Genomic DNA, 72,089 nt, shown 5'->3' on the forward strand with positions numbered 1-72,089 from the left:
CTCAATGGGCTGAAGGGTCTTTTCTGCACTGTATGGTTTGATGATGTCCACTGGCTCTCCTTTGTTTAACTTAGTTGTTACCTCCTCAGAGGGTGGCACAGAGGCTCAGTAGTTAGTATTGCTGCTTCACAGTGCAAAGGGGCCAGGTTTGATTCCACCCTCAGGCTACTGTCTATGTGGAGTTTGCACGTTCTCCCCACATCTAAGCGGGTTTCCTCTGAGTGCTCCAGTTTCCTCCCACAGTCGAAAGATATGCAGGTTAGGTGGATTGGCCATGGGGAATGGAGAGTTACAGGGAAAGGTAGGGGGTGGGTCTGGATAGGATGCTCTTTGGCAGGCCAGTGTGGAATTTATGGGCGGAATGGCCTACTTCCATATAGTAGGAAGTCTATGTTGAGAAAGAATTCTAACAGGTTTGTCAGCAATGAATTCCCTTGACACAATTGTGCTGACTCAGCCCCATTTCCAACTACTCCCAAATCTTACCCTTAATAATGGGTTCTAAAATTTTACCACTGAGTTCAGGCCCTCCCTCCCTCCTCTCTGCCTCCTTATCTTCTTTACATTTCCCATTTTCCAATTCTCTGGGACCCTCCCTGAATCCAATGATTTATGAAAGATGCCAATACCTCTAAAATCTCCTCAGTTTCCCCCTTCAAAACTCATGTACTGCAAGAACTCATGTACTGCAAGCCTACCTAGGCAGACTCTTCCAATTCAAGACTTCCATCACCAAGGATGACAAGGGCTGTGGATAAACAAGGACATATCTACCTATAAATTTCCCTTATGCCACACACTAGCATGATCTGGGACTGTCTGGCTGTTGCAGGGTTACAACCCTGGAATCCCCCCAGCAATTCCCGGCAATGGTGGAGTTTGGTATCTTTCCAAGTCTTGATCAGGACCCAATCACCCGGCTGTATACGGTGTGCTGCAAATTTGAGCGGCAGTGTCTGTACCAACAAGCCTTTATTTCTAAGAATAGATAATGAAGAGCCAAGTGCTACAATATAATTTTTCAAAAACTTGTCATTAAACTCAGCTGTAGGCACCTCTCCTTTCCCTCCTAGGAATGGTAGTCCAAACATCATTTCATAAGGAGAAAGGCCGATATCACGCCTTGGGGCAGTCCGAATGCGTAATAGTACAACAGGTAAACATTTGGTCCACGGTAATCGAGTCTCTAGGACTAGTTTAGATAATTGCTTCTTTATGGTCTGATTCATTCGTTTCACCCGCCCAGAGGTGGGTGGATGCCAAGGAGTGTGGAACTCCCAAGAGATCTCTAATCTGTAAGAAATGGGGAAGAGTGTTATTTTTGCAGATATAGAAATGCAAGAGTGTGTATGTGCAGAAAAGGGGTACAGGGAAAAATATCAGCCAGGTAAGCATTAGGGAAACGTATCTTTATCTTTAATGAATAATTGTGGATAATTAAATTCTAACTTTAGTGCAGAATTATTAAAGCAAAATAATTCTTTTAAATAATAGTCTGAGCAAAATAGCTGAGACAGCTGAAACGCATAAACCAAGCATGAAAAGATATATTGTTAAAAAGTATTTTCAAGAATGGAATGTACCTATGAACAATGGAAGATGTTACAAGCAAAGTAAAAGAACATCAAGATACAAGTTTAGCCTTATGTCAGCACTTACAAGAGGGAAAGGTTGCCAACTTGGAGAAAAGGGGGCAGTAAGGGCAGAGCGCAGCTGGGTAGTGGTAGAATACAATAAGAAAGATTGGGTAATGTAAGAGTCGGGAGAGGTGACCTCACGCAGCTCAAAATTATAACTGTGTACTAGTTTGAATGTTCATTGCTCAATTGCTTCTGTATTTGATGCCCTTTCTTGCAAGATCGTAGAATAAGTTGTCTTGTTTCCAGTTTTGGTGGTCTCGTATAAATTTTATTAAATTTATTTCAAACACACACCAGCATGACCTGGGACTGTCTGGCTGTTGCAGGGTGACAACCCTGGAATCCCCCCAGCAATTCCCGGCCATGGCAAAGCCTGAAAGATCAGCCGAAGGTCTCACAAACCCTGCTGCCTTCGCCCTGTCACCGTTTGCTTCATCAGCCTTTGATTCCTGGATTAGATGACTTAAACCTTCTCCGATGTTTCATACTTCAGTACGCATGGAACACACTTGTCTAAACTAAGGACTCTGACTAACCAGAAGATTCACCAAGTTAAACAGAATCATTCTATGCATCCGGTGGAAAGCAATCAGCATCAATTGTTACGTAATAAATGGACGCAAATTAAACCATGAACAGTTTTTATCGCGTGATTTCATTTCAACAGCTGGGCGAGGCAGCGGCATTTCGCTGATCTCTGGAATATCTGGTCCTCGGACCATAAACATTAACTTTCTTCCTCCGCACGGATGCCGCTTGACATGTTGGGCTTTTCCAGCAACTTCTGGTTTTGCGTCTAGAACACTTCCTTCCCGTTTTGAAAAACTGAGGTGAAAGTTTATGGTTTTGTTTTACTATTGTATCTCTCAGCATGACTCAGTTCAGGGCAAATTGCGTCGAGAAACCTCTCCGCCGGGCTTTCCGTAAACTTGGAGTCCTCGTGAGTAAATATTCCTGGTGCTTCCTCACGTTTCCTCTGATACTTTCTGCTGTTCTGGGTTCGGGCTTTTCTTCTTTACGGAGACTTGAAAGCAATGACATAGAAGAGCAATTTACGCCCATATATGGACCAGCAAAATCTGAGAGAGAGTTCATTAAAAAACATTTTCCAACCACTGATTCTGAATTCTTCTCTGGTCAGAGACTTTACACAGAGGGGGTGTTTGCTTCTTTCATTGCTGTATCGAAAGATGACAATATCTTGACAGCTGCTGCATTTCAAGAGATTCTGTCACTTGATGCCGACGTAAAGCAGCTCAGCATCAACAATAAAGAAGGTGTCACGTACAGCTATTCTTCTCTTTGTACACGGATGGCAAACTCGTGCTTTGGAAATGAAATTTTAAATATTATAAATCACAGCCTAGCAACCAACACGAGGATTTCTTACCCTATGATGAATAAGACTTTTATTGGTTTGGCTGTTGGAGGTGTTGACCAGGATCAAAATTATATTAATAAAGCCAAAGCTATTAAACTAAGTTATCATTTACAAGAAGATAATGATGACATGAAAACCCTCAGTTTGCTGTGGCTGAAGAATTTCGTTCAGGTTTTTCCGAACAAACTGAAAGATCAGGAGAGTATTATGGTGAGTTTTTCATAAGCCTCTAATTCTGAAGCTAGTCAGTTTTCAGTCAATTATCTCAGATTATCTTCATCTGTGGTGGACTGCAGCCATGATCTAGTGTCTTACCAGTTTCTATCATATCAATTGTTATGTCAACTGCAACAAAAGTAACATATTTATTTAATGTAGAGTCAGCTGTCTTGGGAGCATCACATAAATATTGTCAAGCAAAAGTGACATGATGAAGATGATGAGTAATTGGGGGGCTGATCAGGAACTCAATCAAAGGTAAATTTTGAGGAGTGTAATGAAAGGGGGAGAGGCGATGAGGTTTAGGAAGGGAAATCTAGAGCTTTGAGCCTAGACAGTTGAAAACGCCACCAACAATGCAGGAGCAATTTAATTCAGGGATGCTGAAGAAGCCAGAATTAGATGTGGGCAAATATTTGAGAGAATTGTAGAGGATGAGGTTGCAGAGCTGGAAGCAATATATCATGGAGGGATTTAAAATTATGAAAATTCTAAAACTGAAGGCGTCTTCTGGTTCACTCCATTCATTGTTCAGAGGCATAGGCAGGCCCATTCAGCAGACCTTCAAAGGATCTCTAAAGGCATCTCCAGAGGCAAGGTTTTAGCTATTGGATTTTCAAAACTGATTTCCCTGATTGGAGAGCTTCCTGTGAATGTGGATTCATCGAGGAGAAAGTGAGGACTGCAGATGCTGGAGATCAGAGCTGAAAGTAGTCTGAGACGGTCCAGGTGAATTTGAGGTCGACACCTTCCACCCCGACCTCAAATTCACCTGGACCGTCTCAGACACCTCCCTCCCCTTCCTAGACCTTTCCATTTCTATCTCGGGCGACTGAATCAACACTGACATTTACTATAAACCGACCGACTCCCACAACTACCTAGACTACACCTCCTCCCACCCTGCCCCCTGTAAAAACGCCATCCCATATTCCCAATTCCTTCATCTCCGCCGCATCTGCTCCCAGGAGGACCAGTTCCAAAACTGTACAACCCAGACGGCCTCCTTCTTCAAAGACTGCAATTTCCCCCCAGACGTAGTCAACGATGCCCACCACCGCATCTCCTCCACTTCCTGCTCTTCCGCCCTTGAGCCCCGCTCCTCCAACCGCCACTAGGACAGAACCCCACTGGTCCTCGCCTACCACCCCACCAAACTCCACATACAGCATATCATCTGCCGTCATTTCTGCCACCTCCAAACTGACCCCACCACCAGGGATATATTTCCCTCCCCTCCCCTATCAGCGTTCCGAAAAGACCACTCCCTCCGTGACTCCCTCGTCAGGTCCACACCCCCCCACCAACCCAACCTCCACTCCCGGCACCTTCCCCTGCAACCGCAAGAAATGCAAAACTTGCGCCCACACCTCCCCCCTTACTTCCCTCCAAGTCCCCAAGGGATACTTCCATATCCACCACAAATTCACCTGCACCTCCCCACACATCATTTATTGCATCCGCTGCGCCCGATATGGCCTCCTCTATATTGGGGAGACAGGCCACCTACTTGCGGAACGTTTCAGAGAACACCTCTGGGACTCCTGGACCAACCAACCCAACCACCCCGTGGCTCAACACTTCAACTCCCCCTCCCATTCCACCAAGGACATGCAGGTCCTTGGACTCCTCCATCGCCAGACCATAGCAACACGACGGTTGGAGGAAGAGCGCCTCAACTTCCGCCTAGGAACCCTCCAACCACAAGGGATGAACTCAGATTTCTCCAGTTTCCTCATTTCCCCTCCCCCCACCTTGTCTCAGTCAGATCCCTCGAACTCAGCACGCCTTCCTAACCTGCAATCTTCTTCCGGACCTCTCCGCCCCCACCCCACTCCAGCCTATCACCCTCACCTTGACCTCCTTCCACCTATCGCATTTCCAACGCTCCTTCCCCAAGTCCCTCCTCCCTACCTTTTATCTTAGCCTGCTGGACACACGTTCCTCATTCCTGAAGAAGGGCTTATGCCTGAAACGTCGATTCTCCTGTTCCTTGGATGCTGCCTGACCTGCTGCGCTTTTCCAGTAACACAATGTGGATTCATCTCCAACTTTAGTACTATTGTCCCCATTGAAACCATTACTGTGTCTGACCCCAATATGGTGGTCATCTCAAATACAAACAAAAATAGAAAGTGTTGACACTCAGCAGGTTTGGCAGTATATGTGGAGAGAGTAACGCATTTAGTCCAGTATGACCTTTTAGAACTGACAATGCTGGTCATGTCCACTCTCTTAACTTCAAGGGATGTGAGTGAACATTTATAGCAAACAATGGCTTAGCCATTCATCATTATCAGATCTGCCTGGACCAGTACTATGTCTTCATCTGTAAAAATTGTTTATAATTGCAGAATCTGTATAAAATGCAAAATTAATCTCCAGTTTATTATTTCCACTCCTTGCCACCTTCTTAACCCATTTTCCCATGCTGCCTCCATCCTAAAAGCAGCTCATTACCTTCTTAATCATTGAATTGCAGCTGCCTCTATCATTTCTATTCAACTGCCTCTATCACTTCTCTACCATTTTTTGCCTAGCCCACTATTTTAAACATTCCCCCACCCTCATCACTAAATTTGTACGTCTAGTTTCTCTGCCAACTGTCCCTTACCTTGTCCATGAGACCCTCACCATATTCCTACCAAACCTGTGATCCCCATGCTGATTAATATTGCCACCTGCTCCTTCTTACAAATACTGTCTCCCTCCTCTTCAGCTCTGACATCGCTATCTTCCTCAAAAGGAAATCCCTTGGCCTCTCTGTCCTTGGTAGCTACCCTTCATTTCCAACATCCTTTTTCTCTCCAATACTATAGAAGGAAAGTGGCCCTTATTAAATATACAAATTTCACTCTGTCGGTGGTCATAGTAAACTCTCCCTCCTTGCTGCCTTAATCTTGTCTTTAGCCTTTCATAGAGTTAACCAATCAAGCAACCTCTAACACATTTCTCCTGTCATCCAGCTGGAAGGATTATTCTTGGCTGAATCCAATGAGTGCTGGATACATTTAAATAAAAAAACCTTTAAAGGCAGTGGTGGTGCAGTAGTAATGGCCCTAGCTCTAAGTCAGGAGGCCACAGGCTCAAGCCACATCTGCTACAGTGCTCTATACCAGCATCTGAACAGGTTGGTTAGAAGACATATTCCAATAAAGAATCTTGAGGAGTCTTATGGCAGACTAGTGTCCCAACATTTATGTCAGAATGCCTGTTTATTCTGCAGTTTAACCTGCTGCAGCACTGTCCTGAGGCAATTGAACAATATTTTGAGCAGGTTGATTAAAACTGGCTACGTATAAAGAGTCTTGAGGACTCTTATAGTAGAAGTGTAATTTCCCTACCATTGAGCCAGGAGGCTTGGGGTCAAGTCTGACCAATTCCAGAGGTGTGTCATAACACATCTGAACAGGTTGATGAAAAATATCAACCAAAAAGTATCTGAGGGTCTTCTGTGACACAATGTTAGCACCCCTACGTTTGAGCCAGGAGTTCTGGGATCATGTCTGACCTGCCAAAGAAATGTGGAATAAGGTGGTGTTTTATAACACATTCAAGCAGGTTGATTTAAAATATCTACCTCATTCCTGGTGTTCCTGTGATTCCATGGTAGTGTTCTTATCTAAGTAAGGAGACCTGGTTTCAGGTTTGATCTATTCCAGCAGTAGAGTCATATGGCATGAAAACAGACCCTTCTGTCCATTCTGATTGTTCTTGACATTCTGATTATCATTTTTTTAAACTTCCTTCAGCTGAACTATTTCCCCACTCCAATTACTTGAAAACACTCTGCAGCCCTAGTTTTGCAATTCTCCAGAACACTTTGGTGGTAGGTTTTGACAGGAATTGCTAGGTTCTTTCTTCACAATGTTTCTGAACAAGTTGATTTAAAAATAAAGGTTGACTTCGTGGGCATGTAGTTGTCTTTGAGTGGTTATTTGGGATTCCTGATGCAAACTTGGAGTGATATGGGCCAGGTGCTCGTAGTTGGGACTAGATTGGGTTGGGATATCTGGTCAGCATGGATGAGTTGGACCGAAGGGTCTGTTTCTGTGCTGTATATCTCTATGACTATGACTCTGACTGGTCTCAGCATTGTTCAAATGAAGCTCTGTCTTTCCTCTGTACTGGTGCCAGTTCCCCATGAATTGGAACCCATTTCTCCCACATCCTATCTTTGAGCCACACATTAACTTCGCTAATCCAAAAAATGTTAGGTTAGGTAAATTGGCCATACTAAATTGCTCATAGTATTCGGGGATGTGTAGGTTATGTGCATGGGTATATGTAGAGTAATAGGATAGGGGAATGGGTCTGGGTGGGTACTCTTCAGATGGTCAGTGTGGACTTGTTGGGCCTAATGACCTGTTTCCACGTTGTAGGGATTCTAGAGATTCTATTTATCCGATGCCAATAATCCTGAGATTGTTACCTTTGGGCTTCTTTACAGTTTAGTCCCCAAGTAATCCAGTACTTTCTTCCTAGTCCTACTTATGTCATTGGTGTCTATATCAAACACAACAAATTGATCCTTCCTCTTCCATTCTAAGTTCCTCCCAGCCTAAAGGGAGGTCCTGAGTGTAGCTGCAGGTAGGCAATGCAGCCTTTGGGCCACACTGTCTGTGCAGCAGAGAAAGGTATCTATTCCCCAAACTATGCCATGCATTATTATCTCTAAATTTCTCTTTACTTCCCCAACTTGAATGGCACTCTGAACCACAGTGCTGAGGTTAATTTACTCATTCTCCCTCCTGCCTGTGCCTTTGGCCACACAAGGATCTATCAAAGAAAGGCTCCTCCAAAGCTAAATTATGGATCCATATAGCCACCTCATCCACAGTGACACCCTACTGTCCCTAACTATGCAGCAAATCTGATGTAATTAATCTAAGTGGTATGACTGCCTCCTGCAACAGTGACTAGGTTTTTTTTTCTCCCACTCCCTGATATGTCACAGTGTCTGCAGCTCCAACTTCAGCTCATTAGCCCTGAGTCGATGTCCTGGAGCAGCCGATATTTGTGCAGATGTGGTCACCATGGATTGCTCCAGCATCTAGGTAAAAACAATGACTGCAGATGCTGGAAACCAGATTCTGGATCAGTGGTGCTGGAAGAGCACAGCAGTTCAGGCAGCATCCGAGGGCAGGCAGTCCTCGGATGCTGCCTGAACTGCTGTGCTCTTCCAGCACCACTGATCCAGATCCTGCTCCAGCATCTACCAGCTCCCACATACCACAGCTGCTCAGGATGTTGCTTTCTAAAATAACATTAGTATTTCTGACAATTACTAACTTTTACTCCTGAATTACAGGTTTCCTATTTCACATCAATATCAAGACAAGAAGAGTTTGAAGGGACTTCTAAGAAAATTATTCCTTTGTTCTCTGTCACGTATTTCCTTTCAATATTCTTTTCTATTGTATCATGTATGAGGTAAAATTTATTTTTTTTCGCAATTATTTAAGACATGCTTTCGTAGAGTACATTATAGAAAAATCTGTTGTGTTATATAATATTATCAAATTTACTTTCAGGTTGGACTGTGTGAGGAATAAGTTCTGGGTTGCTGCTTTGGGAGTTATATCGGCTGGATTAGCTGTACTGTCAGGATTTGGACTGCTATTATACTGTGGGATTAAATTTGCTATCAATACTGCCAATGCACCTTTTCTGATTCTAGGTTGGTAATATTTAATTTACAAATGCAAATATCAAATTTCAAATGATTTTACATAGGACCATAGGAACATAGGAGTAGGCCATTCAGCCCCTTGAGCCTGTACCATCATTCTGTGGCCTAATTTCATAGACATCTTTTTCTTCCATATGCCTTAATACCTTTACTAATCAAAATATTATCTATCTCAGATTTAAAACTTAACAAATGCCATTTGTGAAATAGAGTTCCAAAAATCTACCACTCTTTGCATATAGAAGTGATTCCTGACATCTCTCCCGAATGGTCTGACTCCAATTCTCAGACTGTGTTCCTCCTCCTAGAATCTTCAGCCAGTAGAAATAGTTCATCTTTATCTACCTTGTCTTTTCTAACATATTGAAGAGTTCAGTCAGATCACCATTTAATTTTCTAAATTCTAGAAGAAACAGGCCTAATTTGTGATGTCTTCTCATAAATTAACCCTGACATACAAGAATAAAACTTACATTGTATCTTCTTGAAGGCCAGTATATCCTTCCTGATGTGTGGTGCCCAGATCTCACTGTACTCCATATGGGGTCTAACCATGGTTTTGCATAATTGCAACATAACATCTGCATCCTTGTACTCCAGTCCAATGTAGGGTAGAAGCGGTGAAATATTTCAGTGAGGAATGTGAGATTGGTCAGCAGAGATAGAGAGATTTAAGAGAGAGGTAGGGAAGATGGAATACACAATGGTGCATGTCATGAGGTCAGCCAGGTGGATCTCATAGAATGAGTATATCTGTCAGCCAAGGCACCCTGATTGGACCAGATTAGCAGCCCCAATCAGGGAGGCCTGGCTGACAGATATGAACCCAGTAATGTCAGAGGTTCGGTTCACTCTGAGGTACCTGAACCAGTATCAAGTACAGTGCACAGTAAACAAATGGTGACAAGATACTGGCCTCTGTGGAGTTACTTCACTGCATAAAGGCGAAGATGTCTAAGGGGTAGGGATTGTAACAGTGTACATTTTATGGATAAATTAAGGAAGGAAATGCCTAACATCTGTGTGAAATTGTTGGAGTCTACAATCAAGGATGGGGTACCTGAACACCTTAACTTTTCAGGTAATCAGGGAAAGCCAGTATGGATTTATGACAAGTAGGTCATTGAAAATTCATTGAACGTTTGGTAGTGGTGAGTAACGTAGTGAGCAAAGAAATGTCTGTGAAAATGTTTTAAAGCAATTCCAGAAGGCATTTGATAAAGTCCCACATAAGAAACTGTTAACTAAGGTAGAAATCCATGGAATTGAGGGCAAATTACTAAGATAGTTGGGAAATTGGTTGAGTGACAGCTGACAAAAAGGGATAATGGGTAAGTACTCAAATTGGCAGGATGTGACCAGTGGATACATACAAAGGTCTGTGTTAGGGCCTTGATTATTCATCAACATTAATTGTTTGTCAGTTTATTTTGTTTATTTATTTAATTCATGGGACACAGACATTGATGGCAGAGCCAGTATTTATTGCCAATCCCTAATTTATCCAGAGAGCAGTTAAGAATCAACGACATTGTTGGGGTATGAAGTCACATGTAGTCCAGACCAGGTAACGATGGCAGTTTCCTTCCCTAAAGGACATGAGTGAATCAGAAGGGCTTTTCTGACAACTGGCAACACTTTCATGGTCATTATTCCACACTCTTAATTCCAGAGCGTGGCAACTCTGTACGACACTTTTCTCTGTATGTTGTAACACAATACATATGATAATAAATAAATCAAATCAAATATTCTTCAGTCTTCAAGGACCTTGCCTGTGGCTAAAGAGGATACAAAGATCTTCTCAAGGCACCAGCAATGTCCTCCCTTGCCTCCCCTTATAACCTGGGAAAGATTCCATCAAGCCCTGGGAACTTATTTACCTTAATGTTTTTAAGACATCAAAAACCATTGTCTTCATAATATCAGCATACCTTTCTCTAAACTTATTATCATCCATTGATTTTAAAATGTTCACCTTTTGTTCATATTGTCATCTGACTATGGAGTTATCTTTAAAAGCCAAGAATGACAATATAGCATATGACCCAATAAAGGTCTCAATCTCCATTTTACTGTGACTAAATGTAGCTAAGGGAAATATGCAACCGCTTTGAGCATGATTGTTCAGGACTAGTCCAGACATCGCACTGGCTGTGATGGTAATGATCCATCGTCAATAATAACAAATTCCACAGTTTCATCCTCTTACAGAAGAAATTCATCCTCATTTCTGTTTTAACATTATGACTACTTATTCTGAGATTATATCCAGTGGTCCCACACTCTCCTACTGGTGTATGTACTCTCTGCAATTTGCATTTTTTTTTGAAGAAGAAGAAGTAACATGTTTGGGTCAAAAGGCCAGTCTGGGTAGGTTTTCAGTGGAGTTAAGAAAAATGAGGGGGCAACTTAAAATTCTGAATGTCTTGACAACGTGGACATGGAAAGGACCTTTCCTCCTGAGGGTCAGTTCTGGCACTAAAAGTACAGTTCTGAAATTAGGGATTGTCCATTGAGGATAGATATGAGGAGAATTTCATTTCTCTCAGAATATCACACAACTTTGTAACTCTTTGCCTCAGAAAGCAATTGAGGCTTGGTCATTACTTTATTTTTACTGTAGAGGTGGATAGATTATTTTTAGGCAAAGGTTACTTGTGGCAGATGGGAAAATGCAATTTGAAACACAATCAGATCAGTCATGATCTCATTGAATGGTAGACTAAGTTCAAGGGACTGAATGGCCTACTTCTACACCTATTTTGCATGTTTGTATACTCACACATTGGCACATTGGGATATTTCTGTATCCAGATTGAAATATAAATATCATGGAGGGACAGGTAATGTTTAGGAAGCAGGGAGGCGACAGAAGAAACTTGGACAGGCTTGGGAGGGTGGGCAAAGAAGTGACAAATGGAATACAATGTAGGGAAATTTGAGATTGTGCACTTGAAGAATAGAGGTGCAGACAATTTTCTAAATGGAGAAAGGCTTTGGAAATCTGAAGCACAAATGGACATGGGAGTTCCAATTCAGGATTTTTTTAAGTTATGGAGATATACAACATGGAGACAGATGGTTTGGCCTGACTCGTCCATTGTGACGTAATTTCCTAAATTGAACTAGTTCCATTTGCCCATATTTGGCCCATATCCTTATGAAGCTTTCCTATCCATGTACCTGTCCAAATGTCTTTTAAATGTTGTAAATGTACACGCTTCTACCACTTCCTCTGGATGATCTTTCCATATATGCGCCACCCTCCATGTGAAAAAGTTGCCCCTTTTAAATCTTCACCTTAAACCTATGCCATTTAGTTTTAGACTCCCTTACCATGGCAAAACAACCTTGGCTATTTTTAAGCCTCTATAAGGTCACCCCTCAGCCTCCAATGCTCCAGGGAAAAAAAAGGCCCAGCCTATCCAGCCTCTCCATATAACTCAAGACTTTCAATCTCGGTAATATCCTTGTAAATTTTTTCTGAACCCTTTCCAGTTTAATTACATCCTTCCTATTGAAGGGTGACCAGAAATATACACTGTACTCCAAATTTAAACTTATCAATGATGTGTACAGTTGTAACATGATGTCCCAACTCCTGTACACAATATTCTGATCAACGAAAGCAAGTGTGCCAAATGCCGCCTTCTCCACCCTATCTACCCATGACACCACTTTCAAGGACAATAGACAATAGGTGCAGGAGTAGGCCATTCTGTCCTTCGAGCCTGCACCACCATTCATTATGATCATGGCTGATCATCCTCAATCAGTATCCTGTTCCTGCCTTATCTCCATAACCCTTGATTCCACTATCCTTGAGAGCTCTATCCAACTCTTTCTTAAACGAATCCAGAGACTGGGCCTCCACTTCCCTCTGGGGCAGAGCATCCACACACCCATCCCTCTCTGGGTGAAGATGTTCCTCCTCAACTCTGTCCTAAATGGCCTACCCCTTATTTTTAAGCTGTGTCCTCTGGTTCGGGACTCACCCATCAGCGGAAACATGTTTCCTGCCTCCAGAGTGTCCAATCCTTTAATAATCTTATACGTCTCAATCAGATCCTCTGTCTTCTAAACTTAAGGGTATACAAGCCCAGTCGCTCCAATCTTTCAACATAAGATAGACCTGCCATTCCAGGAATTGGCCTCGTGAACCTACGCTGCACTCCCTCAATAGCCAGAATGTCTTTCCTCAAATTTGGAGACCAGAACTACACACAGTATTCCAGGTGCGGTCTCACCAGGGCCCTGTACAGCTGCAGAAGAACCTCTTTGCTTCTATACTCAATCCCTCTTGTTATGAAGGCCAGCATGCTATTAGCTTTCTTCACTACCTGCTGTACCTGCATGCTTGCCTTCATTGACTGGTATACAAGAACACCCAGATCTCTTTGTACTGCCCCTTTACCTAACCTGACTCCATTTAGGTAGTAATCTGCCTTCCTGTTCTTGCCACCTCATGTGCCTGCACCTCTAGGTCTCTCTGTTTGACAATACTCCCCAGGGCTTTACCATTAACTGAGTAAGTCTCCTTCGAATCCTTCCACTTCTTCCAGACCAAAGGGGTAGTCATGGGCACCCATATGGATCCCAGCTATGCCTGTCTCTTTGTTGGCTACGTAGAACAGTCCATCTTCCGTAGTTACACCGGCACCACCCCCCTTCGCTACATTGATGACTGCATTGGTGCCACCTCATGCTCCCACGAGGAAGTTGAGCAGTTCATTAACTTCACCAACACATTCCACCCCAACCTTAAATTCACCTGGACCATCTCTAACACCTCCCTCCCCTTCCTGGACCTCTCCATCTCCATTAATGACAACCGACTTGACATTGACATTTTTTACAAACCCACCGACTCCCACAGCTACCTGGATTACAACTCTTCCCACCCTACCTCCTGCAAAAATGCCATCTCGTATTGCCAATTCCTCTGTCTCTACCGTATCTGCTCCCAGGAGGACCAGTTCCACCACAGAACAAACCAGATGGCCTCCTTCTTTAGAGACCGCAATTTCCCTTCTCATGTGGTTGAAGTTGCCCTCCAACGCATCTCGTCCACATCCCGCACCTCTGCCCTCAGACCCACCCCTCCAACCGTAACAAGGACAGAACCCCCCGGTCCTCACCTTCCACCCTACCAACCTTCGCATTAACCATATCATCCGCCGACATTTCCGCCACCTCCAAACGGACCCCACCACTAGAGATATATTTCCCTCCACACCCCTTTCCGCTTTCCGCAAAGACCGTTCCCTCCATGATTACCTGGTCAGGTCCACGCCCCCCAACAAACCACCCTCCCGTCCTTGTACCCTCCCCTGCCACCGCAGGAATTGCAAAACCTGTGTCCACACCTTTCCCCCCCCCCCCCCCCCCCCCCCCCCCCCACCTCACCACCATCCAAGGCCCCAAAGGAGCCTTCCACATCCATCAAAGTTTCACCTGCACGTCCACCAACTTCATTTATTGTATGCGTTGCTCCCGATGCGGTCTCCTCTAGCAGAGAGCTTTAGGGAACATCTCCAGGACACCCGCCGCCACCGCCCTGTGGCCCAACATTTCAACTCCCCCCTTCCACACTGCCGAGGACATGGAGGTCCTGGGCCTCCTTCACCGCTGCTCCCTCACCACCCGACGCCTGGAGGAAGAACGCTTCATCTTCTGCCTCAGAACACTTCAACCCTAGGGTATCAATGTGGACTTCACCAGTTTCCTCATTCCCCTCCCCCCACCTTACCCCATTTCCAACCTTCCAGCTCAGCACTTTCCCCATGACCTGTTCTACCGGCAAATCTCCCTTCCCACCTATCTGCTCCACCCTTCCCTCTGACCTATCACCTCCATCCCCACCTCCATTCACTTATTGTACTCTTTGCTACCTTCTCCCCAGCCCACCCCCCCACCCCCATTTATCTCTCCCCCCGGAGGCTTCCTGCCTCTATTCCTGATGAAGGGCTTTTGCCCGAAACATTGATTTTCCTGCTCCTTGGATACTGCCTGACCTGCTGTGTTTTTCCAGCACCACTCTGATCTAAACTCTGGTTTCCAACACCTGCAGTCCTCACTTTTGCCTAAGTCCTGCCCTAGTTTGTCTTACCAGAATGCAACATCCTGCATTTAAGCTCCATCTGCCATTCCTCAGCCAACTGGTCTAGTTGATAACAATTTCATTGTATTCTTAGATAACCTTCTTTGCTGTGCACTATACCACTAATTTTGTTTTCATCTGATAGCTTACAAACCATGGGCTGAGTGTGGTGTTGGAAAAGCACAGCAGGTCAGGCAGCATCTGAGGAGCAGAAGAATTGACATTTCGGGTATAAGCCCTTCATCAGGAAGTCCTCACTTTCTCCTAACTTACAAACCATGTCTCCTTTTATTCTCATATAAATAGTTTCTATAAATGACAAAAAACAGTAGACCAAGCACAGATCCTTGCAGCCTACCACTGGTCACCCGCCTCCATCATCTCTTTAAAAAACTCAATTAAGTTTGGCAGACATGATCTGTCATGCATAAAGTCATGCTGACTATCCTGAATCAGTCCTTGCTTTTCCAAATGCATGTAGTTCCTGTCTCTCAGAAACCCCATTCAACCACTGACACAAAGCAGAAATTGCTGGAAAAAGTCAGCAGGTTTGGTAGCATTTGTGGAGAGAAATCAGAGTTACTGTTTTAGGTCCAATGACCCTTCTTCACAACTAAGTGTAACCAGATAAAGGCTGGTTTTGTGTAGAAGATGGATTGGGGAGGGGGGGGGGGGGTGGAATAGAGAGTACTCGATAGGTGGAGATAGAGCCCAACGAGGGAGACGGATAGTTGGACAGACAGAGGTGGATAATAATCAGCCTAGAAGAATAGGGAGCTGCTAACAGGATATGGTCATGGCTAATCATGTGATAACAAGGCCTGGTGGTTGGGGTAAGGCCATGAGAGAAGGTGCCTCAAGCCCTAAAATGGTTGAGTCTAGAAGGCTATAGAGTACCCAAGTGGAAAATGAGATGCTGTTCTTGCAACTTGCACTGAGCCTTGCTGGAGCACTGCAGTATGTCTGAGACAGAGATATTGGCCAGGGAACAGTAGGTTTTTGTTGAAGTGGGCAATTGGAAACCCAGGATTTTTTTTTACAGACAGCATGTAGGTACTCTGGGAAGCAGTCACCCAGTCTACGCTACACTTCGTTTTCAGAACAGAGATGAGGAAGGATTTCTTCAGTCAGAGGGTGGTGAACCTATGGAACTCTTTGCTGCAGAAAGCAGGCATAGATAGATCCTTGATTGTTAAAGGGATCAAGAGTCTTGGGGAAGAAGGCAGGAGAATGGGATTGAGAAATATATCAGCCATGAATGGATGGTGGAGCAGAATTGATGGGCCAAATGGCCTAAATCTGTTCCTATATCTTTATGTATCTATTTTCTTCAGCTGGGTTTTTTAGACCCCATGCCTTTCCCACATGATGCACACATGTAAAAGAATGCTTGTGGTTGCTGTGGATCTGTTTTTTATTGTAGTGAAATATCTTTCAATAATTGCTTAGCCATCCTGCAAACGGCCAACTCTTTTTCTCTTCTGATTTCCACTTTGAAAAGTACTTTCCTTCCAAAGGCCTCTATCTAACTCTAGTATCTTTTTTCAAACTTATCCTTTGTTTAAACTAGAAGTAAAAAAATGCCACGCATACATTTCAACCAAATACTAAGAAGAGAAGATAATGTTTCCAATGCTTTACTAGTTTCTAGAATATGAATTCATTTTTAAAAGAAAAGCATTTTCAAATTTGTCTTTACTATTGTCATGGTCAAAGTGTTTAAATAGATCATGTGATTCTCAGAGGTCAAGGGAAAGGTGGTCCAGCAACAATCAAAAAGCTTGGCACCATCCAGATACAACAGGCCAGTTGATGGTTACCCCAAGCGCCACTTTCAACATTCACTCCCTTCACCACCAATACTTAGCGAACACTGCTGTCACTATCTACAAAATGCACTGCCGTAACTCACCAAGGTACTTCTGACAGCACCTTCCAAAACCACAACCTCCTCCATCCAGAAGGACAAGGGCAGCAGGTGGGATCATTGTCATCTATAAGCTTCCCTCAAGTCATGCAACATCCTGATTTGAAATTATCACTGTTCCTTCACTGTCACTGGGTCAAAATCCTGGAACTCACTTCCTTACACCATTTTGTCTGTCTTTCAGAATTTACAAAGCGGCGTAGTGAAACCCTGTGAGATGATCTTTTTGAGAGCCAGCACATATTTGACGGGCCAAATGGTTGTCTTTTATTCTGTAGCTATTCCATTATTCAATGTTGCAGTTCTGTCTGCCTGGTTTAAACATAGAAGTCTGTCATGATCTTTTAGAAGGATAAAAGTCTGGCCATTGATACCAGTTGTTGAAGTTCTCAAGTCTGGAATGAAGTATGTTGTACTATGTCCCTGCTCTATATTTATGATGCCATCAGGCAGGCTTGCAGAAGCCAAAGTTAAGCAGATGTTTCTCTGATTTGAACTGTAAAGATAATGTCACTATAGACCCAGGGGATTCAATCATTAGAGAGAAACAACTGGTGGTAAGTGTCACCATGCTTCAGGTGAAGGGTGAGGTTGAGAAGGCAGGATCTTTATGATAATGTCAGCAGATACAGGAATTGACCCTTTACAGTTGGTTTCACTGACCATCTGTCCAGCCAACTGAGCCAACCAATTATACCTAACTCGTATATGGGGCAAACTATAATTGTAATGCAATACTTGTAAATTAACAATTCCAAAATGTTAATTTACAAGTATTGAGGGTGAGGGCTTATTGGTACTATAGACTATTGATCGAGAGTCCCAGATAGTGTTCCACGGATTAGTGTTTCATTTGGTGCTATTGAAAATTTGAAAAAAATCTGGAAGTAAGAGTCTAACAATGATCTAATGATGAAGCCCATTGTAAGTTGTTGGAAAAACCATCTGGTTCACAAATATTTTCTGGGGAAAGAAGCTGCCACCCTTTTCTGTTCTAACCCTATATGTAACTACAGACCCACAGCGGTGGTGGGGTGGGGGGGGGGGGTGACTCTCCGCTGCTTTCTGAGCAGTTAGGGATAGACAAAATGGTGGTCGAGCCAGCAACACTCATATTCTGTGAATGATTAAAAAACAATTACAAAATGTTAATTTACAAGTTCAGCAGGTAATAGGGAAGGCAAATGGAAAATTTACCTTCATTTCAAAGGGAATGAAGTATAAAAGTAGTTCTAAAACTAGAAAATGATGCCCATATCCCATGAAAGTTTGATAAATAAGCATTGATTTCTCATCAGACACCATTCAGATGAGAATGTTAAATTTTAATCACTTATGTTTGCAATTATTTATTGATTGATTTCTGCTGCACTTCTCTCATTTCTCTAGGTATTGGTATAGATGATATGTTTGTCATGCTCGCCAGTTGGCAAACGACCGACGTCACCGATAAGATTGAAGATCGCCTTGCTGATACATATGCTGAAGCAGCCATCTCTATTACAATCACCACTCTGACTGATGTTTTGGCCTTTTATATTGGCATTATGACACCTTTTCGATCTGTGCAGTCATTCTGTGTTTACACAGGCACAACAGTTCTGTTTTGCTTCATTTATAACATTACATTTTTTGGAGCTGTTCTTGCATTGAACGGGAGAAGAGAAGCCAGCAACAGGCATTGGCTGACATTCAGAAAAGTCAAAAGTGATCAGGAACCAGAAGACTCTAAATGCTATTCAATGTGTTGTGTGGGTGGAGCTTATAATAGTGAGACTGGTGCCGAACTAGAGCATCCAGTTTATTTCTTCTTTAAGAAATATTATGGTCCATGGCTCACAAACATTTGGACCAAGGCACTTGTGGTTGTCCTATACATTGGTTACTTGGCTGTCAGTATTTATGGTTGTATAAATATCAAAGAGGGAATTGATCTCAGAAATCTGGCCTTTGATGGTTCTTATGTGATTAAATTCTATGATGATCAAAGTGCTTTTTTCTCAAAATATGGACCACGTGTTATGGTTGCTGTCACTGAACCCGTGGATTATTGGAATCCCACTGTTCAGGATGACATTGAAACCTGCATGGGCAGATTGGAAAACAACTCGTATTTAGATCCTGAATTGTCAGAATCCTGGCTTCGTGTGTACATTGCCATAACTAAACAGATGTTAATAGACATTCAGGAAAAAAATGCATTCTTGGGAAATGTATCTACATTGTTTCACATTGTTCCTGCATATGAACATGACATTAGGTTTTCAGAAAGTAAGCAAAGAATTGATGCTTCTCGCTTTTTCATTCAGACCATTAATGTCAATACTCCAGTCGCTGAGAAAAACATGCTGATTGAATTAAGAAAGCTGGCACAGGAATGTCAAATCCCTTTGCTGGTGTATCATCCTGCATTTATCTATTTTGATCAATATCTTGTTATTGTATCCAACACAATACAGAATGTAGTTGTTGCTGCTGTTGCAATGCTGATCATTGCGCTATTGTTAATACCTAATCCAATCTGCTCTATATGGGTAACATTTTCTACTGCATCAGTTTTAGTGGCTGTGGCTGGTTTTATGACATTTTGGGGTGTCAATTTAGATTCGATATCGATGATTAATCTGGTCATTTGTATTGGTTTTTCTGTGGACTTTTCAGCTCACATTTCATATGCATTTGTGTCTAGTGACAGAGAAACTGCAAATGAACGAAGTATTGATGCATTATACAGCCTTGGATATCCCATCATCCAAGGGGCCCTTTCGACCATAATGGGTATAGTTGTACTGGCTGCTGCAGCAAGTTACATATTTAGGACATTTTTTAAAATCATGTTTCTTGTCATAACGTTTGGGGCTGTTCATGGCCTTATACTTCTGCCTGTGTTCCTGACATTTAGTGCAAGCCGCTGGAAGTCAAACAGTGCAAAATCAGATAAGGCAATGAACCTGTCAAAAATCCATGTCCACTCTGATGAGGCATTGGAACAAAAGATGAGAAGTGATTCAAATGCAGTTTTATAAAGGGATCCAGGAGGTCAGAATTAGTTATCACTGATTGATTGAAGTATTTTAGGAGGTCAAGGTCTTGATTATCCCAGTTTCTCCAATCCGAACATTCCCAACATCCATATCCATATCAAAACATGGAAACAAAAGAGTTATGCAACTAATTAAATTGTTTACATCTGTTTTACTTTTATAGTGTCCCAGGTTGTTTTTTTTTTTTAAGTACAATTGTACCAAAAAATAAAACACCTTATACTCACAAGTGATGTATACAGTTATTTGTTATCTACCTGTACATATTTCAAAGTTTTTAAATGTTATATTCTATAATTATAAGATATAGGAGCAGAATTAGGCCAGTCAGCCCATTGAGTCTGCTCCACCATTCAATCATAGCTGATATGTTTCTGAACCACATTCTCCTGCCCTCTCCTTGTAACCCTTGGTCACCTTATGAATCAAAAGCCTATCTATCTCTGTCTTTCTCTTCTCACCTTAAAAATATGCCCGTAATTTTGAACAACCCCATCCTATGGAAAAGACCTTTGCTATTCATCTTGTTAACATCCAGCATTATTTTATAAATCTCTATAAGGTCATCCCTCAACCTCTGCACCAGTGAAAAAAGTCCCAGCCTATCCAGCCTCTCCCTACAACATAAACCCTCCAGTCCCAGCTACATCCTGGTTAATCTTTTCTGAACCCTCTCCAATTTAATAATATTTTTCCTATAGCAGAGCAACCAGAACTGGACAAGGTGCTCCCAACTCTCTTATACTCAAAGGTCTGAGCAATGAAGGCAAATGTACTTAACAACTTCTTAGCCATTTAGAATCATAGTCATAAGAGATGTACAACACTGAAACATACCCTTCAGTCCCACTTGTCCAGGCCGACCAGATATCCTAACCTAATCTAGTCCCATTTACTAGCACTTGGCCCATATCCCTCTAAACCCTTCCCAATCATATATCAATCCAGATGCATTTTAAATTTTGTAATGATGCAACTTTAAAAGAACTATGTACCTGAACCCTTATTTTTCTGCTCAACACTACACACAGAATCCTGCTATTGCCTGTACAAGTTAATTGCTTATTTTACCAAAATGCAATATGTTACATTTATACATATTAAAATCCATCTGCCTCTCCTCAGAACATTGAGCCATTTGATGAAGAGCCCTTTATAGTCTTAAATAACCTCCTTCAGTGTCCACTATACCACCAATTTTGGTGTCACCGTAAACTTACTAATCACATCTTCTAAATTATCATCCAAGTGGTTTATATAAATGACAAACAACAGTGGATCCAGCACCGGTCCCTGAAGAGTACTGTTGGTCACAGGGCTCCAGTCTGAAAAATAACCCATCACCACTACCCTCTGTCTCCTACCATCAAGCAAATTCGTATCCAGTTGACGAGCATTCCCTGGATACCATGCGAACTAACTTTACTAATCAGTCTACCTTGTCAAGGGCTTTAATAAAGTCCATGTTAATGACATCTAACAGTCTGCCCTCAATCGTTTTGGTTACATTCACAAATAATTCTATCAAGTTTGTGAGACATGATTTCTCATGCACAAAGCCATGCTGACTATCCCTAATCAGTTCCTACCTCTCAAAGTGCATGTAAAACCTATCTCTCAGAATCCCCTCCAACAACTTACCTATCGCCTTTCTCAGACTCACTGGCCTATAGTTCCCAGGCTTCTCTTTTCAGCCTTTCTTAAATAAAAGCACAATTAGTCACACTCCAGTCTTCTGGCACTTCACCTATGGCTACAGATGATACTAACAGCTTTGCCATTTCTTCCCAAACTTCACAAAATCCTGGGGTACATCTGATCAGCTCCTAGAGATTTATCCACCTATGTTTTTTCAAGACCTCCAATACCTGCTTTTCTGTAATGTGGACTGTTTTCAAGAAATCAGTATTTATTTCCCCAAGTTCACTAACTTCCATATCTTTCACCACAATAAAAACTGATATTTGTTCAGTATCTCTCCCATCTCCTGTGGTTCCACACATGGATGATCTCATTGATCTTTAAGGGGCTCAATTCTCTCCCTCATTGCTCTTTTGCTGTGGGATTGTGTTCAAATAACAACCGAAAGTGATGAGTGGTGAAAACAGCCTCTTTATTGAGCAACCGCAGTAGCACAGTTTGGGGCAGCAATGTAATCCCAAAGTACAGTTCTTACAGTAGCCTCTTTACATACCATACTGACATACCTTAAAATTCTAGCACTACAGTGTTGCACAGTTTTATGTATTGAATGCAAAAGTTTGTGTGACATCTGTCCTGGGGAACCAGGCGATTGTTTAAACATTTGCTAAGTGCTGGGTGCTACTGCTGATGGGATTAAAGTCTAGTTGCCTGTATAATTAAGAGATTCGTCTTTCATCTTATAAGTTAGTGTATGTTAGTAAATGCAGTAGTTACAGACCTACATGATTTAAATAAGTTACAAATTACATATGCACCCAAATAAAAGTATAGAGGATATTTATGGGTGGTGCAGTGGCTCAGTGGTTAACACTGCTGCCTCACAACACCGGGGACCTGGGTTCAATTCTAGCCTCAGGAAATTGTCTGTGTGGAATTTGCATGTTCTACCTGTGTCTGCATGGGTTTTCTCCCACAGTCCAAAGATGTGCAGGTTAGGTGAATTGGCCAAGCTAAATTGTCCATAGTGTCCAGGGATGTGCAGGTTAGGTTAGGTGCATCCTGATGAAAAGCTCCTGCCCGAAATGTCAATTTTCCTGCTCCTCGGATGCTGCCTGACCAGCTGTGCTTTTCCAGCACCACTCCAATCTTGACTCTAATCTCCAGCATCTGCAGTCCTCACTTTCATCCAGGATGATATGCTCTAGTTTTTTTCCCTTTGTTATCCTTGACTTCCCTGTTAAGCCATGGATGATTTTTTAATCTATTTACAATCCCTCTTCCTCTCAAAGGATTCTGGGTAATCCAAGATGGAGGATGGGAAAAATTTCTGGCTGTAGGAGCTGCTCCTTTTTTTTTTTTGAGGTATTTTAGGTGTTGGAGGTGATTTCCTCGAATTCCAGGAGCAGCAATTACTGTTTTATATGCTGTTGCATTGTTTTGGAACTTTGGAAAAAAAAAGTCAAAACAACAACAGACAAAGGAAGCACATGGTGAGGACAGTGTGGGACAGAGACAGAGACAGACACTGCACAGCTCCGCCTTTGCTGTTTGAATTTGTGTATTGCTGGACATTGGCGTGCATCTGGGAAAATTAACAAACCGTGAAATTCACAACTAATCTTGGAGGAGCTGTTGGGTGAAGTTCACAGCACAGAATCAGATAAGTTATTTGTTGTTTTAAGTCTGTCCAAGAGAAAGGCTGCAGTAGTGAGTATAGTGGATTCTTTCTTGATTAAATGTTTTTGGAGATAAGTCTCTTGATTAAACTTAAAATATAAGCCATTGCTATTAATTTAACCTGGGGCAGTGTTTGTAGAGGAATAAGACAGTATTATTTTCTGGGTCTGTAGATTGTGAAGGAGCAAAAATGGCCTTTGCAGTGATATGTACTTCTTGTCAGATGTGGGAGTTTAAAGAGAATTTAAGGGTTACAGCAGATTATATCTGCCAATAAATGCTGTTGGATGCGAATCATATCAGATTGAGTGGATCTGTTGGAGAGACAGATCGAAGGGATGAGGAATTTGCAACAGTATGTGATGGATGGCAGTTATAGGAAGGGGGGAAAAGTCTCAGATACAGTCACATAGATGGGTTAACTCCAGGAAGGGTAAGAGAGGTAGGCAGCTAGAGCAGGAGTCTTTTGTGGATATACCCATTTCAAACAGATATGCTGTTTTGGAAAATGTAGGGGGTGATGGATTCTCAGGGGAACGTAGCACAAACAGCCAAGTTTCTGGTTTTGAGACTGGCTCTAATGCAATGAGGGGTACGTCAGCTTCCAAGAGATCAATTGTGTTAGGGGATTCTGTAGTCAGGGGTACAGACAGATGTTTCTGTGGCCAGCAGAGAAAAAGCAGAATGGTATGTTGTTTCACTGGTGCCAGGATCAGGGATGTCTCAGAAAGGGTGCAGAATGTTCTCACTGGGGAGAGGGGCCAGCAGGAGGTCATTGTCCACATTGGAACCAACGACTTTGGAAGGGAAAAGGTTGAGACTCTGAAGGGAGATCACAAAGAGTTAGGCAGAAATTTAAAAAGGAGGTCCTCAAGGGTAGTAATATCTGGATTACTTCCAGTGCTACAAGCTAGTGAGGGCAGGAATAGGAGGATAGAGTAGGTTAATGCATGGCTGAGGAGCTGGTGTATGGGAGAAGGATTCACATTTTTGGATCATTGGAATCTCTTTTGGGGTAGAAGTGACTTGTACAAGAAGGATGGATTGCACCTAAATTGGAAGGGGACTAATATACTGGCAGGGAAATTTGCTAGAACTGCTTGGGAGGATTTAAACTAGTAAGGTGGGGGGGTGGGACCCCGGGAGATAGTGAAGAAAGAGATTGATCTGAGACGGGTACAGCTGAGAATAGAAATGAGTCAAACAGTCAGGGCAGGCAGGGATAAGGTAAGACTAATAAATTAAACTGCATTTATTTCAATACAGGGGCCTAACAGGGAAGGCAGATGAACTCAGGGCATGGTTAGGAACATGGGACTGGGATATCATAGCAATTACGGAAACATGGCTCAGGGATGGGCAGGACTGGCAGCTTAATGTTCCAGGATGCAAATGTTACAGGAAGGATAGAAAGGGAGGCAAGAGAGGAGGGGGAGTGGCATTTTTGATAAGGGATAGCATTACAGCTGTGCTGAGGGAGGATATATTCCCGGAAATACATCCAGGGAAGTTATTTGGGTGGAACTGAGAAATAAGAAAGGGATGATCACCTTATTGGCATTGTATTATAAAGCCCCTAATAGTCAGAGGGAAACTGAGAAACAAACTTGGAAGGAGATCTCAGCTATCTGTAAGAATAATAGAGTAGTTATGGTAGGGGATTTTAACTTTCCAAACATCGACTGGGACTGCCATAGTGTTAAAGGTTTAGATGGAGAGGAATTTCTTAAGTGTGTACAAGACAATTTTCTGATTCAGTATGTGGATGTACCTATTAGAGAAGGTGCAAAACTTGACTGACTCTTGGGAAATAAGGCAGGGCACGTGACTGAGGTGTCAGTGGGGGAGCACTTTGGAGCCAGCGACCATAATTCTATTCATTTTAAAATAGTGATGGAAAAGGATAGACCAAATCTAAAAGTTGAAGTTCTAAATTGGAGAAAGGCCAATTTTGACGGTATTAGGCAAGAACTTTCGAAAGCTGATTGGAGGCAGATGTTCGCAGATAAAGGGACGGCTGGAAAATGGGAAGCCTTCAGAAATAAGATAATGAGAATCCAGAGAAAGTATATTCCTGTCAGGGTGAAAGGGAAGGCTGGTAGGTATAGGGAATGCTGGATGACTAAAGAAATTGAGGGTTTAGTTAAGAAAAAGAAGGAAGCATCTGTCAGGTATAGACAGGATAGATCGAGTGAATCCTTAGAAGAGTATAAAGAAAGTAGGAGTATACGTAAGAGGGAAATCAGGAGGGCAAAAAGGGGACATGAGATAGCTTTGGCAAATAGATTTAAGGAGAATCCAAAGGGTTTTTACAAATATATTAAGGACAAAAGAGTAACTAGGGAGAGAATAGGGCCCTTCAAAGATCAGCAAGACGGCCTTTGTGTGGAGCTACAGAAAATGGGGGAGATACTAAATGAATATTTTGCATCAGTATTTACTGTGGAAAAGGATATGGAAGATATAGACTGTAGAGAAATAGATGGTGACATCTTGCAAAATGTCCAGATTACAGAGGAGGAAGTGCTGGATGTCTTGAAACAGCTAAAGGTGGATAAATCCCCAGGACCTGATCAGGTGTACCGGAGAACTCTGTGGGAAGCTAGAGAAGTGATTGCTGGGCCTCTTGCTGAGATATTTGTATCATCGATAGTCACAGGTGAGGTGCTGAAAGACTGGAGGTTGGCAAACGTGGTGCCACTGTTTAAGAAGGGCAGTAAAGACAAGTCAGAGAACTATAGACCAGTGAGCCTGACCTTGGTGGTGGGCAAGTTGTTGGAGGGAATCCTGAGGGACAGGATGTACATGTATTTGGAAAGGCAAGGACTGATTCTGGATAGTCAACATGGCTTTGTTCATGGGAAATCATGTCTCACAAACTTGATTGAGTTTTTTGAAGAAGTAACAAAGAAGATTGATGAGGGCAGAGCAGTACATCTGATCTATATGGACTTCAATAAGGTGTTCGACAAGGGTCCCCATGGGAGACTGATTAGCAAGGTTAGATCTCATGGAATACAGGGAGAACTAGCCATTTGGATACAGAACTGGCTCAAAGGTAGAAGACAGAGGGTGTTGGTGAAGGGTTGATTTTCAGACTAGAGACCTGTGACCAGTGGAGTCCACAAGGATTGGTGCTGGACCCTCTACTTTTTGTCATTTACTTAAATGATTTGGATGCGAGCATAAGAGGTACAGTTATTAAGTTTGCAGATGACACCAAAATTGGAGGTGTAGTGGACAGCGAATAGAGTTACCTCAGATTACAACAGGATCTGGACCAGATGGGCCAATGGGCTGAGAATGGCAGATGGAGTTTAATTCAGATAAATGCGAGGTGCTGCATTTTGGGAAAGCAAATCTTAGCAGGACTTATACACTTAATGGTAAGGTCCTAGGGAGTGTTGCTGAACAAAGAGACCTTGGAGTGCAGGTTCATAGCTCCTTGAAAGTGGAGTTGCAGGTAGATAGGATAGTGAAGAAGGCTATTGGTATGCTTTCCTTTATTGGTCAGAGTATTGAGTACAGGAGTTGGGAGGTCACGTTGCGGCTGTACAGGACATTGGTTAGGCCACTGTTGGAATATTGCTTGCAATTCTGGTCTCCTTCCTATCGGAAAGTTGTTGTGAACCTTGAAAGGGTTCAGAAAAGATTTACAAGGATGTTGCAGGGTTGGAGGATTTGAGCTACAGGGAAAGGCTGAGCAGGCTGGGGCTGTTTTCCCTGGAGCGTCAGAGGGTGAGGGGTGACCTTGTAGAGGTTTACAAAATTATGAGGGGCATGGATAGGATAAATAGACAAAGTCTTCTCCCTGGGGTAGGGAAGTCCAGAATTAGAGGGCATAGGTTTAAGGTGAGAGGGGAAAGATATGAAAGAGACCTAAGGGGTAACTTTTTCACGCAGAGGGTGGTACGTGTATGGAATGAGCTGCCAGAGGATGTGGTGGAGGCTGGTACATTTAAGAGGCATTTGGATGGATATATGAATAGGAAGGGTTTGGAGGGATATGGGCCGGGTGCTGGCTGATGAGACTAGATTGGGTTGGGATATCTGGTCGGCTTGGACGGGTTGGACCATACTGTACAATTCTATGGCTCTCGGGAGTACATTTTAATTGAGAGGTTTTATTTTAAATTATCTCCATAAGCACTTGCCACTGTTCTTCAACAGTCCTGCCCTTTACTATTTTGTCCAGTTCACTTACAGTCGTAGAGTCTTAGAGATAAACAGCACAGAAACAGACCCTTCAATCCATGTGGACCAGATATCCTAAATGAATCTAGTCCCATTTGACAGATTTGGCCCATGTTCTTCTAAATCCTTCTGATTCTTTTTCCCTTCCAGATAACTTTTAAATGTTTTAATTATACTAGCCTCCACCACTTCTTCTGGCAGCTCATGCCATACGTGCACCACCCTCTGCATGAAAAGGTTTCCCCTTAGATCCCTTATAAATCTTTCCCCTCTCACCTTAAAACTATGCCCTCTAAGTTTGGATTCCCCCACCCCTTGGGCCAACACTTTGCTTAGACCTGTATAATTACCCATGCCCAACTCTAAAACTCTTGCATGCAACTCTGTCTTCACTCTTTCAATCTGAATTTGAATTATGTTACATAATAGTATGATCCAATACAGCAGTAGCCATGGTGTCAATACAAAAGATCTATGCTGCATGCTCTCTGACATTATTTTTACCGTTCCTAAGATGTAGTATCCATAACTGCTCATGGCACTCCAGCTTTTATAGAGCTGCAGCATGACTTCTAAATGTTTGCATTCTAGTCAGGATTCCATTAGTTTTTGTGGTTGTTGTTGTACCTATCTGTGACATTTTAATGATTTATATATTAGAACTTTTCAGTGTCTTTGGACCTCCATGGCTTCATCTTTTCACAATTCAGTAAGTATTCTGATACATCTTGTGGGCCAACGTGGACAATTTCACACTAACTTATCTTGAAATCCATCTGCCACAGTTTTATTCATTCATTAAACTGATTAACATTTTTTTACATTCTTATTTTTATAATGCTGCCCCATCTTACAAGGAACATACGAGGAATGGCTGAGGATCCTGGGATTGTATTCATTGGAGTTTAGAAGATTAAGGGGAGATCTAATAGAAACTTACAAGATAATGCATGGCTTGGAAAGGGTGGACGCTAGGAAATTGTTTCCGTTAGGTGAGGAGACTAGGACCCATGGACACAGCCTTAGAATTAGAGGGGATAAATTCAGAACAGAAATGCGGAGACATTTCTTCAGCCAGAGAGTGGTGGGCCTGTGGAATTCATTGCCGCGGAGTGCAGTGGAGGCCGGGATGCTAAATGTCTTCGAGACAGAGATTGATAAATTCTTGATGTCACAAGGAATTAAGGGCTACAGGAAGAATGAGGGTAAGTGGAGTTGAAATGCCCATCAGCCATGATTGAATGGCGGAGTGGACTCGATGGGCCGAATGGCCTTACTTCCACTCCTATGTCTTATGGTCTTATCTTTTTAGTACTTTGTTAATTTGAATATATGGTTATGTATCCCATCATTTAAATCATTCATGAATACAATAAATAATCAGGGTCCCAGCTCCCAGCCATCACAGATATTTGTGGAACATCACTCATTATATTCTGCCAATTTGAGTTCTTTATTTTAATGCCCTGTCTCTGTCTGCTGAAAGATAGGCCCTCAATTCTGTCAGTTCAATTTTAGTTAACAGTACCTTATGGAATTTGTCAAGTGCCTTCTGGAAATCCGTTTCAATAACATCCAGACTACATTACTTATCTGTTCAAAAATAGAGAGATGCTTCAGTACATTTTGAACAAGTTAGTGAATGGGTAAATGCATGGCGGATGAAGTATAAGGTGGCTAAATGTGAGGTTCTCCACTTTGGTAGCAAAAACAGGAAGGCAGATTATTATCTGAATGGTGATAGTTTAGGAAACAGTGAGATGCATTGAGGCTTGAACGTCCTTGCATGCTGGTCACTGAAAGTAAGCAGAAGTTGGAATACTTTCGAATCACCCGGAGTGTAGCTCCAACAACATTCACGAGTCTCCACACTATCCAGGACAAAGCAGCCCATTTGATTGGTACACCATCTATCACTTTCAACATTCACTAACTCTACCACTAATGCACAGTGGCAGGTATGGGCACGATTTACAACATTTACTGCAAGAACTAACCAAGCCTATTTAGGCAGACCCTTCAAATTCATGATCTTTACCACCAAGAACAACACTGCTGCAAATGAAGGAGGACACATCTGCGTGTAAGTTCCCCTCCAGGTCACACACCGTCATGATCTGGGACTGTAAGACTGTTCTTCCACTGTTGCTGGGTCACAGTCCTGGAATTCCCCCACTTCCCCCCCCCCCCCCCCCCCCTGCCAGCAATGATATTTTTGACACCTGTCCTTGGCAAAGCCTGAAAGATCAGCCTGATGTCTCACAAACCCTGCTGCCTTAGCCTATCACAGTTTACTTCCTCAATCTTTCATTCCGGCATAGAATGACCTAATACTCCCCCGAAGTTTCATACATCAGTACTCAGGGAACAGACTTGCTTAATCATTACATTATTGAACTCTAACTGAACAGAAGGGAAGACCTAACAGCTAAATCAGGACCGTCTCCAGAGTCACCGGCGAAAGTGTTTTCAAAATAAATGGACTCAGAAGCAGTCCTGAACAGTTCTGACTGTGTGATTTCATTCCAGCAGCTCAGTGAAGCAGCAGCATCCAGCTTATCTCTAGAAAAGTTGTTTTTTTTTCCCAGTAAACACTGGACCATGTTGAGGTGAACGTTTGTGGAACCAGGTTTTGTTTTACTATTGTATCTCTCAGCATGACTCAGTTCAGGGCAAATTGCATCGAGAAACCTCTCCGCCGGGCTTTCCGTAAACTTGGAGTCCTCGTGAGTAAATATTCCTGGTGCTTCCTCACGTTTCCTCTGATACTTTCTGCTGCTCTGGGTTCGGGCTTTTCTTCTTTACAGAGACTTGAAAGCAATGACATAGAAGAGCAATTTACGCCCATATATGGACCAGCAAAATCTGAGAGAGAGTTCATTAAAAAACATTTTCCAACCACTGATTCTGAATTCTTCTCCGGTCAGAGACTTTACACAGAGGGGGTGTTTGCTTCTTTCATTGCTGTATCGAAAGATGACAATATCTTGACAGCTGCTGCATTTCAAGAGATTCTGTCACTTGATGCCGACGTAAAGCAGCTCAGCATCAACAATAAAGAAGGTGTCACGTACAGCTATTCTTCTCTTTGTACACGGATGGCAAACTCGTGCTTTGGAAATGAAATTTTAAATATTATAAATCACAGCCTAGCAACCAACACAAGCATTTCTTACCCTACGATGAATAAGACTTTTATTGGTTTGGCTGTTGGAGGTGTTGACCAAGATCAAAATTATATTAATAAAGCAAAGGCTATTAGACTGGATTATTATTTACAAGAAGATAATGATAACGTGAAAACCCTCAGTTTGCTGTGGCTGAAGAATTTCCTTCAGGTTTTTCCAAACAAACTGAAAGATCAGGAGAGTATTATGGTGAGTTTTTCATGTGCATCTATTTCTGAAAGTCTTTACAGAAGCAGTATAAATCTGAAATGACATGAAGATGAGAAGTCATTAGGGGCTGATCAGGAATTCAGTCAAAGGTAAACTTTGAGGAGTGTAATGAAGAGGAGAGAGGTGATGAGGTTGAGGAAGGGAAATCCAAAGCTTGAAGCCTAGACAGCTGAAAACGCCACCTACAATGCAGGAGCAATTTAATGCAGGGATGCTGAAGAAGCCAGAATTAGGTGAGTGCAGATATTTGAGAGAATTATAGAGCTGGAAGAGCCTACAGAGACAGAGAAGCAAGAGACCATGGAGGGAATTAAAATAAAGCATGAGAATTCTAAGACTGAGGAAGTTTTCAAGTTCATTCCTTTCACTGCTTGGAGGCCGAAGCAGGCCCATTCAGTTGACCTTCATAGGATCACTGAAGGTATCTCTTATGGAATTTGTCAAGTTTTTCAAATGATTGACATGGGTCCAGGATGGGCATTCATGCTTCCCTCACCATAGGTCCACGCGTATTTTCCTGGATTGCTTACACCAGTTTAATTCATTACTTCAACTTTGGCTATTGGGGTTCCCAGCCTGATTTCCCTGATTGGGTGATCTTCCTATGAATGTGGGTTCATCTCCAATTTTGATACTATTGTCTCCATTACTCTACCTCACCCTGGTATGGTGGTCATCTCAAATATAAGCAAAATACTCCTGATACTACAAATCTAAAATAAAAATAGGAAGTGAGAAACTTAGCAGGTTTGGCAGTATCTGTGGAAAGAGTAGCAAACTTAATATCTTCAGTCCAGTGTGACTTTTCTTCAGAACAGAAAATAGCTCAAAAAGCTGGTCATCTCCATTTCCTTAACTTTAAGGGACGCGGGTGAACATTCAAATGATAGGCTTAGCCATTCATCATTGTAGATTTCCCTGGGCCACATATTCCAGTACTGTGTTTTTGTCTGTAAAGTTTGTTTACAATTGCAGAATTACCATATTCCTACCAAATGGATAACCAAACTGTGGTCCCCATGATGATTAATATTGCCATCTGTTCCATCTCCCTCCTCTTCAGCTCTGACATCGCTATCTTCCTCAAAAGGAAATCCCTTGGCCTTTCTGTCCTTGGTAGCTACCCTTCATCTCCAACATCATTTTTCTCTCCAATACTATAGCAAAGAAAATGGCCGTTATTAACGATACAAATTTCACTCTATGTTGGTGGCCATTGCAAACTCTCCCTCCTTGCCTTCTTAACCTTATTTTATGTCTTTCACAGAGTTAACCACACAAGCAACGTCTAAGACATCCCCCTGTCATCCAGCTGGAAGGATTATACTGATCTGTTTCCCATGAATGCTGTATACATTGAAATAAAGAACCTTAGGCAATGGTGGTACAGTGGTAGAGTTCCATCTCTGAGCCAGGAGACCCCAGGCCCCAGAGTTGTATAGCAACATCTTTGAACAAGTTGGTTAGAAAACGTATTCAAATAAAGAGCCTTGAAGGCTGTTGTACACAATAGTAGTGCCCCTCCGTTTGAGCCTAAAGGACCAGAATCATGTACACCAGCCCAAGAGAAGTGTAATAAGCTGGAAATGTGTAAGTAACACAGCCCAGAACTTGAATAAATTATTTAACCCTGGCTCTGTGGTAAGTCCTTATCTATCAGCCAGAAGACCTGGTTTCAGATCCTAACCGTCTCCTCTACATTGGGGAGACTGGGCGCCTCCTAGCAGAGCGCTTTAGGGAACATCTCCGAGACACCCGCACCAAACCGCCCCGTAGCCCAACATTTCAACTCCCCCTCCCACTCTGCCGAGGATATGGAGGTGCTGGGCCTCCTCCACCGGCGCTCCCTCACCACCAGATGCATGGAAGAAGAACGCCTCATCTTCCGCCTCGGAACACTTCAACCCCAGGGCATCAATGTGGACTTCAACAGCTTCCTCATTTCCCCTTCCCCCACCTCATCCTAGTTTCTAACCTCCAGTTCAACACTGTCCCCTTGACTTGTCCGGACTTGTCCGACCTGCCCAGCTCCTTTTCCACCTATCCACTCCACCCTCTCCTCCCTGACCTATCACCTTCATCTCCTCCCCCACTGACCTATTGTACTCTATGCTACTCTCTCCCCACCCCCACCCTCCTCTAGCTTATCTCTCCACACTTCAGGCTCTCTGCCTTTATTCCTGATGAAGGGCTTTTGCCCGAAACGTCGATTTTGCCTGTCCTCGGATGCTGCCTGAATTGCTGTGCTCTTCCAGCACCACTGATCCAGAATCTGGTTTCCAGCATCTGCAGTCATTGTTTTTACCTTACTCCAGAGGTGTGTCATGACATCTCTGAACACGTCAAATAAAAATACCATGGTTTCAGAACACATCTGAAGAGACTGATTCAAAGAAAAGAACAAGAAATGAGGATTGGTGGCAGTGCTCCAGCACAGCCACTAGTTGGCAGTTCTTGACTCCACAATACTTTCAAATCAAGAGTCTTGAGGGTTCTTATGGTCTAGTGGTAATGTCCCTACCCCTGACCAGAAAGTCTGGCATCAAGTCCCATCTGCTCAAGAGGTGTGTCATGCAATCTCTGAACAGGTTCACTAAAAGGCCTTATTTAATGCTCAAATAGAGTCCTAAATTTTGATATATTATTACTTAACCTGTTTCTACTTTCTGTATATAATTCCCAATCGTCCATGTCACTCTGTGATTGGTGTTCACCTCTTTCCTGCAACTCTGTTCTCTCTTTTCCTTTTCCTTTTGATGTTTTTAAACTTATCTTCAATTTAGCCCTCCCCTTCTTTACATTTTGAAATCCTATCTACAACCCTAGTTATACAATTCCCCAGGATTCAGGTTCTAGCATAGTTCAAATGGAGTCCATCCCAGTGGAACAGCTCTCTCTTTCCCCAGTACTGGGGCCAGCAGCCGGTGAATCAGAACCCATTTCTCTCACAGCAATCTTTGAGGCGCACATTTACTTCTCTGATCTGATTTGCCTTTGCCAATTTGCACCTGGCACAGGGAGTAATACAGAGATTATTTTAAATGTAGACCCCGAGCTGCTCGTAATCCAACAGCTGAACCTTTTTCCTAGTCCTACCTTTTCGTTAGTGCCTACATCAACCACAACAACTGGATCCTTCCTCTTTCATTCCAAGAATCTCCCAGACCAAAAGGGATGTCCCTATGTGTTGCAGTGTCTGCAGCTTGGACCACAGCTCATTAGCTCTGAGTTCATATCCTGGAGCAGCTGATATTTGTTGCAGATGTGGTCACCATGGATTACTCCAGCACCCACCAGTTCCTACATACCACAGCTGCTCAGGACATTGTTTTCTGAAAATAACTTGAGAGTATCTCTGATAATTACTAACCTTTATTCCTGAATTCCAGGTTTCCTATTTCACATCCATCTCAAGACAAGAAGAATTTGAAGGGACGGCTAAGAAAATTATTCCTTTGTTCTCTGTCACATATTTTCTTTCAATATTCTTTTCTATCGTATCTTGTATGAGGTAAAAATTATTTTTTCATGATTATTTATAACATGCTTTCATGGAATACTTCATAGAAAAAAAATCTGTTGTGTTAGAGAGGTTATCAAATTTATTTTCAGGTTGGACTCTGTGAGGAATAAGGTATGGGTCGCTGCTCTGGGAGTTATATCGGCTGGATTAGCTGTACTGTCAGGATTTGGACTGCTGTTACATTGTGGGATGAAATTTGCTATCAATACCGCCAATGCACCTTTTCTGATTCTAGGTCAGTAATATTTACATTACAAATATGTATAAGTATGATCAAATTACAATGATTTTGCATAGGACCATCAGAACAGGAATAGGCCATTCAATCCCTTGAGCCTGTTCTGTCATTCAATGAGATAATGGCTGATCTATGGCCTAACCCCGTACACCTACCTTTGGCCCATATCCCTTAATACTTTTGCTTAACAGTTGGCTGGATCGTTGGTTTAAAGAGCAGTGTGATGCCAACAGCATGGGTTCAACTCCCATCACTGGTTTGAGGTTACCATGAAGGACTCTTCTTCTCAACCTCTTCCCTCGCCTGAGGTCTGGTGGCCCTTAGGTTAAATCACCACCTATCACTTCTCTCTCATGAGAGAGCAACCCCTATGGTCTGGTAAGAATATTTATTTCAGATTTAAAATTACGAGCTGATCCCACATCCACTGTTTTTTGTAGATGGGAGTTTCAAACATCAAGCACCTTTTCTTTATAGAAGCACTGCCTAACATCTCGCCTGAACAACCTGACCCTAATTCTCAGACTATGTTCCCTAGTTCTCAAAACCTAACTAGTGGAAATAGTCTATTTTTATCTACCCTGTCTTTGCTTGTAAATATCTTGAGGATCTTAATCAGGTCACCCCTTAAATCTTCTAAATTCAAGAGGAAACAGGCCAAATTTGTACAATGTCTCCTCTTAACCTAATCCCTAAAGTCCAGATATCATTCTTGTAAACCTACATTATATGTCCTCCAAGTCCAAGATATCCTTCCTCAGGTGTGGTGCCCAATCTGCTCACAGTATTTCAAGTAGGATTTATATAACTACAGCATAACTTCTGTAACCTTGTACTCCACACCTTGAGCTATAAAAGCCAACATTCCTTTCACTTTCTAGAGTTTATTTTGCACCTGTTTGTGACATTTTAAAGATTAACATACCTAGATGCCCAAGTTTCTTTGGGTTAAGACTGAATTTAACTTCGTATCATCTAGAAAGTACCCTGATCCTTCATTTGGTCCAAAATATACAATATCACACCTCCTTAAATTTAACTCCATTTGCCAAAGATTTGCCCATTCACCTAGTCTATCAATAACCCTTTGTAATTTTATGCTATCATCATACTGTCTACCATGCAACTTAGCATTATGTTTTCAGCAAATATGGATATATAATTTTCCATGCCATGATCCAAGTCATTAGTAAATAATGTTAATGAATGATTGAGGCCCAAACACAAATCCCTATGGACACCACTGGTTAATTCTGCCAATTTGAGTACCTACCCATTTTCCCTACCTTCTGTCGCTTGCCACTTGACAATTTCAAGCCATGCCAGTAATTTGCCCTCAATTCCATGAGCTTGCACTTTAGTTAGCAGTCTCTTATGTTTGACTTTATCAAGTGCCTTCAGTAATTTCACATAAACAACATCTGAAGATATTCCCCTTTACTAACTGAGTCACTTTTCCCCAAAAACACAATGCATTTTCTCAGGCATGCCCTACTTGTTATAAGTCCATGCTGGTTTTCCCTGATTAATGGGGAAAAAACTTTCAAGGTATCCAGTTATCCCACGCTTGAATATAGACTCCAACAATGTTCCCATCACAGATGGAATATGATGTTCAGTTCTGGTCACCTTTCCGTGGGAAGGATGTTGTTAAACTTGAGAGGGTGCAGAAAAGATTTACAAGTACGTTGCTGGGACTGGAAGGTTCGAGCAATGGCGAGAGGCTGAATGGGCTGGGGCTTTTTTCTCTGGAGTGTTGAAGGCTGAGGGATGACCTTATAAAGACTTACGAAATCATGAGGGGCATGGATAGGCTAAATAGCAAAGGTCTGTTCCCAAGAGTGGGAGAGTCCAAAACTAGAGGGCATATGTGAGAGGAGAAGGATTTAAAAGGAACCTAAAGGGCAATTTTTCATGCAATGGAGGTACCTGTATGGAATGAGTTACCAGAGGAAATGGTAGAGGAGGCATTTGGATGGGTAAATGAATAGGATATGTTTTTAAACCCACAGCAATGGGGGTGACTCTCAACTGCCCTCTGGGAAATTAGGAATGGGCAATAAATGGTGGCCATATTCTGAAAATGAATAAAATCCAATTACAAAATGTTAATTTACAAGTTCAGCAGGTAATAGGGAAGGCAAATGGAAAATTTACCTTCAATTCAAAGTGAATAAAGTACAAAAGTAGTTCTAAAACTAGAAAATGATGCCCATATCCCATGAAATCAATAAAACAAAGTTTGATAATAAGCATTGCTTTCTCATCAGGCACCATTCAAATGAGAATGTTAAATTTTAAATACTAATGTTTGCAGTCATTGATTGATAATTACTGCTGCACTTCTCTCATTTCTCTAGGTATTGGTATAGATGATATGTTTGTTATGCTCGCCAGTTGGCAAAAGACCAAGGTCACAGATAAGATTGAAGATCGCCTTGCTGATACATATGCTGAAGCAGCCATCTCTATTACAATCACCACTCTGACTGATGTTTTGGCCTTTTATATTGGCATTATGACACCTTTTCGATCTGTGCAGTCATTCTGTGTTTACACAGGCACAACAGTTCTGTTTTGCTTCATTTATAACATTACATTTTTTGGAGCTGTTCTTGCATTGAACGGGAGAAGAGAAGCCAGCAACAGGCATTGGCTGACATTCAGAAAAGTCAAAAGTGATCAGGAACCAGAAGACTCTAAATGCTATTCAATGTGTTGTGTGGGTGGAGCTTATAATAGTGAGACTGGTGCCGAACTAGAACATCCAGTTTATTTCTTCTTTCAGAAATATTATGGTCCATGGCTCACAAACATTTGGACCAAGGCACTTGTGGTTGTCCTATACATTGGTTACTTGGCTGTCAGTATTTATGGTTGTATAAATATCAAAGAGGGAATTGATCTCAGAAATCTGGCCTTTGATGGTTCTTATGTGATTAAATTCTATGATGATCAAAGTGCTTTTTTCTCAAAATATGGACCACATGTTATGGTTGCTGTCACTGAACCCGTGGAATATTGGGATTCCACTGTTCAGGATGACATTGAAACCTGCATGGGCAGATTGGAAAACAACTCGTATGTAGATCCTGAATTGTCAGAATCCTGGCTTCGTGTGTACATTGCCATAACTAAACAGATGTTAATAGACATTCAGGAAAAAAATGCATTCTTGGGAAATGTATCTACATTGTTTCACATTGTTCCTGCATTCAAACAAGACATTAGGTTTTCAGAAAGTAAGCAAAGAATTGATGCTTCTCGCTTTTTCATTCAGACCATTAATGTCAATACTCCAGTCGCTGAGAAAAACATGCTGATTGAATTAAGAAAGCTGGCACAGGAATGTCAAATCCCTTTGCTGGTGTATCATCCTGCATTTATCTATTTTGATCAATATCTTGTTATTGTATCCAACACAATACAGAATGTAGTTGTTGCTGCTGCTGCAATGCTGATCATTGCGCTATTGTTAATACCTAATCCAATCTGCTCTATATGGGTAACATTTTCTACTGCATCAGTTTTAGTGGCTGTGGCTGGTTTTATGACGTTTTGGGGTGTCAATTTAGATTCGATATCAATGATTAATCTGGTCATTTGTATTGGTTTTTCTGTGGACTTTTCAGCTCACATTTCATATGCATTTGTGTCTAGTGACAGAGAAACTGCAAATGAACGAAGTATTGATGCATTATACAGCCTTGGATATCCCATCATCCAAGGGGCCCTATCGACCATACTGGGTGTAGTTGTACTGGCTGCTGCAGCAAGTTACATATTTAGGACATTTTTTAAAATCATGTTTCTTGTCATAACGTTTGGAGCTGTTCATGGCCTTATACTTCTGCCTGTGTTCCTGACATTTAGTGCAAGCCGCTGGAAGTCAAACAGTGCAAAATCAGGCAAGATAACCAGCCATGTCTATTCCAATGAGGCTTTTAAAGAAAAGATGACAAGTGACTTAAATACATTTAGAGGTTTTGTAGGAGAGCAAGATCGTGACTGTCCCTGTTTCTCCATTCCAAATGTCCTCAACAAGTCATGTGCTTCCCATGGTAGCTTCCCTTGCAATCGCATGACATGTAATACCTGCCCTTTTAGCTCCTCAGTCCTCACTGTCCCAGGCCCCAAACATCCTTTCCAGATGACGCAACAATTTTCCTAAAGTTCTTTTAATCTCGTCTACAGTATTTGCTGCACACAATGTCACCTCCTCAACCCTGATGATATCAAGCTCTAACTTGGTGACTACCTTGCAGAACAGCTCTGCTCCGTTCATGTGCATGACCCCAACCTTCCAGCTGCCTGTAATTCTAATTCATGCCCCTTTCTCTCACACTGACATTTCTGTCCTCGACCTCCAGCAGTGTGCCAGTGCAGCTCAGTGCAAGCTCAAAGAACAGAAACTCACCTCTCACTTACAGCCTTCTGGACTCAGCAGCATTAGACAATTTTGATATTTTTGCTTTCATGCTTTTGCTTTCCAACAGAGCTGTTCATTTTCATACCATTAACATTTAGTCTGGACTAAGGCTGTTGAACATATGACCTGCATGCCAGGGCCGAGCCCAGGAATGAATCCTATCTGGCTCATGGACCAGTGTTCAAGATAAGGATCCGTGGCTCAGACTGGTTCTGCAAGGAGCTACTCCTCCAAACATGGGGAGCTTCTCTTCTGACATTTCTTTAGCTCAAAAAATCATTTAAGTTCTCTACATACCTTAATTTTTTAAAAAAACATTTTTAATGTTGTGTCAATCTTAATCTTTCAGAAATTGCTTACAGGTTCTCTAGATTGTGGAAAAAAAATTGAAATGAGGCTCCTAACATGGAAAGGTCAGATACCCCTGCTCTGGATCAATCTGCATTTACGAGAACCATTAGCACTCCCTTAGCCTTCTGTCCCTTGACATCTTTGTTATTTAATTTCTCCCACCCATGTAAACAATCACTGACCTTCCCTTTCATTCTACCTGACCCTAATCACTTGCCTCCAGTACAAAATCCATTACATCTCTACTGCTCTTCAGCACGAAAGAAGGGTCATATTAAATGTGAAATGTTAACTCTGTTCTGTCTCCACAATGGTGCCAGATGTTGTCAGTTTTTCCAGTACTTTCTGTTTCCAATATTTTCTGTTTTTATTCCAGATTTTCCATATCTGTCTAGGGTTTTTGAGGACATTTTGAGGACAACATGCGACAATTGATATTTTTAAGGATTGGATTTAAAGAAAGGTTCATCAATAACATAGCTATGCAGATTGTTTATAGATTTCTGGGTAAGATGCATATTTGGGAGGGACAGCCAGTCTCAAATAGACAGGGTCACCCCACTTTTGCTATAGATGTTGTTATGTTGGATCTGAATTCTAATGGACGCTGAAGGTTGGTTGTGAGTCCAGTCATAAGAAAGCCAGTATGTTCAAGCATTTGACTCACAAGCAGACTATTCATTGTTTCACTTGTGCCACTGTTTGGGGAGGAGTTCCTACCTTCGAGAGCTTCCAACTAATACAATTGGTTAACAGCTCTGAATGTCCCAGTAGCAGCAGATCATTAACAATCATTGCTAAGACCATACCTGGAACCTGAAAAGAGTTTCTCTCCGTGGTTTTAGCAGATATGTTCCTACATTTAGATGCATTGCTTATTGGTGATACTTTGAATTTTACTGTGAAATATGTTTAATTTCTTCTTTTTCTGTTTTTATTTCAATTTCCTTATTAATGTTCTTTCCCCCTCCTTTTTGTTTCTCTTCCAATATTTTTTTTCTTCTTGGTCTGGTGAATTTAGTGCTAAAGTCAAACCATTAAAATTTAGGGACAGGAAATTCAGTTTGGACCATCATTTATCCACATCGGATTGTTTGTTTTCATGACAACAGTGAAAGTTCAAAAGTAATTCAATGGCTGTACTGAGCATCTGGTATGGCAGTATACAAATACAAATTGTCTTTTGCCCTGAATGTCATACATTCTAGATCCTTTAAAAAAAAGTTATAGTGTAATGATGTGGTTAAGCTACCAGAAATTGAACTGCAGATGAAAACATTAATATTTACCTGTCAGCACCTTAAGATGTGTGATGAAATTATTCATGAACACAATAAATCAACAAGTATAGTACCTGGAGACAATTATTTATTATGTTGTTGGAAGTCAAAGCAAAATATCTGTATAAATTTTATATGATGACATCTGGAATTCCATGAGCTGTCTATGACAAGTAGCAAGGAATAATTTTCCTACTTTACACTTTGAGCAGAACCTCATTTATCAGTTGACTTGATTAGATATTTGCCTGATTTCTGTGTGACTTTTTTCTTGCTGAGGGAGTAAAATGAGCATGTTATACCTTGGTACACAACTTTTCATCTTGCACCGGAATATTATAACTTCTGAAAAACACTGTTTATTAAATATTTCAAGAGATTTTGCAACATATTTTTGTCAGAGAAATATTTCACTCATTCATAATTTCTATCAGATCATGTGTTCATTTTTAAAAATAATTACAGTAAGTGAAAACCCAAGCATCATGGATTTTTTATGATTTCTAATAAAGCAAAATCAATATTTTGTTCATAGAGTGCACAGAATAATTTTATAGAAATTATTAAAGTAGTCAATCAACTCATTGTATATTTACTTCTGAGTTTTACAGTTTATGGTGTTAAAACTTGTTAAATTTCATATTTTATCAATAAATAAAATATGCTATACTCACAAATGCTGCACTATACATGTATTTGTTGTCTAACTATATATAATTCGAAGATTTTCAATGCTATGTTTTACAATTATGTTGCATGGTAATATGATTCTAATTCAGCAGTAATCCAGATGTCAATATAAAAGATCTATGCTGCACTCTGTCCGAAACTATTTTTAATCCTTCAGAAGTTGTGGTGCCTGGGACTGCTCACGGTACTCCAGGTTTTATATGCCTGCAGCACAAATTCTAAATCTTTGCATTCTAGTCCTTTGGATACAAAGTCAAATTCCATTAATCTTTGTGATTATTATTGTACCTGTCTATGACATTTTAATGATACATCAGGTCCTTACAGTGTCTTTGGACCTCTACTGCTTCCATCTTTTCCATAATTTATTAAGTATTCTGGGATAGAGTGTTGGAGGCTGAGGGGTGACCTTTTAGTGGTTTATAAAATCATTTGGGGCATGGATAGGGTAAATGGACAAGGTCCTTTCCTGGGGCAGGGGGGTCCAGAACTAAAGGGCATTGGATTTAGGGTGAGAGAGGAAGGATTTGAAAGGGAACTAAGGGGCAACGTTTTCATGCAGAGGGTGGTGCTTGTATGAAATGAGCTGCCAGAGGAAGTGGTGGAGGCTGATACAATCACAATATTTAAAAGGCATCTTGATGGATATATGAATAGGAAGGGTTTAGAGGGATATGAGCAAGTGCTGGCAAATAGGATTAGATTAGATTAGGATATCTGGTCAGCCTGGATGAGCTGGACTAAAGAGTCTGTTTCTGTGCTGTACATCTCTCTGACTTTAAGACTCTGTCCTGTGGTCCAAAGTGGATGAGTTCATACCTTGACATTCATTTGCCACAATTTTGTCGACTCATTAAATCGATTAACATCCTTTATTTTATTCCCTTTTATGTCATTTGCCTCACAAGCTGGGCCAGTATTTATTACCCATCCCTAGTAATCCTTGAGAAGATACTGGTGGGCTGCCCTCTTGAACTGCTGCAGTCCATGTATTGTAGGTTGACCCACAATGCTTTAGGGAGGGAATTCCAGCTTTTGAACCAGCAACAGTGATGGAACGGGGATATATTTGCAAGTCAGAATGATGAATGGCTTTGAGGGGAACATTCTGTTGGTGGTGTTGCCATTTATCTGCTGCCATTGTCCTTCTATGTGGAAGTGATCATGGGTTGGATGATGCTGTCTTGTGAGCTTAGGCAAATATCTGCAGTGAAAGTAGTACACACTGCAGCTACTGGGCGTCAGTGGTGCAGGAAGTGGATGCTTGTGGGTGTGCTGCCAGTAAAGTGGTTGCTTTGCCCTGGATGTTGTCAAGTTTCTTGAGTGTTAATGGAGTTGCACTATGCCAGATAAATATGAGTATTCCATCAGACTCCTTAACGTGCCATATAGATGGTGGACAAGCTTTGTAGTGTCACCTCCAATCAGGCTTTGGGGAGTCAGGAGGTGAGTTACTCATTGCAGTATTCCTAGCCTCTGACCTGCTGTTGCAGCCACTGTGTTTATGTGGCATGTCCAGTTGAGTTTGTCGTCAATGGTAACCCCAAGGATGTTAATATTGGGGGATTCAGTGATTGTAACATCGAGGGGGGTTTGGTTAAATATCTCTTACTGGAAATGTTCATTGCCTGGTAATGCATGGCATGATTATCACTTGACACATGTCAGCCCAAGCCTGGATATTGTCCAGCTTTTGTTGAACTTGAACATGGACTGCTTCAGTATCTGAGCAGATATGAATTGTGCTGAATATTGTGTGATCTTTAGCGAACATCCCCAGTATGACCTTAATGACCTGAAAGTTATTGATGAAGCCATTGAAGATGGTTGGGCCTAGGGCAGTACCATGGTGAGCTTCTGCAGGATGTCCTGGAGCTGAGATGACTGATTTTCAATAACCACAATTATCTTCCTTTGTGTTGGCTGTGACTTACAACCAATGGAGAGTTTGTCCCCAATTCCCATTGATTCCATTTTTGCTAGGGCTCCTTGAAGCCATATTCCATTAAGCGTGTCCTTGATGTTAAGTCCTGTCACTTTCACCTCATCTCCTGAATTCACTCTTTTATTCATGTTTGAATCAAAGTTGTAGTGAAGTCAGGAGTTGTGTGACCCTGGCAGTATGCAAACTGGACATCAGTAAGCAGGTTGTTCATATTGATTTAAATTCCTGAATTCATCTCATTCGGTTCCAATGTCTTATCAACTTTAAGTGCCACCAGTCTATCCAAGAGTGTCTCCTTATTAAATTTGAACCATTCTCGTGACAGAATCTCCTTCTCTGTCACCATGGCCTGGGCAGCATCCTCCCCTTTTGTAAATACAAAGTGTTTATTTACACTGTTGCCATTTCTCTGTCTCCATGTGCAAATCCCCTCTTGGTCTCTGATCAGCCATACTCCTCCTATAAGCATTTTTTTACTATCTGTAAGCCTACAGAAGCTTTTGGGATTCCCCTTTTTGTTAGTTGTCAGTCTTTTCTCATAACTGAGTTATGACAGAACAAGTTTGAAAGACCACAGGACTGAATGCCTATTCCAAAGTCCTATGTCCCTGTGCCAACTTATGCACTACTATCTTAAGCAAATCACAACTCTATTGTCAGGTAGCACTCGTGATGGGTTATTCTCAATTAGCCTAACACAGTACAGACTGACATAAACTACAGTGGTTCAAGGAGGCAGCTCAACACCATCCTCTCAAGGGTAATTAGGAATGATTAATAAATGCTGCCCTTGCTGGTGACATCTGTATCGCATGACTGTTTGACAGCAAATGCTATTTAAAAGGGTACTTAGCTCCTGAGTACGATCACACTATTTTGCTTAGTGGATTCCCAATGTTTTTGTTTTCTGTCTTAACCCCAGCTAAGCTCTCATAGAATTGGAGTAACCTTTGGTTTGTTACGCTGGAGGGAGGTAGCGTAGCTGCATAAGCAGCGGTGAATCAGTGAGAAGATTGCAAGTGAGGGAACTGACTGTAGAAGCCTTTATTTGGTCCACATATGGTCTATAGGTCATGAATCAGTTGCCCAGATATTTCTGAAGTGGAATATTTAAGGTCATCAGACAGGCTATGCAGTGTCCTGGAGCAGTAGTTAGTCCATGATGATCTAGATAGCAATATTGTGCCAATAACTATCTCAGATACTTTCCAGGCTGTTACATATAGTTCCTCTTGCATTTCCAGGTCAGCAGTACACAGCAATATCAAGGAGGATACTGGGGGGAAGACAATACATCAGCTTTCACATGGATGTAAACATTAAAAATGAGGTCTGAGGTTTACAAGAGTAATTGAATTCCCTCTGGATTTGCAGATATTGAGGATTTGAGCTACAGGGAGAGGTTGTTTAGGCTGGGGCTGTTTTCCCTGGAGTATTGGGGGCTGAGGAGAGACCTTATAGAGGTTTATAAAATCATGAGGGCATGGATAGTATAAATAGACAAAGTCTTTTTCCTGGGGTAGGGGAGTCCAGAACTAAAGGGCATAGGTTTAGCGTGAGGGGGGAAAGATATAAAAAAGACCTAAGGAGCAATGTTTTCACGCAGAGGGTGGTGCGTGTATGAAATGAGCTGCCAGAGGAAGTTATAGAGGCTGGTACAATCACAATATTTAAAAGCCATCTGGATGGGTATATGAATAGGAAGGGTTGAGCCACGTGCTGGCAGGTGGGACTGGATTGGGTTGGGATATCTGGTCAGTATGGATGAGTTGGACCAAAGAGTCTGTTTCCGTGCTGTACATATCTATGACTCTACGATTCTATATCACTCTTGTAGCCATCGAGGCACCAGCAAATGATCCAGCAGCTTTTGCCACCCAATTAATATCCAGTGTACGATTGCTGAAGGAGGATTGCAAATGTCTTGCAGGTTTCCTCAGCACTCACTCCCCAAATCTGTCAGAGATTAGCAATTTGGGGCCAAGGTTGCTGCACACAAAGCTGATGATTTTTTTCATAACATTGCTGGCAAGACCAGCATTCATTGTTTATCTATTATTGCCTTCGACTGAGTGGCTTGCTGCATCATTTTAGAGGGTAGTTAAGAGTCTGACACATTACTGTGGATCTTATGAAGTCACATAAAGGCCAGAACAGCTAGAGACAACAGATTTTTTTTCTTTAAAAGACATCAGTGAAACAAATGGACTTTTACAGCAATCTGGTTGTCATTACCATCATTATTGACACTTGCTATATTTCAGGTTTAATCATTAAATCATAAATAATCTACCAGGTGCCATGGTGAGATTTGAACCTAAGGTCTCACAGCCTCTGAGTTGCTAGTACATTGACATCATTATCTCTCTTCTACCCTTTCAAGTCCTATTACAATCGAAGAGTTCAGGTGCAATACAACCATGAAAGCATTAGGCCTATAGTTGGGTACACCAAAGGTTAAATTACCTGATCAACTCTGAAAGTCTTTATCTTCCCTTCAAAAATCACTCCAAACTTTTGAAAGTTACCGCTGAATTTGCTTCCAGAATCCTTTCAGACATCTCATTGCAGATCGTAATAAATGACTACCTAAATACATTTTCTTAATTCTTCTATCTCATAATTTTGCCTTCTGCTTACCGATCTTTCCCTCAAATGAAGAGGTTTTACACTATTTTCTGACTATTTGGACACACTCTATTCAATCGTCTGTTAACTTATTCTTCTCTAAAAACAATCCCAACTTCTATATTCATTCATTCCTGAAAATATTTTAACAAATCTCACCTGCACACTCTGCAAGGTCTTGTTTGCCTTCCTAAAATGTGCTTCCCAGACTGAGACATTATACTTGAGCTGTGGCCTAGCCAGTGATAGATAAAAGTTTAGCATAAATTCCTTGTTTTTTGTACTTTATTTCTCAATTTACACAGACAAGGATTCTGTGTGTTTTTATTTACTAAACAGTTATTTGAACTTGCCTTTCCAAAACTTTGTGCATATTAACTCCCACGTTTCTTTGTTCCCACTTCCCACTTTAAAATTGTAGTATTTTATTTACATTGTCGACATTCTTCCTTCCAAAATTTTTCACCTCACACTTCTCTGCATTTAATTTCATCAACTGTCTGCCTACATACTCCATCACTCTGTCGGACATCCTGAAGTCTGTTACTATGGTCCTCACTTGTTAAGCCCTTTTCCAAATTTCAGGCCATCTGCAAATGTTGAAATCATTTGTTGTAAATCAAAGTCTAGATCATTCATATGTATTAAAAAAGATCAGCTGTCTGAAGTACTATCCCTCCAATCTGAGAAAATCAGGCCTACAACTCTTTACCACCATCATCTGCTTTCTGTCCATTAGCCAAATTCCATTTCCACACAGCTACTGCCACCATTTTCTGAACAATATATTTGTGGAACCTAATACAACACCTTTTGAAATGTATATAAAATCAACTGCACTGCCGTTATCAATCGTCTTTGTCACTTCATGTAATTTACTATTTTAGTGAAGGGCCATGATTGAGTCTTCCTCCACCAAGCTGTCAGGAAAAGCATTCCAGAGCACTACTCAATGCATAAAGGTTTTTCCTCAAGTCACCATTTCTTGTTTTGCTAATCATTTTAAATCGGTTTCTACTGGTTCCTGATCCTTTCACTAATGGGAACAGTTTCTTACTATTCACTCTCTCCAAGCCCCTCATGATTGAATACCTCTACAAGTCTCCAAAGAGAACAGTCTGGCAGGCTCTGGTGGTACAGTTCCTCTGGATACATCCAGGAAGAGAACACCTGTTTCAGTGGCCAATAAATTTGCTTCTGCTAGGCCTAGATTCTGGGACGTGAGAAAACATGTTAGAACCCCCCACCATTGTGCACTAGACACAAGTTCCACTTCCTCTCAATAAATACCCTTCTCATAAGAAGACTTTTTTTTGTGGGATATAACTTATCAGTGAATAGTGCACGACTTGGTGAGATGAAGTGCGAAGAATTCCAAGACAAGACAGTGCAACAGTAACAGAAGAAGGCTTGATTCAATCACCCAAAGGGGAAAGGCAGGCGAGCATTTCAGCTCCAGGTCCACAGTGTCAAAAGAATTACAAATGTTTCCAAATGTGCAACCTCTTTGTGGTGGGGAGAAATCCTTCTCAGTGATGTGTGGAGAAATAACCTTTAAGTTTTGGAAGGAACAATAAGAAGTAGATATAAAAAAGGGGTCTTAACTTTAAAGTGTTAGCCAATTCTCTCACTTTGATTATTCTTAAAGACCTGACAGCATTAGATCATGACTCTCAGCCCTTTTCTTGGGTTAATATGAGTCCTCTTTCTCCAATGATCCTCTGGAATGTGCTGCTGCAGCAAACTTTCCATTCCTGTGCTCTACCAATCAAAGGCCATCTCACGGTCTTCCATGTTGCCATTTTTATCTCTACCTGATGCTGCTGAACACTCTGAGCATTGACACCACCACCTCAATCATAATATACTGCTGATCATGTGTTGTCCCTCAAAACAGTTGCACTCTATCTCCAGAGTGGGCTGCAAACAAGCTCAGAAAGGGCCTGAAATGCCTGAAAAATAAATATTGAATTTGTTTCTTGATCATATCTTCTGAGGTTTGAACAAATTATCTAGTGAGACTAGTGTAGATTTAGTGTAGCTTTGGCAGTACAGACTTGATGAGCTGAAGGGACTATTCTATACTGTATGTTTCGATGATCTTTCTTTTGGCTTTTTTGGTAATTAATTTATAAATTAGGAACACTGAGTAATATATTAACCTACTCTTGAAGCAATTGTCCATTGTACTTAGCTGTGTATTAACTGTGTTTTTCCATAAAAGAACTTAATAGGAAAACACAAACAGAAATTGCTGGAGAAACACAGCGCGAATGGCAGCATTTCTGGGAAGAAAGTAGAATTAATGATTCAATCTGCAGACTCTTCATCAGATGTTCCATTTATCAGTATTCAATTTCTGTTTTTGTTTCAGATCTTCCTGTGTCTGAAGTTCTTTCATTTATTAATAAGTATAACATTTGCTCATAAGGAAATTGATTTTAAAAACATGCAAATCTGTAGTCCATTAAATCAAGGAAGTTAGAAGACGGGGAAATCCACTGAGCTTTGAAAGGGCAACTAGCCAGATCTGAAATTTCCAACACAATTCTCAGTCATTGTTATAATTCAGCTTTGAGTGAAGTTGACAAAGGGAGGAATACTGAATGAATGTCATTCAAAAAAATTAATAGAACTATACCTCCTATGTTTACATTGTCATGGAAATACAAAGGAACCAATTTGAACCTGGCAAAACAAGGATAGTGGAATGGTAAATCAAAGTAAGGTGATAAACGTACTGCCCTTTAATGAGAACTGCAGTTGGACAACTGAAGTGCTGGTCTGTTTTTAGTGTCATTAGAGTCATAGAGATGGACAGCACGGAAACAGACCTTTTGGTCCAATACATCCATGCTGACAAGATATCTTAAATTAATCTAGTCCCATTAACCAGCACTTGGCCCATATCCCTCCAAACCCTTCCTATTCATATACCTGTCCAGAGGCCTTTTAAATGTTGTAATTGTACCAGCCTCTACCACTTCCTCTACCAGCACATTCTACCCTCTGCATGAAAAAGTTGCCACGTAGGTCTCTTTTATACGTTTCCCCTCTCACCCTAAACCTATGCCTTCTAGTTCTGGACTCCCCCACCCCAGGGAAAAGACCTTGTCTATTTACCCTATCCATGCCCCTCATGATTTTATAAACATAGGTCACTTTGTTCAGCAATACTCCCTAGGACCTTACCATTAAATGTGTAAGTCCTGCTAAGATTTGCTTTCCCAAAATGCAACACCTCACATTTATCTAAATTAAACTCCATCTGCGACTTCTCAGCCCATTGGCCCATCTGATCAAGATTATAATCTGAGGTAACCTTCTTTACTGTCCACTACACCTCCAATTTTGATGCCATCTGCAAACTTAATAACTATACCTCCTATGTTTACATCCAAATCATTTATATAAATGATGAAAAATAGTAGACCCAGCACCGATCCTTGTGGCACTCCACTGGTCACAGGCCTCCACTCTGAAAAACAACCCTCCACCACCACCCTCTGTCTTCTACTTTTGACCCAGTTCTGTATTCAAATGGCTAGTTCTCCCTGTATTCCATGAGATCCAACCTTGCTAACCAGTCTCCCATGGGGAACCTTGTCGGACACCTTACTGAAGTCCACATAGATCACTTCTATCGCTCTGCCCTCATCAATCCTCTTTGTCACTTCTTCAAAAGACTCAATCAAGTTTGTGTGACACACACAAAGCCATGTCGATTATCCCTAATCAGTCCTTGCCTTTCCAAATACATGTACATCCTGTCCCTCGGGATTCTCTCCAACAACTTGCCCACCATCTCCATCAGGCTCACCGGTCTATAGTACCCTGGCTTGTCCTTATCACCTTCCTTAAACAGTGGCACCACGTTAGCCAACCTCCAGTCTTCTGACACCTCACTTTGAGTCATAGAGTCATAGAGATGTACAGCATGGAGACAAGCCGTCCATGCCGACCAGATATCCCAACCCAATCTAGTCCCACCTGCCAGCACCCGGCCCAGATCCCTCCAATCCCTTCCCATTCATATACCCATCCAAATGCCTCTTAAGTGTTGCAATTGTACCAGCCTCCACCACATCTTCTGGCAGCTCATTCCATACATGTACCACCCTTTGCGTGAAAAAGTTGCCCCTTAGGTCTCTTTTATATCTTTCCCCTCTCACCCTAAACCTATGCCCTCTTGTTCTGGACTCCCCGACCCCAGGGAAAAGACTTTGTCTATTTATCCTATCCATACCCCTCATAATTTTGTAAACCTCTATAAGGTCATCCGTCAGCCTCTGACGCTCCAGGGAAACCGGCCCCAGCCTATTCAGCCTCTCCCTGTAGCTCAGATCCTCCAAGCCTGGCAACATTCTTGTAAAACTTTTCTGAACCCTTTCAAGTTTCACAACATCTAACCCAGCAAGGGGCCCAGCAATCACTTCCCTAGCTTCCCACAGAGTTCTAGGGTGCACCTGATCAGGTCCTGGGGATTTATCCACTTTTATGCATTTCAAGACATCCAGCACTTCCTCCTAAATAATATGGACATTTTTCAAGATGTCACTATCTATTTCCCTACATTCTAGATTTTCCATGTCTTTTTCCACAGTAAACACTGATGCAAAATATTTGTTTAGTATCTCCCCCAACTCCTGTGGCTCCATACAAAGGCCATCTTGCTGATCTTTGAGGTGCCGTATTCTCTCTCTAGTCACCCTTTTGTTCTTAATGTACTTGTAAAAACCCTTTGGATTCTCCTTAGCTCTATTTGCAAAAGCTATCTCATGTCCCCTTTTTGACCTCCTGATTTCCCTCTTAAGTATACTCCTACTGCCTTTATAATCTTCTAAGGATTTACTTGATCTATCCTGTCTATACTTGACATATGCTTCCTTGTTTTAATTAACCAACCCCTCAATTTCTTTCGTAATCCACAATTCTCCATACCTACCAGCCTTTCCTTTCACCCGAACAGGAATATACTGTCTCTGGACTCTCATTATCTCATTTCTGAAGGCTTCCTATTTTTCAGCCGTCCCTTTACCTGCAAACGTCTGCCCCCAATCAGCTTTTGAAAGTTCTTGTCTAATACCGTCAAAATTGGCCTTTCTCCAATTTCAAACTTTAACTTTTATTACTGCTTTATCTTTTTCCATCACTATTTTAAAGCAAATAGAATTATGGTTGCTGGCCCCAAAGTGCTCCCCCACTGATACCTCAGTCACCTGCCCTCCCTTATTTCCCAAGTCAAGTTTTGCACCTTCTCTAGTAGGTACATATATGTACTGAATCAGAAACTTTGCTTGTACATGCTTAACTAATTCCTCTCCATCTAAACTCTTAACACTATGTCAGTCCCAGTCTGAAAGTTAAAATCCCCTACTATAACCACTCTATTATTCTTACAGATAACTGAGATCTCCTTCCAAATTTGTTTCTCATTCTACTTCTGACTATTAGGGGTTCTATAGTACAATCCCAATAAGGTGATCATCCCTTTCTACTGGGTTAGAGACAAAAAAATACTACAGATGCTGGAATCCAAAGTAGATAGGCAGGAGGCTGGAAGAACACAGCACGCCAGGCAGCATCCAGAGGTGCAGAAGTTGAAGAAGGGTTACACCCGAAACGTCAACTTCTGCACCTCCTGATGCTGCTTGGCGTGCTGTGTTCTTCCAGCCTCCTTCCTGTCTACTGTTTTTCTACCGAGCAGTTTCGACATGAATACTGATACCAGATAGTTCTATATCAGCACCATTTCAGCACTGCCTCTGAATTGTCAAAGTTAAAAATCACACAACGGGGGATCTAAGATGGCAGCGATCTGAGAAGATCACACTGCAGAGCTTCACATCGCAGCAGGAGCAGGACGGTTCTTTAACCCTCCCAACCCAAGGTCATCAGGATTTCTTGGGGCGTTGAAAAGATTGTGGAGCCCCAAGAAACATTTAAAAATTGACTTACCTGTATTTTCAGCTGTCCAGAAATGCCTAAAAAGGGAGGAGGAACATCTGAGGCCGGTCCTGCAGCTCAGCCTGCAGCAGCCTCGGAGCCGATTACTCTCCAGGACCTGGTGAACCAGCTCTCGAAATCTCGCGAGATGTTGGGGAAACAGATTGAAGAGAAACTGGCTCCAGTCTCTCTCATGCTGCAGAAGCATGAGCAGCAGCTGGGAGACCTGGAGAAGAGGACGGATGAGATGGAGCACAGGGTCACAGTGGTGGAAGCTGATGCCAGTTCATTCAAGGAAGAGATCCAAGCCCTGAACTCGCAGGTTCGTAATCTGCGTGACCAAGTGGATGATCTTGAAAAAACATTCAGATCATCGGTCTGCTGAGGATAAGGAAGGTGAGCGGCCTGCGGAATTTGTTGAAGATTGGCTTCCGAAATTCCTTGACTTGGAGACTGGCATGAGAGGATTGAAGATAGAGAGGGCTCACCGGGTCGCAGCATGGAGGTGGGGTCTGGGTCAATGCCCTTGTCCTTTCCTGGTGCGGTTCCATCATTACCGGGATAAGGAGAGAGTCATGGAGGCTTCCAGACTCCAGGGGAGGGATCCAAAGGCCCTAATTTATGAGGGGTCTAAGATCATGTTTTTTCAGGACTTTTCAGCGGCGGTGATCCAGAAACGAAAATTGTATGATGGTGTCAAGAGAAGACTGAAGGAGCTTGGGATTCAGTACTCCCTGAGATATCTGGCAGTGCTTCAGATCACCTTAGATGGATCCATGCATCTCTTTGACACATCGGAGAAGGCAAGAGAATTTGTGGACAAACTAACCTAATTTAAACAATTGTAGTATGCATAAATAATGTTGCTTGGGTATGCATTTATTATTCTGTACAAGAAATGGAGGAAATCCGGTTGGAGCTTTGTTTTCCCCCTTTTTTTCCCTCTATTGATAATAATTTGGTTCAAACTACATCTGGCGGTGGTTTAGATGTACATTTTAAATTTCTAAGTTAGGACATACCAAAGGATGGGTGGGGTATTTATTACTTTTTTTTATAAAAGAATGTTTTTTTATTCATATTGATATTCTATGGGGTGTTTATTCTTTTTAGCTTGTGCTTGTGATACGGCTCTAACTGGGAGAAGTGAAGGTGGTTGAGATGGTTAGATGCCTATTTATGGGCAGTTCGGGATGGGTAATTGCCCCCTCCGGGCAGGGGGTGAGTTCCCCTACTCAGCGCTATTGGCGCTTTATATGTTGGTTTGTTTTCTGGTTTTTGTTGTTTTTTATTTTTAATAATTTTGTATGTTTGTTAAATGTAGTGGTTTTAGTTTATGTAGTTTTTATATTTGGTGGACCATGTGACACTAAGGTTCAGCAATTTGTGGTTCGGGTTCCTCCTCTCTGGAATTTAAATGTAATTGCAGAAGATTATGGCTAATGATTTGATTAAATGGTGTACCTGGAATATCAAGGGAAGTCACTCACCAATTAAGAGGAAGAAGATACTCTTGAGTCTTAGAAAGGAGAAGGTGGATATTGCTTTGTTACAGGAGACACATTTGGATGACAAGGAGCATCAGAAATTACAGCAGAATGGCTTTGACCAAGTTTATTTTTCATTTTTTTTTAGATTAGATTACTTTTAGATTAGATTACTTACAGTGTGGAAACAGGCCCTTCTGCCCAACAAGTCCACACCGACCCGCCGAAGTGCAACCCACTCATTCCCCTACATTTACCCCTTTACCTAACACTACAGGGCAATTTAGCATGGCCAATTCACCTGACCTGCACATCTTTGGATTGTGGGAGGAAACCGGAGCACCCGGAGGAAACCCACGCAGACACGGGGAGAATGTGCAAACTCCACACAGTCAGTCGCCTGAGTTGGGAATTGAACCCGGGTCTCTGGCGCTGTGAGGCAGCAGTGCTAACCACTGAGCCACCGTGCCGCCCACAATACCAGAAGTAGGGGAGTGTCTATATTGGTAATGAAAAATCTCTCATTTGAATTGTTGGAATGTGTTAAAGACACATACGGGAGGTTTGTAATTCTTAAAGCCTTGATAAATGGGGAAGAATATGGCATTTTAAATGTTTATTGTCCCCCAGCTCATCCTCTTAAATTCTTGGTAGATGCTTTTTCTAAACTGATAAGTCTCAAGTCTCAGCACATCATTATAGGGGGAGATTTAAACTGCCTCATGGACCCCACAGTAGACTGGTTGCCTAAAGGTCCCTCAATACCCTCTGTACAGACTAAACAGTTATTGGGTCTGTGTGGGGAATTAGGGTTGGTGGACGTCTGGAGGTGTCTCCACCCTACAGGTAGGGATTTCACGTTTTTCTCCAATCCACATAGATGTCACACGAGGATTGATTTTTTTCTGACCCCTGCGGTAACCCTGGATCTGGTGGCATCCTGTACGGTTGGTAATATTGCCATCTCTGATCATGGTCCAGTGTACCTCATGGTTAAAATTAAGGGTGTTACAGTGGATTCAAGGTACTGGCAAATGGACTCCTTTATTCTCATGGACAGCAAGTTTGTGGAGTATTTCTCTCGGGAATTTCGGGCATTCCTAGACATCAACATAGGCTCGGTTAATAGCTTATCTGTTCTATGGGAAACTGCCAAAGCTTATGCCAGAGGGTTAGTTATTTCATATTCCACAAGGAGGAAGCGGCAGAAGGGTGAGCAGCAACGTCTCCTTGAAGCACGGTTGAAGGCAGCCGAGAAGGCTTATTTTGACAGACCCTCGTTGGTCAAACTACAGAGGATTACGGCACTGCGGTCACGCAGACGGCAAAGAAGGAGCTGGCTTTTGCAAAGCAAAGGTTATACGAGCATGGTGACAAGCCAGGCAAATACTTAGCATATCTTGCCAGGAAGAGAAGTGCCCCACAAACCATTACTGCGATTAGGGAAGGGTCTGGGAACCTAACATGTGATTCTAAAAAGATTAATGTGGCGTTCCAGTGATTCTACTCTCAGTTATATCAGTCTGCAAATTGTGAGGAGGGGCAGGCCAAAATGGAATCCTTTTTTAGAGATCTGAAGCTCCCAGGTGTGACACCCGAACAACAGTCCTTTCTCAATGCCCCATTATCAGAGCAAGAAGTGCAGGAAGCTGTGAGGCAGCTTCAGAGTGGAAAGGCGCCGGTTCAGATGGACCTCCCAGTGAATTCTATAAGGAATTTATAAGTATACTGTCAGGCCCGATGCTGAATATGTTTAATGGTTCATACAGTCATCTTTGTCTCCCACCATCACTGACAGAGGCCAATATTTCACTTGTCCTTAAAAAAGGGAAGGATCTGGAAGACTGCGCTTCATACAGGCCCATCTCGCTCTTAAATGTGAACTTTAAGATCCTCTCTACGGCTCTTGCGTTAAGGCTGGAGACTGTGTTACCCTCTATTATTAAAGAGGATCAGACGGGCTTCATAAAGAGTTGCAGATCCTCCAATAACGTTAGGAGGCTGCTTAACATAATTCAAGCATGCCAACAGCATTCAATACAGGGATTGGTGATTTCTTTAGATGCAGAGAAGGCATTTGACCGAGTTGAGTGGCCGTACTTTTTCTATACTCTAGACCGGTTTGGTCTGGGCGAAGTTTTCATAAGATGGGTAAAGGTTCTCTACAGTGTACCTCTCACTGCGATCATTACCAACGGGGTACGATCTAGCAATTTTAATATTTCTAGGGAAAATGAGGTCTGCAGATGCTGGAGATCAGAGATGGAAATGTGTTGCTGGAGAAGCGCAGCAGGTCAGGCAGCATCTAGGGAACAGGAGAATCGACGTTTCGGGCATTAGCCCGAATCATTCCTGAAGAAGGGCTAATGCCCGAAATGTCGATTCTCCTGTTCCCTAGATGCTGCCTGACCTGCTGCGCTTCTCCAGCAACACATTTCCATCTCTTAATATTTCTAGGGGCAGCCAGCAGGGCTGTCCCCTTTCACCATTACTTTTTACGTTGGTGATTGAACTGTTGGCAGAGGCCATTCGTGGGGATCTCAATATATCAGCTCCAGAAGTGGGGTCAAAATTATGTAAGATCTCACTGTATGCAGATGATGTTCTAATTTTCTTGACAACTCCAGCAGTCTCTGTACCTTGCCTGATACAATACATTCACGCATTTGGCACTTTTTCAGAGTATAAGATTAATTTTGCTAAATCAGAGGCTATGCCTATGGGTGGTCTTATGAAAGAGTTGGCCCTTGAGAGTGACTATAGATTCCCATTTAAGTGGTCACAGGGGGGTTTTGTGTATTTGGGCATATTCATTACTCCAGTTCTGGATTGGCTGTTCAAAACCAATCTTACTCAATTATTTGAAAAAATTAAACAAGATCTCCAAAGAGGGGAGGCACTTCCAGTCTCATGGTTGGGTCGGACAGCGCTTATTAAGATGAATATTCTCCCTCGTTTGCTACAGGCTATACGGATGCTCCCCCTGATTTTCAATAAACAAACACTCAGGAGACTGAACAGTTGGTTCAGCTCCTTTATCTGGCACCGTAAACGGCCCCTCATTAAATTAACCAAACTACAGTTGCCTCACAGATTGGGGGGAGTAGACCTTCCGGACATTAAAAATTACCAATTAAGCTCGCTTTTGATCTACATAAGTGATTGGGTTTGTGGGGACCCTCTTTCAATATGGCTCGATATCAAAGTCTCCCAGGCAAGGTGCCCCCTTACCAGTTTGCTATTTTTGGACAAGGTGAGGCCTGTTAGGGAATATTGCCATAACCCAATAGTCATCAATACTGTTAAAGCATGGAGGGCAATTCGGCAGAGGGAAGGTAATATTGGCAAAACATCTTTGCTTACACCTTTAGTGGGTATGCTGAGTTTTCAACCAGGTATGATAGATTCAGGTTTTAAAAGTTGGGCAGCTAGGGGTATATCTTGCATGGGTGATTTATTTGAGGGAGATGTAATGATGTCCTTTGATCAGTTAGTACGGAAGTACGAGTTACCTAATAGAGACCTCTTTCGTTTTTTTCAAGTTAGGGATTTTATTCAAAAAAAGACCACACTTTTGACTGACCCCTACAAATATGACATAGAAAGAGGGGTACTAAGGGCTAAGAGTACACTCTCTGTCAGTACTCTATATCACCAATTGGGGGGTGCCACCTCAGATGAGTCTGATCGACTCTGCAAGATGTGAGAAAGAGAACTGGGTGTTGAAGTTTCATCAGAGGCATGGGAGGATATTTGGGAGAATGCAAGGAAGATATCAATTTGCAATAGGACCCATGCTTTACAGTTGAAGATTCTCCACAGCGTCCACTTAGCCCCAGACCGTTTGTCAAAATTTAAACCAGGGGTATCTTCAGCATGTCCCAAGTGCAAGGTCTGCACGGGCACTCTTACCCATTGTCTTTGGTCTTGTGACAGGCTTCAAACATATTGGAGCGCTGTGGGGGTGCAATGGAGAGGATTTTAGGTGTAGGGGTGAAGGAGGACCCTATTTTGCTCCTTTTGGGCCTACCCATTGTATTTTCTGCAGACTCGCATAAGGAAAAACTTTTCAATATTCTTACATTCTGTGAAAGGAAGAATATCTTGCTAGGTTGGATATCAGAAAACCCCCCAGGCCTGTCGGGTTGGCGGAAGATTGTTATGGAGCATATTCCCCTGGATTTTCTCACAAACATGGTACACCACAAAACTGAGAATTTTTACAAGACATGGCAACCCTTTTTGAAATACCTGGACACAGATATATCTGCCACACTAACAAGGGCTTTTATATAGCCTTAACGATTGTGTTTCATGAGTCCAATATCCAGGGAGGAGGAAATGTGAATGTATGAGTGTTTTGTTTGGCTGGGCTGAGTTATTACTATTTATTTGTTTGTTGTTAGGTATTTATTTAGTTAGTTAAATAGCTAGTTTAGGTTTTTTTTAAATTTTATACTTCTCTATATATGTTTATATATTTGTATAGGAGGGTGAGCTGGGTTTTTTTTTATTATTTGGGTTTAGTTTTGTACTATTTTTGTACTGTTTTGAATTGCATTGTTTTGTATTTGTTGTAATATTTAAAAATCTATTTTTTCTTAATAAAAGTATATTATATAAGAAAATCACACAACACCAGGTTATAGGCCAACAGGTTTGTTTGGAAGCGCTAGCTTTCAGTGTGCTGCTCTTTCATCAGGTGGTTGTGATCTCCAAACAAACTTGTTGGACTATAACCTGGTGTTGTGTGATTTTTAACTTTGTACTCCCCAGTCCAACACCAGCATCTCCAAATTGTGAATTGTCAGTCTGCTTGACTGAGCTGCATATTGGATGAGTTAAATTTTTATCCGACTAAATATCGCAAAGACAGAAGATATTGTCTTTGGTCCCCACCACAATCTCCATTCATTAAACTCTGACTTTATCCTTATCTCTGGCATGACATTAAAGCAGCCTGTCCACAATATTGGTGTCATATTTTACTGGAGTTGGGAATCTGATCATGTATTTGTGCCATTAGGATTGCCTATTTTCATTTCTATAACATTGTCAATGTCATACAGCATGGAAACGGTCCCTTCAGCCCAACTCTCCATGCCAACCGGGTATCTTAAAACTAGTCCCATTTGCCTACATTTGGTCCACATCCTATAAACCCTTCCTATCCATGCACCTGTCCAAATGTCTTTTAAATTTTATAATTGTATCACCTCTACCACTATTCAGCCTCTCCCTATAGCTGGGATCCTGAATGGTCTTGAAAGATAGACATGGAAAAGATTTTTACTCTTGTCCGTGAGTCCAATGGTCACTGTAATAAAAATAAGGGTTGTCCTTTTAAGATAGAGGTGAGGGAATTTTTTTTTTTGTCTCAGGATTAAATTCGGGAGCAAAACATAAAGTTCAGAAGTTAGATAAAGGGGTTGGATGGGAATGTGGGGATGGTCAAACCTGATGGGGTTGACAGGAACTGCAAAGCAGAAAGAGTCATGCAGGCTTTGGAGGTGGTCACCTACAATAACAGGTGGAGCAAAATAAAAGCACCACCCCAGTTAGGTGGTAGAGTGGGGGTTTCAAAAGAAAAAAGAAAGAGAAAAAAAATGTAACTAAGAGGTGGCACTGCTTGTCACTGGCCACTTGGGTGTTTCCTTTCTTCCTGGTGGTGAAAATTGATTAAAGATTTGTACACTTTGTGTCTTTCGCTGTGTCTCACACCTGCACACACACAACACAGGTGCTGGGGGGGGTGGGGGGGAAAGAAAAGAAAGGAAGAAAAAAATAACAATCTTGTAAGCCTTCCAATCTTCACCTGATTCTAAATTGTGAAATAAACATGAAAACTAGCAGCCAGCACAGCAGAGTGAGTGGAGGGAGTTTGTTTTCTCTGCAGGGGAGTGTTCCACTTTGGGAATTGTGAGACACTTCAACGACTGATTTCATTCATCAGATTCTCACACATTTGAGATTAAAATCATCTGAAACATTAAAATCTCACATTGTGAACCTTGTGACAGACTAACTACGTAAATTACTAATAATCCTGATCATCTCAATGATTATTACCAATTAATCCTCATAATATTTATGAAGCACAAGTAATCTTCAAAGTGTCACCTGCATCCTACAATTCCCAAACCCATTCCAAGACTTCATAGGCTGTACAAGGATGGGGGGGTTGCTTTCATCTCACATTGAACTGAAAGTACAGGCACACATTGTGAAGGACAATTCCAGTTCATGAAGCATTTGATATGTGCACAGTTGGGGTTTAAACATGGCATCCATTATGTGAATGCCCAAAGGTCTGAGCACCAGTGAGCACTTTCACTTCTGTTGAATGTAACATTGCTTGAATGCAGCATTGTGGAGATGGGATGCATACTTAATAAGGCAAGCAGCAAAGAATTGTTCATGAAAATTCACCATGACTCAAAGAGACAAACCTTCCACCCTAAATTGACACTTTGCTAAAATATGGGACAATTCCAAAGAAAATACCATTTCCAATCCATTGGATTCAAAAGAAAATTCTAACTGATGATGGATGCAGCCATAACAACACCAGATGGCCAGTGAGCTGGATGCCCAGGCAGAGCAGGATGGTTGTCGGATTGGGGACCGATGCTAGCAGTCAGCAGGTTGTGAGCCCAGACAGCCCATGTGTGGAAACCCCCTCTACTGGTCTCCTGAAAAACTGTAATATTTTTCTTTTTAACTTTGTTCTCATTTTTCTAACTTACACTATGAACAATTGCAAGGAATGTAAAGATTTTTCCTTCCTTTTTCCATTTCTTTCTGTGTTTTAGATTAGATTAGATTAGATTACTTACAGTGTAGAAAAAGGCCCTTCGGCCCAACAAGTCCACACCGACCCTCCGAAGAGCAACCAACCCAGACCCATTCCCCTACATTTACCCCTTCACCTAACACTATGGGCAATTTAGCGTGGCCAATTCACCTAATCTGCACATTTTTGGATTGTGGGAGGAAACCGAAACACCCGGAGGAAACCCATGCAGACCCGGGGAGAATGTGCAAACTCCACACAGACAGTTGCCTGAGGCAGGAATTGAACCTGGGTCTCTGACGCTGTGAGGTGCCAAGTACTTTGTACCTAAGATGGTGTCATATGGGTGACATTGTAAACTTTTCACTGTACTCCTGAACTTCTGTATTTCAGTACACATAACAATAAAGGATATCCTAAAGGATATTCTAATTCTAATGTTATGAAGTTTGTACCCTTTGATAAATTAGGAGGAGAGAGAAAGAAATTTATTTTCCCTTTTATTTCTGATCTTTATTGATATTTTTCTTAGCATTAAATACAAAAAAGTTTACTCTGTCACTCAGTGGTCATATGCTTAAATCTGAATTAGAAGAATGTTTGCTCAATTCATACCACAAAGAGTCAATTGCAACACCTAGATTGACATTCCAGTGCAGCACCAAGGGAGTGTGGCAATGGTGAAGATCTATGGAACTATCTGATACCTGTGGTTAAAAACACTATTTCAAAGAAGATAACAGTTCTAGACAACATTTACACTTGTCTGCATGACAGAAATTGCTTATCTGATCAGATTCATATTGATGTTTGTGGATCTTATTGTCTACAAGTTGATTACAATGTTTCCTAAGTATCAGTTATAGCTACACTTCCTTGGATGTACAGTCTCTTCCCTGTCTAACACTCCTCTTCTAATACTAACAGTCACAATCAAGAGGGAGGAGGGAAATGTGAATTTTAATTATTTTTTTCCTGGGTTATCTTTTCCCTTTTAATTCACTGGCTGCGTGTGTTTCCCAAACCCTGGTTATAAAGTCCAATTTAAAACTGACCCACAGCAAATTCTTCAAGATTAGGAAGTGTTTATTAATACATTCAAAACCTGAAGGGAAGCGGTTTGTTTATCATGACACACATTCACGCATGTATAAAGCAAGGTTATAGTCCAACAGGTTTATTTGGAAGAGCTAGCTTTTGGAATGCTGCTCCTGTTGTGTGATTTTTAACTTTGTCCACCCCAGTCCAACACCAGCACCTCCACAACATGTATAAAGTAGTTAGTGTCTGAAACGTTAACTTCCACCACAAGTTTTGAATGACTTATGACTTTTGTTAGACCCTCAGCATGCAACTGTTACACCTATCATGTTATTACAGTCATTTTAATTTGTCTCCAGTACCACCTTATTTTTCAATTTTTGTTATTATCTTTCTGCCTCACTCAATCAGATTATAGGTCATCCCTTTGCTGGTTATTCAGTTTTTAACAATTTACTCAATATCCATCACCCTTGGTCGCCCACAGAGACTTATTATCTGACACTCCACTCACACCAGTTTTATGATCTTTGATATCTCTGCTGTACATCTCTCTGCCTATAAACTCTGTCAGACGCCACACAACAACAGGTTTATTTGAAATCACAAGCTTTTGGAGTGTACTCCCTTCATCAGGTGAAGTCACTAAATGAGTGCAGCTTCAACTCAAGAAGCTTAACACCATCAAAGGCTAAGCAGCCCACATAATCTGCATTACATCCACAACATTGTGCATGACAGAAAATCAAAAAGACTTCTTAGACTGTACCTTCCAAACCCACGATCACAAATATGAACATATAGGTGAATACGGGAAGCTGATACATGGGAACATCACCACCTGCAAGTTCTTTCCTAAACCATTCACCATCTTGACTTGAAATATATCACTATTCTTTCACCATTGCTGTGTCAAATTTCAGGAACTCCCTCCCTACCTCAAATGGACTTCAGTGATTCATGAAAGCAGCTCAGCATCACCATAAGACCATAAGACCATAAGACATAGGAGTGGAAGTAAGGCCATTCGGCCCATCAAGTCCACTCCGCCATTCAATCATGGCTGATGCGCATTTCAGCTCCACTTACCAGCGTTCTCCCCGTAGCCCTTAATTCCTCGAGACAACAAGAATCTATCAATCTCGGCCTTGAAGACATTTAGCGTCCCGGCTTCCACTGCACTCCGTGGCAATGAATTCCACAGGCCCACCACTCTCTGGCTGAAGAAATGCGTCCGCATTTCTGTTCTGAAATGACCCCCTCTAATTCTAAGGCTGTGTCCACGGGTCCTAGTCTCCTCGTTTAACTGAAACAATTTCCTAGCATCCACCTTTTCCAAGCCATGTATTATTTTGTACGTCTCTATTAAGTCTCCCCTTAATCTTCTAAACTCCAACGAATACAATCCCAGTATCCTCAGCCGTTCCTCATATGTTAGACCTGTCATTCCAGGGATCATCCGTGTGAATCTCCGCTGGACACGTTCCAGTGCCAGTATGTCCTTCCTGAGGTGTGGGGACCAAAACTGGACACAGTACTCCAAATGGGGCCTAACCAGAGCTTTATAAAGTCTTAGTAGTACATCTCTGCTTTTATATTCCAACCCTCTTGAGATAAGAGACAACATTGCATTAGCTTTCTTAATCACGGACTCAACCTGCATGTTTACCTTTAGAGAATCCTGGACTAGCACTCCCAGATCCCTTTGTGCTTTGGCTTTATTAATTTTCTCACCATTTAGAAAGTAGTCTATGCTTTTATTCTTTTTGCCAAAGTGCAAGACCTCGCACTTGCTCACGTTAAATTCCATCAGCCATTTCCTGGACCACTCTCCCAACCTGTCAAGATCCTTCTGCAGCCTCCCCACTTCCTCAGTACTACCTGCCTGTCCACCTAACTTCGTATCATCGGCAAACTTCGCGAGAATGCCCCCGGTTCCCTCATCCAAATCGTTAATATATAATGCGAACAGCTGTGGCCCCAGCACCGAACCCTGCGGGACACCGCTCGTCACCGGCTGCCATTCTGAAAAAGAACCTTTTATCCAAACTCTCTGCCTTCTGTTAGACAGCCAATCCTCAATCCATCCCAGCAGCTCACCTCGAACACCATGGGCCCTCACCTTGCTCAGCAGCCTCCCGTGTGGCACCTTATCAAAGGCCTTTTGAAAGTCTAGATAGACCACATCCACTGGGTTTCCCTGGTCTAACCTACTTGTTACCTCTTCAAAAAATTCCAACAGGTTTGTCAGGCATGACCTCCCTTTACTAAATCCATGTTGACTTGTTCTAATCAGACTCTGCTCTTCCAAGAATTTAGAAACCTCATCCTTAATGATGGACTCTAGAATTTTACCAACAACCGAGGTTAAGCTGATTGGCCTATAATTTTCCATCTTTTGCCTTGATCCTTTCTTGAACAAGGGGGTTACAACAGCCATCTTCCAATCATCTGGGACCTTTCCTGACTCCAGTGACTCTTGAAAGATCTCAACCAATGCCTCTGCTATTTCCTCAGCCACCTCTCTCAGAACTCTAGGGTGTATCCCATCGGGGCCAGGAGATTTATCAATTTTAAGACTTTTTAACTTTTCTAGCACTATCTCTTTCGTAATGGCAACCATACTCAACTCAGCCCCGTGACACCCTTTAATTTTTGGGATATTACTCATGTCTTCCACTGTGAAGACTGATGCAAAGTACTTGTTAAGTTCTCCTGCTATTTCCTTATCTCCCATCACTAGGCTTCCTGCATCAGTTTGAAGTGGCCCAATGTCTACTTTTGCCTGTTGTTTGTTTCTTATGTACTGAAAGAAACTTTTACTATTATTTCTAATATTACTGGCTAGCCTACCTTCATATTTGATCCTCTCCTTTCTTATTACACTCTTTGTTATCCTCTGTTTGCTTTTGTATCCCTCCCAATCTTCTGATTTCCCACTGTTCTTAGCCACTTTATAGGATCTCTCTTTTTCTTTAATACATTTCCTGACTTCCTTTGTCAGCCAAGGTTGTCTAATCCCTCCCCGGTTAATCTTTCTTTTCTTGGGAATGAACCTCTGTACAGTGTCCTCAATTATACCTAAAAACTCCTGCCATTTTTGCTCTACTGTCTTCCCGGTTAGCCTCTGCTTCCAGTCTATTTTAGTCAGTTCCTCTCTCATGCCCTCATAATTACCTTTATTCAACTGTAACACCATTACATCCGATTTTGCCTTCTCCCTTTCAAACTCCAGACTGAACTCTATCATATTATGGTCGCTACTTCCTAAGGGTTCCCTTACTCAAGGAAATCAAGGATTGACAACAAATGTTGTGCCAGCCAATGAAGTTTACATCCTGTGAATGAATAATAAAATAACAAAAAGTATATTAGGGAATGCCCTGGCAAGCATTTTCCAGTGTCCTAGTTCAGTTTCGTTCATAAATTCATAAGTTCATATGCTATTGAACAGAATTAGGCAATTTGGCCATCGAGTCTGCTCCACCATTTGGTCATGGCTGATATACGCCTGACCCTCATTTTCTTGTCTTCTCCCCAGAACCTTACAACCCATTACCAATTAAAAATCTGTCTAACTCCTCCATAAATTTACTCACTGTCCCAGCATTCATCACACTTTGGGGCAGCAAATTCCACAAATTCACAACCCTTTGGGAGAAGTAGTTTCTCCTCAACTCTGTTTTACATTTGCTACCCCTTACTGTAAGACTATGAACTCACATCCTAGAATGCCCCATATGAGGAAGCATCCACTTAATGTCTATTTTATCCATACCTTTTTTATCATCTTGAATACCTCAATTTGATTTCCCCTCATTCTTCCAAATTTCAGAGAGTATCGGCCTGAACTTTCAATCTCTCTTCATACATGAAACCCTTCATTTCTGGGATCAATCTACTGAACATCCTTTGAACTGCTTCCAATGCCACTACAGGTGGGGAGAGGCCATTTTGGATTTGATGCTAGGCAATGAGCCAGGACAGGTGTCAGATCTCGCAGTGGGAGAACACTTTGGTGACAGTGATCACAACTGCCTCACATTTACCATAGCTTTGGAGAGGGAAAGGAGCAGTTACCGAGGGAAGATATTTAATTGGGGAAAAGGAAATTATGACGCTATCAGACAGGAGTTGGGAAGTACATACTGGGAGCAATTGTTCTACAGAAAGTGCACAGCAGACATGTGGAGACTATTTAAGGAGCGGTTGTTGCGAGTGATGTGCAAATTTGTTCCTCTGAGATAGGTAAGAAGGGGTAAGATTAAGGAACCTTGGATGACGATAACAGAGGAGATTCTCATCCAAAGGAAGAAGACAGCTTACGTAAGGTGGAGGAAGCAAGGATCTCGCACAGCTTTACAGGATTCCAGGCTTGCTAGAAAGGAGCTCAGAAATGGACTGAGGAGAGCCAGGAGGGGGCACAAAAAAGGCTTGGCAAGAAGGATTAGGGAGAACCCAGAGCATTTTACTCATGCGTGAGGATTAAGAGAATGATCAGGGAGAAGGTAGAGCCAATCAGGGATAGCGGAGGGAACTTTTGCGCAGAGCCTGAGCAGATAGAGGAAGCCCTAAATGAGTTTTTGCTTCAGTTTTCACCAAGGCAAGGGATCTTGTTGTGAATGAGAACATTGAGGAGCTGGGATACAGGCTTGACCACATCAAGATTGATGAAGTTGATGTGTGAGAAATTTTGATAAGTCCCTGGGACAGACCAGATTTATCCTAGGCTGCTTCGGGAAGCGAGAAAGGAAGTTGCTAAGCTGCTGGCGAGTATATTTGCCTCCTCACTATCCATGGGAGTCGTACCAGAGGATTGGAAGGAGGCAAATGTTGTTCCTCTTTTCAAGAAGGGTAATAGGGAAATCCCTGGCAATTACAGACCAGTCAGTCTTACGTGTGTGGTCAGCAAAGGTTTGGAAAGAATTCTGAGGGATAGGATTTATGACTATTTGGCAAAGCACAGTGTGATTAAAGGCAGTCAGCATGGTTTTGTGAGGGGCAGGTCATGCCTCACAAATCTTATTGAGTTCTTTAAGGAGGTGACAAGTCAAGTCGACGAATGTTGAGCAGTGGATGTGGTACATATGGACTTCAGCAAGGTATTTGATAAGGTTCCCCATGGTAGGCTCATTCATAAAGTCAGGAAGTATGGGATACAGGGAGATTTAGCTACCTGGATTCAGAATTGACTGGCTCACAGAAGGCAGAGAATGGTTGTAGATGGAAAGTATTCTGCCTGGAGGTCAGTGTTGAGTGGGGTCCCACAGGGCTCTGTTCTTCGGCCTCTGCTCTTTGTAGTTTTTATAAATGACTTGGATGAGGAGGTTGAGGGGTGGGTTAGTAAATTTGCAGATGACACAAAGGTTGGTGGTGTCATTGATAGTATCGAGAGTACTGCAGGCTACAGCACGACATAGACAGGATGCAGAGCTGTGCTGAGAAATGGCAGATGGAGTTCACCCTGGATAAGTGCGAAGTGATGCTTTTTGGAAGGTCGAACTCAAATGCTGAATATAGGATTAAAGGCAAGATACTTGGCAGTGTGGAGGAACAGAGGGATCTGGGTGTGCAAGTACATAGATTCCTCAAGGTTGCCACCCAAGTGGATAGGGTTGTTAAGAAAGCATATGGTGTTTTGGCTTTCATTAACAGGGGGATCGGGTTTAAGAGCCGTGAGGTTTTGCTTCATCTCTACAAGTCTCTGGTCAGACCGCACTTGGAATATTGTGTCCAGTTCTGGTTGCCCTACTATAGGAAAGATACAGAGACTTTGGAGAGGGTGCAAAGAAGGTTTACAAGGATGCTGCCTGGACTGGAGAATTTGCCTTATGAAGAAAGGTTGAATAAACTCTGACGTTTCTCTCTGGAGAGAAGGAGGAAGAGAGGAGACCTGTTCAAGGTATACAAGATAATGAGTGGAATAGATAGTCAATAGCCAGAGACTTTTCCCCAGGGCAGAATTGACTGGTAGGAGAAGTCATAATTGAAGATATTACGAGGAAGGTATAAAGGAGACGTCAGAGGTAGGTTCTTTACACAGAGAGTTGTGAATGCATGGAATGCGTTGCCAGCTGTAGTGGTGGAAGCAGAGTCATTAGGGACATTTAACTGACTGCTGAACATGCAGTGAGTTGAGGGGTGCGTAGGTTAAGTTATTATATTTTACATTAGGATTAAACCTTGGCACAACATCATGGGCCAAAGGTCCTGTTCTGTGCTGTACTTTTCTATGTTCTATGTTTCCCTAAATAAGGGGACCAAAGCTGTGCACAATAATTCAGTTGTGGTCTCACCTATGCTTAGTCTATGTAGCTAACAGTAATGTTTACCTACTCTTCAGTAACGCCTGTAGTCTAACAAAGGGCTCCCATGTAACTCAAACTTAATGTACAGTAACTAACTACTGGGCTCCGTTTCCTCCCACAGTCCAAAGATGTACAGATTAAGTGAATTGACCATGCTAAATTTGGGCAGCATGGGTTCGAACCTGGAGAGAGACTGTGTGTGTATGTGTGTCCATGTATGTGTGTGAGAGAGACAGCATGTGTGTGAGAGAGACAGCACGTGTGTGAGTGTGAGGGAGAATATGTGTGTGAGACAGTATGTGTGTGCGTGTGTGCGTGTGTGTGTATGAGTGTGAGTGTGTGTGGACAGAGTGTGTGCATGAGGGAGGGTTTGTGTGAGTGTGTTTGTGTGAGAGAGTGTATGTGTACGTGCGCGTGTGTGTGTGTGAGAGAGTGTCTAATGTGGTGGGGTCACTTGTAGTACAACATGAACCCAAGATCTCAGTTGAGGCCATCCTTATGAGTACTGAACTTGGTTTTCAACCTCTGCTCTGTGACTCTGCACTGTTGTGTATCTTGAGGTCCACCTTGTAGGATGTAGGATGTTTACCTGAAGATCTGAGGCTGAAAGTCCTTGATCATTCAAGTGTTTCCCACTGGGAGGGAACATCCCTGTCCGGATGCAAGTTCGGTACTCATGAAGATGACCTCAACTCAGATCTTGGAATCATGTCACACTACAGATGACCCCACAGAACATATACTCTCACATACACATTCACATGCACGCACACATATACACACACTCTCTCACACAAACACACTCATACACTCACACAGACCCTCTCTCATACACACACTCACTCACACGCACACATGTTCACACAGGTTAAGACAAGGCCTTGCACCTAAAATGCATTGTCTGACCTGAGATGTCATGTCTTCTATACTGATAAAACCTTAAGTTATCTTAGGTCAGTGACTTGAAAGAAATTCTGGGATTTACACATCAATCAATCGAAACCCACATCTCTATTCTAACTGATTAAAGATTTAACAGCCATCATAGGTTTGTTCAATGCATTTGCATCAGTTGCATGACCCTTTGATCTTTTACTTATAAATTCTGTGTCTGAAGTTCCCTCTCTCACTAGTACCTGAAGAAGGAGCGAGGCTCTGAAAGCATGTGTTTTCAAATAAATCTATTGGGAGACTGTACAGAGCATTGGTTAGGCCACTTTTGGAATATGTTGTGCAATTCTGGTCTCCTTCCTATCGGAAGGATGTTGTGAAACTTGAAAGGGTTCAGAAAAGATTTACAATGATGTTGCCAGAGTTGGAGGATTTGAGCTAACGGGAGAGGTTGAATAGGCTGTGGCTGTTTTCCCTGGAGCATCAGAGGCTGAGGAGTGACCTTATAGAGGTGTATATAACCATGAGGGGAATGGATAGGGTAAATAAACAAGGTCTTTTCCCTGGGGTGGGAGAGTCCAGAACTAGAGGGTATAGGATTAGGATGAAAGGAGAAAACATTAAACAGGACCTAAAGGACAACTTTTTCTTGCAGTGGGTGGTGTGTACATGGAATGATCTACCAGAAAAAGTGGTGGAAGCTGGGACAATTATGATGTTTAAAAGGCATCTGGATGGGTATACGAATAGGAAGGCTTTGGAAGGAAAAGGGCCAAATCCTGGCAAATGGGATGAGATTAGGTTAGGATATCTGGTCAGCATGGAAGATTTGGACTGAGGGGCATGTTTTCATGCTGTACATCTCTATGACTTTATGTCTCTATGACTATAACCCTGGTATTGTTTTTTTTTTACCTCAGGAGTGTAGCTGATGGTAATATAGGAAAGCAGCAAACTTGCATTCCATTCTTGAGGTAAAAAAAAACTTGATGTGAAAAACCAATTCAGCAAGTAGGTCAGGCAGAATGTACTAAAAGTACTGTGGAACAAAGAAATCTCACAAGCACAGACAGTGCCTACTCATTAAAAGTGAATACTTTACCTATCACACAATGGATCTTTTTCACAAAGTGTGTAGACATAGTTTGAGAAAAAAGAAAATCCAATAAAGAAAATCCAATCTACAGCAGAGAATTATATCAGTGGTCATTTCATAAATATTTAGCTAGACATTTGGGCAATTGTCACTCTATTATCAAACTGTGGTCCATGGTTAAGAAAGTGCTGACTCCGCTGACAACAAATATTCTATATGTTCCAGGAAACTTAGTATGTAAAATTCAAATTGTGCTAAAAGCAACTTATGTGATGCCAAGTGATAAAAACAGGACACATATTTTAAAATCAATAACCTTGGGTAAGCAGGCATTTCTTGACCACAGTTGCCTTCAAATGGCAGAAGGAGTTAAAGTCAAGGAGTAATGAATCAAGGAATAACCAGTCAATGAGCAGAAAGTTGAGGGTTAACTGGTCAAAGGACAGCTGTCAAAAGATTTCATAGGGATCACTCGAGTTCTAGTGCAATCTAAACTAAAACAGAATCAGGTCAGTTATGTTGGTTTAAGAAACTTATTTCATGCTGTCAATGAGCTCGAAGCATGCGACTTTATTGAAATTACATAAATGCTGTCCACTGCTATCAATGTTAATAAGCATTCAACCTGCAAGAGTTAGCAAGGTTTGGAAGGAAAAACAAGCGACAAGACAGTCAATGACCAGCTTATCCACTTGAGTCAATTGGTCAATGCACAAATGATGTATTTTCAAGTTGATGAACAGATAGCTAAGATAGATTGAAGCCCAGCGTGAAATACTGATGTCACCTGGAAGTGACAGATTCAAGCAGAATATCTGACTTTCTTCCCAAGAAGAATCCTCAGTAACTGTGGCAGTGATCATATCAAGCCAGGCCTATCATATCAATGTAACCTGTAACCAGTTACTAAACATGCCACAAATAACCAGTTCTGAAGAAGGCTCACTGGATCCGAAACATTTACTTTATCTTCACAGACCCGCTGAGTTTCTCCAGTAATTTCTGTTTTTGTATGCAATATATTGTACATTGTTAACCACAAGAGACACTTCTTGTTAGAGCAGGAATTTGTTTTCTCTACCACACTAGATCAAGCAGGTCTTTAGTTTCCTACATTTAAAGAGAATGGTGACAACTGCCTTCATAAAGAGCAACACCTCAACCAACAGAGTGAGCTGGCAAGCCAATGAAATAGGCCAGTCCATTTTACCTTTGTCACTTCTCAAAGAACTACCATTTAGTCACATTCCCTCCCTGCCTGCCATAGCTCCCTAAAGTGTTTTTTTCCCTTTTAAAGATTATATCAATTCCCTCTTGAAAATTGCTGTTTAATTTGCAGTTTAATGTCTTAACAACCTGCAGAGAATAAAAAAAGTCCTTGTTTCCCCAACACTCTTTTTCAATTTGTTTAACTTACAAATTAATGAACAACAGAGCAAGACAGTTATCAACTGTTCATGTGGTTACTTATTTTGAATAAATCAGTTGTGTACAGTTCCATTTCTTAGAAACAAGAAACACAAAGCACTTTTTCAGAAGTGAATTGATGAAGATATATGGAAATTTCTAGTGCATTAAAAACAAGGAAGTTGGAAGAAGGGGAAAGTCCATCAAACCTTCAAAGGACAAGGTGCCAGAATTGAAATTTCCAAGAATTTATAAGCCATGCCATAATTAAACTTTGAGTGAAGTTGACAAGGATGGAGAAACACTGAATGAACATAGGTCAGAGAAACTAACAACTCACATAGACTTTGAAATGCAATGAAATCAATTTTAATTCAGCAAAATTTATTTACTGAGTTAATTAGAATTACAAAGGTACAGTCAGAGAGTCATACTGGACTAAAACAGAATCTCTGGTCCCACCAGTCCATGCTGACCATATCCCAAACTCAACTAGTCTCACCTGCCTGAACTTGGCCCACATCTCTCCAAACATTTAATTTTCATGTCCTTATCTAAATGTCTTATAATGAGGCAAAATGAGGCTCATTTCTGATGAAGGGCTTTTGCATGAAACGTCAATGTTCCTGTTCCTCGGATGCTGCCTGACCTGCTGTGCTTTTCTAGCACCACTCTAATTTTGACTCTCAGCCTTTCCAGCCTATCCTTATACCTCAAACATACCATTTCCCATCAACATCCTGGTAAATCTTTTCTGAACCCTCTCCAGCTTACTAGTATCCAAGGAGACCAGAACTGGACATATTACTTCAGAAGAGGCCTCTCTAATGTGCAATCTCAACATAATGTCCCAACTCCTATTCTCAGAGGTCTGAGCAATGAAGTTAAGCATGCTAAACGCCTTCTTAATCACCTGATTTGTATGTGATGCAAACTTCAAATAATTATGTACCTGAATCTCTAGGTCTCTCTGTTCTACAACACTGCCAAATGCCCTCTTTTTAATTGCATGTCTTCCCTTTGTTTGCTTTATCAAAATGCAATAACTCACATTTACCCAAATTAAACACAATTTGCCACTCTTCAGCCCATTGACCCAATTGATTAAAATATTTTT

At 41.8% G+C, this 72,089-nt stretch overlaps 2 protein-coding genes across 2 annotated transcripts; both read left to right on the forward strand.

Moving 5' to 3' along the window:
• Positions 1-2,344: 2,344 nt before the first annotated feature.
• LOC148149981 (patched domain-containing protein 3-like) lies at positions 2,345-20,235 on the forward strand. Its single transcript, XM_043690512.2, has 4 exons — positions 2,345-3,231; positions 8,552-8,673; positions 8,775-8,920; positions 18,352-20,235. Exons 1-4 carry the CDS (start codon positions 2,512-2,514, stop codon positions 19,986-19,988), a joined length of 2,625 nt encoding a protein of 874 aa, XP_043546447.2. The 5' UTR covers positions 2,345-2,511; the 3' UTR covers positions 19,989-20,235.
• Positions 20,236-29,973: 9,738 nt separating this feature from the next.
• LOC122550055 (patched domain-containing protein 3-like) lies at positions 29,974-41,409 on the forward strand. The gene is made up of 4 exons (XM_043690513.2): positions 29,974-30,898; positions 34,309-34,430; positions 34,532-34,677; positions 37,041-41,409. Exons 1-4 carry the CDS (start codon positions 30,179-30,181, stop codon positions 38,849-38,851), a joined length of 2,799 nt encoding a protein of 932 aa, XP_043546448.2. The 5' UTR covers positions 29,974-30,178; the 3' UTR covers positions 38,852-41,409.
• The last annotated feature ends 30,680 nt before the right edge of the window (positions 41,410-72,089 follow it).

This window comes from Chiloscyllium plagiosum, unplaced genomic scaffold (assembly GCF_037043375.1).
Source record: "Chiloscyllium plagiosum isolate Xiang-an unplaced genomic scaffold, Cpla_swu_hap1 HiC_scaffold_5, whole genome shotgun sequence".
In the NCBI taxonomy this organism is placed as follows: Eukaryota; Metazoa; Chordata; class Chondrichthyes; order Orectolobiformes; family Hemiscylliidae; genus Chiloscyllium; species Chiloscyllium plagiosum.

Bases quoted from the DNA above. Each gene is read 5' to 3' on its own strand.
- LOC148149981 (XM_043690512.2), top strand. From the start codon at position 2,512: ATGACTCAGTTCAGGGCAAATTGCGTCGAGAAACCTCTCCGCCGGGCT. The intron at 3,232-8,551 runs GTGAGTTTTTCA...CCTGAATTACAG, and splicing joins AAGATCAGGAGAGTATTATG to GTTTCCTATTTCACATCAAT. The intron at 8,921-18,351 runs GTTGGTAATATT...TCATTTCTCTAG, and splicing joins TGCACCTTTTCTGATTCTAG to GTATTGGTATAGATGATATG.
- LOC122550055 (XM_043690513.2), top strand. From the start codon at position 30,179: ATGACTCAGTTCAGGGCAAATTGCATCGAGAAACCTCTCCGCCGGGCT. The intron at 30,899-34,308 runs GTGAGTTTTTCA...CCTGAATTCCAG, and splicing joins AAGATCAGGAGAGTATTATG to GTTTCCTATTTCACATCCAT. The intron at 34,678-37,040 runs GTCAGTAATATT...TCATTTCTCTAG, and splicing joins TGCACCTTTTCTGATTCTAG to GTATTGGTATAGATGATATG.